Source organism: Ambystoma mexicanum, chromosome 6q (assembly GCF_040938575.1).
Source record: "Ambystoma mexicanum isolate Mex_15411 chromosome 6q, UKY_AmexF1_1, whole genome shotgun sequence".
Classification (NCBI taxonomy): domain Eukaryota; kingdom Metazoa; phylum Chordata; class Amphibia; order Caudata; family Ambystomatidae; genus Ambystoma; species Ambystoma mexicanum.
This window is the reverse complement of record NC_090937.1, coordinates 1206480265-1206552353: the sequence shown is the minus strand read 5'-3', so window position 1 is coordinate 1206552353 and position 72089 is coordinate 1206480265.

The following is a 72089-nucleotide window of genomic DNA, read 5'->3' as shown; positions in this document are numbered from 1 at the left end:
CTCACACAATGGACTGCATGCAATATAAAACAGAATATGGTGAACGCATTGGTTATATATAATACTATGCATTGCATTTCTCCATTTCAATAGAGTAAGGGTTGAATATAATTTCTTATTGATTTACCAACATGAGGGACTGGATGCAATTAAGATGAGTCTAGATAGGGTTTAATGGTCTTTGCATTTGTTTTTTGTAGTGGCTCGAACATTGTAGACAAGTGGATTTGGTAAATATATAAACAGTTTTTCTATCTAATTTGCAGTGGTAGTGTGACATGCCGCAATGTTGACCACAGACATATGTATACCATCTAGGGTGACTAATATGTGTCTCTCTTACTTCTGTCTCCTTTTTTTTGACTCTCCTCCAACCCTGCTACATAATTGGTAATGCTTATGCTTTTTGTACCTAATGTATGCCTCAACAATTTTGAAACAGATTAATTTTACTGCCTCTATGAATGGAGTATATTAATGGCTTCTTACATGGGGATTGGGTTACGCCATGTTTTGATGCAACTTTGGTTTTTGATGCCTATTTTGTGTATGGAACTCCAACTAATTATTCACAAATGATATGAATATTTGTAATGGATTATGCTTTGTATCAGCCTCAGAATAATGCCAAGTCTTGAAACACCTGCCAGCCTGATCTGATCAACAATTAAATAATGTACAATTGTACATATGAAATCACATTGTTTGGCGCAGTGTAATTGTTCAAACCTATCTCAAGCATGTCTACATCTTGGCCTTCTAAAGCTCCATGTTTCTACAGTGCCCCTAAACTTTCTTTCTCAGTATGTCATATACATTTTTATATGGCATGCATCCTGCTTCAAAACCTGTATAACAATATGGTTTTTCGCACCATGTCATTTTAACTCGCATAATCTTGTCCTAAAGAAGCTTGATGAGAACTTAAACATTAGCTGACTCTGCATCATTCTGAATACGACATGCTGCTGGGCAGCATGCATGATCCCAACTTCTTTACTTGTGACCAGACAGGGAAAAAGCACTGGAGCCCTCTCCACTCAGATCCGCCAAGAAGCTCACCTCAAAGACTCACTGTTCTATTGTGTAGGGCTTTCTGGACCCTGCGTGTCTCCCTTTTTGTGTGTAGAACAAATATTATACAAGGACTGGCAGTAGATAGGTAACTGCAAATACAAATGGGCAAGACAGCAATGAACAGGCAATAGGTTAGGAAAGAGTTCACTTTTTGCTGCTTTCCCCGCAAAAGACTCTGTTCTTTTTGCTATTGTTTTGAACTTCCCCAGACTTTAGCGGTAAGCGAAGCCTTTTTGCTCCACTTACCTTGCTAAGCTCATTTCTTCTGAGGGTGCTGATCAGTCCCTTTGACTTTCAGTGCAAGAGAATACTGTTCTCCATTGTAATGTTTTTTTGTCTATTTTTAAGGCACATCAACGTCAATGAAGAAAGGTAGGTAGTATTTGTGTGCCGGTAACATTGTTTTAATTACTTTTTGGTTACTTGCAAGGAATGGGATTATTTTGTTTTTTTGTGACAAGTAATATGGTTGTGTATAACTTTCCATCTTTTAAAAACTCTTAGGGGTCGATTCATGGAGCAAACATGCGCCGAAAATCCCAGCGCAAGCGGGCTGTAAGAGGATTCAATTCAACACTACAGCTAAGTCAATGCCTAGTCTGGGATACTGAATGTAAACCCTTATTGATATATCTTTATGTCCAGTTCATGAGTTCTGGATGACTACCCCTATATAACACCCCTCTCTTAGAATCCCCCTGACCCCACTGAGCCAAGAAGTAGTTCTATTTTGCAAGTTTAAAAGGTTTATTTGAGAAATAAAACAAAATATAGATACCACGCTTTTATAATAAATTAATAATCGATATCGCCCTTATAAATATAATGTTAATCAACAATGGGTAATCTGACACTAGCACACTTCTTTATAATCAATGAGGAGTTAGTATAGGATGGATAAAGTAGCAAAAATACTTTTATGATTTCAAGGGAAAAGCAATGAGGAATAAAATGCAGTACAGAAATACTTGATATGATTTTAGCAAAAGATAAGATAATCACTTTTTCTCTGGCAATTCACCCCGTCCCCTATGCAATGTAAGAAATGGAAGGAGATGGAAGTAACACACACAGTTCTCAGGAATGCAATCAAATACAATACGAAATTCAATTCCCACCCCAGCAAGCTTAGAGAAAACCGGTATGAGTTTTAAAACACAGGCCCAAGTGCTTTGAATGTGGTGGCAATGAAGTGAGAAATATGCTGAAAATGCTTTTAATTCCTTTTAGGAGGTTCAGGGTGAGTGAGAGATACTTGGGATGAGCTCAGTCTCAATTTAGCAATGATTCAGGGATGGTTATTAATAGGCAAACACATTTTTAGCAGAGGAAAGCAAAAAGCTGCTATCTTTTTACAGGTAAAGAAATCAGGCCAAATCGCAAATCGCGGCAAAATTCGCGAGTGTGTGAATCGTGATTACGGCAAAAGTATAAGGAGTAGCAAGTCGGTTTTACGCAGAAATGACAGGTGACAGTTGTGCAGCTTTAAAAATGACTGATGATACGATTTCTAGGAGGCAGTTCTACTTAGGTTAAAATAGTTGGATTAGATTATTTTAACTAAGAGATTGGTTCTGCACAGTTCTGCTAGGTACTCACAATATAAATTTGAAATAGGCCTTGCCACGGATCTGGTCAGGTTTTGGACTGGACTCCGGTTCTGGTCTAGGCACTTCACAGTGATCTGGGTCAGCTCACTGGTTCTGCTCACAGCGGTCTGGGTCACTCTGGATCTCTGGTCTGGTCTCTGGCAATTGTTCTTGGCAAAAGAATTCAAACAGCTCGCTGGAATAGTTGCAAATGATTTTAAGGTTGCTGAGGCCTGCTGAGAAGAGTTCTCAGTTTGTGGGTTTAGGCCCTTGCTTTAAGTTCTGAAGTAAAGTTCTGGTCTTTGGAGATTGATGGATTTGAAGTCTGGATTTCTGGATGTGAAGTCGTCGGTCAGCATGCTCCGCAGCAAATGGAATTGAATGCCTCTACCTGTCCCAGCAGTCTCTTTTTATGTGTTTTGAAAATGGGTGTGTGCCTGGGCCTAGCTAAGCCTGCCCCTCTCTACTTGTCATTGGCCCAATTCTCCCCATGATTGGGGGAAGGACATGGATTGTCAGCATGATGAAGTCTGTTTATGGGTCAGAGGATTCTCCCCTGGTCAGTTTGCCCAGAAATCTATATTTGATTCAAATACATCCTTCCCAGATATACAATTTGTTGAAATTACATGTGCACATTATATATTCCTTATGGTCCATGCTTGTCCGCCTCTGATCTTCCTGAGGGCTTGCATTCAAAAATGACAACATTTTGCGCTTTTTAACTGGTTTTGCAATATCGGACATTTGCCCAAAATTACACACATGTGCGCAAGGAGTATGGACATTAATTGATGAAGTGTCAGATTTTTAACATGCAGACATTTGGAGTGAGACCCTATTTTCCGCTAGCAACCCCCCACAATACACCACAGGGTCCTAACGCCTCTCAAAATGTTCACTGAAAAATCACAAAAATAATGATATTACTTATATAATTCTGACAAGGCCGCACTATGAGTTATCTATCTTTTTAAAATGATGCCCTGGTCAAAAAGGATTGTGGCTTCCCACATCACAGGGTGGAATAACTGGTTTATCCACTTCCCCCAAGCTCAGCTGCTAGCAGAGGCACTGCCCCTCCCAGTTTCCCCTAAGAGGAAGCCACTTTACGGCCCCCCAATATAACATTTGCCTGAGTCCAGGACAGGCCTTTGTTCAACTCCCTGTAGTCCCCAGCTGCTCCACCCCTAATCTAATCAGAGAGGTGACAACTCCTTTTGGCAAGGGGAGTGGCTGAGCAGGCTTCAACTCCTGTCGGGGGTAGTTGTCAGCAGAATCCAGTTTCATTAAGCCAGGTTTCAGCTAAATGTCACTTTTTGTTCCCAGTTTTCTACATTCAAATCAAACTGACAATGTTTACATATACATTAAATAATTACTTCCTTCAAGTAATTTCAGAATATAGTTTTACATTGCATCCACCTCTTAGCAAGTCTTTCCTTGGTCTGGATTTGTTTCATTTGTTCAGTTTTACACAAAAGTCTGGTGGTTTTAAAACGCCGGCTTTCTGATAGTGGTGAGTACTGGTAATGCAACCATTTTTGGGATCAAGAAAATGAATTCCCCACAGTTCTGAGTTGCTTTTTTTTTGGCAATCAGCATTGCCATTCCCAATGGTTTCAGGCTACTGTGCGTGTAGCCCAATGGTGGTTTTAGGCAGTGCCCTCCTTTGCTCACAACATAGGCAAAAATGGGTGGCAGCCTATTCTTCATGCATTTCCCTGTGCATTTTCTGGGAAGTTCTGGCCATCATGATGTTTTCAATGCCAGTAAGGCTCAGTTTTTGTGGTAGGGCTCAGATGCATGGGTAAAAACATCCCACAAGCCCCCCCTCTTGCGATGGCCATTATGTCCTTTCGCTGATGGAACTTGCAAGATCTGGGATGTTCGCCTACTCTTCTTCCAATTCCATGGATGGCACAGTTCAGCATCTTTTCCTCCCTCCAGTCGATCAATCAGTTCTCCTTGCTGGTCCTGATGGGAGGATTGGGCGGTACCCTTGGCCCCTCTGGTCTCTGCTCCCGGTCCCCGGTCGTCCTCCTTGGTCCGTCTCCATGGTTTCATCTCTCCTAGGATGATAAAGCAAAGCAGCAATACCCATTCCTAGACATTTTTCCACCACTATTAATGGTGTGGCGAACATGTACATTTTATACATCCAAATGCATTTTGCAGTCTGATTTTAAAAACAATATATAACAGGGCACATTTGCATTACGTTACTATATTTTTGATATGTGTTATATTTTAGAATTTTAACTGACTTACTCTGGAGCGGCCCCCTCTGGTATTGCAGAGGACTCCTCCAGTTGTTGCAGAGTGTGCCTGGGATGGCAACACTTTAGCTGATTTATATGGACCCACCTGTCTTCCCCCTCTGCCAAACCGCCTTTGGGGATGCGGATCTTGTAGGCCACAGGGGAGATTTTGTCCATAATTTCAAACGGTCCCTTCCATGTAGGCAAGAATTTTCGCTGTTTGGCCTGGTTCCTTTGGAAATTGTATAGATAGACCCGATCACCCACCTTATATTCCTTTCGGGTAGTTTTTAAATCATAGTGGGTCTTCATGATCTTTCTAGATTCCGCTGAGCATAGGCAAAAGCATGCTGAAGGTGTTTCCTTAAATTCTCCACATACTCATGAGTTGTGGAGGCATTCATCAACATTTGCTCTTGGGTTCTGTAGAGCAAATGCTGGGGAAGCACCATCTTGCGTCCAGTCATCAATTCAAAGGGTGACATTTTGGTTGCAGATGAAGGGGTAGATCTGATGGTCATTAGGACCAGAGGTAATCGGATATCCCAACTTGGCCCAGAATCTGCCACAAACTTTTTTAAGACGCTCACAATGGTTCGGTTATATCTCTCTACTGCTCCAGAAGAAGCTGGCCGGTAAACAATATGCAGCTTTCTTTTGACCCCCAGCATCTCCCACATCTTTGTCATTACTTCACTGGTGAAGTGGCTACCCCTGTCTGACTCAATCCTTTGAGGTAGACCAAAACGGGAAAAGATGTGGTTAATCATCAGGGCAGCTGCTGTTTCTGCCTTGCAGTTTGGGGCTGGGAGACATTGCACCCACTTGGTAAACAAGCATGTAACGGTCAACATGTACTTGTTTCCTCTAGACGAGCGAATCACAGGGCCTACAAAGTCGATTTGCAAATCTGACCATGGCAGTGTCATCCCCCTCTTTTGGAGAGGCGCACAGTGTGTGAGGGATGATGGCTGAAATTGTGCACACACAAGACACCCCTTCAAGTATTGGTTGAGGTCCTGCCCCATGTGTGGCCAGTATGCAACCTCTCTTAAGATTTCCAGTGTTGTGTGAAAGCCCCTATGACCGGCGGTGGCCGCATCATGGGCGTGACTTAACATCAGGCTTCCACCCACTGATCATGGCCAGCTTGGGATTTCCTTACCAGCAAACCATCTTGGATCCAGAACATTTTTGGGCATTTCATGAACACTCTTAGGTCCTCTTTCCCAATGTAATCAGTATCCGTCAGGGGAAAGTTCTCAGGGTCCTCAAGGTGTTGGTAAAACTTACCAATAATTGGATCCCCCTTGTGAGCTGTAATCAAATCAGCATCAGGGGTCTCCTTGCTCCATTGTGCAGTTGAAAGATCATTGTGAGCATTTGTCTGGGACCTAGTGATAGCAGTGACCTGGATTTCCCCCAATAGGGACTTTATTTCTAGTAGATCCCCTTGGATGGCCCCGGTTTTGGCCAGCTGATCAGCTAAGTCATTTCCAGTTTTGTCTGGTACCTCTACTTTGGAATGACCCTTGATCTTTTTCCAGTAGATGGTCATCCCATTCAATGTGACCAGATCATCAATATTTTGGATTAACTTCCCATGTTTCAGGGGTTTGTTATTAGCGCATAACATGCCTCTTGTTTTCCAGTTAACCAGGTGCTCCACAAACCCGTTCCATACATAATCCTAATCTGTGATTATGACCAGTTTGTGGAGTTGATGCTGGACAGCAGTGAGGATGGCCTGATGCACAGCCATCAATTCTGCCACCTGACTACTTCGGGGACCAATTTTGTATCCAGCGGAGGGTTCTGGGAACTCCTTCACCCATGCATTCCCCACACCAGCCACCAGTTCTTTCTCCCCGTCGTTGTCAACATGATAAGAGCATCCATCCACATAGACAGTGGGCATTCCCTCACACTTGTCTTCTTCAAAGACTTTGTGTGGGGAATTAAGGTATGCCTCCATGTTGTCCTTGATTTTTAGACTTTCGTCCTCGAGACAGTTTTCTCTGGCACAATCATGCAAGTCAGCCAGACCTTGCGCGAGGGGACTCTTCTTGTTTTGGCCATATCTGACCTCCACAGGAAAGCCTTGCATTGACAGAATCCAGGAAGTAATTCGGGAATTACTCACATTTCCGGCCCGGATTCTGTCACTTTGGGGATATTGCAGAGGCTGGTGTGGAGTCTCCACTATGATGTGTTCCCCCTGGATAAACGGGCGGTAATTCTTCAATGCCCACACCGTTGCCAGGAGTGCCTTCTCACAATCGTTGAATTTTTCCTCCACAGAGGATAAAGTTTTGCTCGCATAGGAGATTACTTTATTGACCTTGTCATGCTTTTGGTATAATACTGCCGTCAAGCACGTATTAGAGAACCCCGTCTCCAGGAAGAACTCCTTGTTTCTGACAGGGTAAGCTAGGTAAGGCGCTTGTGAGAGGCTTCTTTTGAGTTGTCATACTGCCTCAGATTGTTTTGGACCCCATTCCCACTTGACCCCCCCCTTCAAAAGATGAATCAGGGGTCTAGTGATCTCTGCGTAGCCTTCAATGAACTTTCTACTGTAATTAGTCAGTCCAAGGAGGCTCCTTAGTTCCCGCAGAGTTGTGGGGTCTTTCAGCTTCTGAAGTGCTTCCACTTTCTTTTCTTTGGGACAGAGGCCCTGAGGAGTAATCTCATGCCCCAAGAAATTAACACGGGTTCTACACCACTGTGCTTTCTGGAAGGAAAGTTTTGCTCCGGCGGCCCTCAACTGTGTCAGAACATAATGGATCTCCGCTATGTGTTCCTCCACAGATTAACTTTTGATGAGGATATCATCTACATAAGCCAGGTTACCCCTCGCACCCAGGTCGGGCATGGCCTTATGTAGGAAAATGTTGAATTCATTGCCGGAGTTGAGGTATCCGAAGGGAGTCCGGGTCCAGGTGTACTGCTGGCCCCCAAAGGTAAAAGCCAGTTTGTATTGGTCCTCCCTACTGACAGGCACGGTCCAGTATCCATTGGTCAGGTCTATTGCAGTGAATACTTGTGACCCTTGAATCTGGGCCAGCCCTTGGTCAATGTAGGGCAGAGGCCATCGGGAAGTATGGACCCGTTTGTTGAGCTCCCTAAGGTCGGCGCAGAGTCTGCACTGGCTGTTTGGCTTCAATATTCCCAGCACCGGATTATTGAAAGTGCTGTGGACTGGACGGATTATTCCCCGGGACTCAAGGTTCTTAATTATTTCAGTAAGGGACTCCATGGATGCAAGAGGCAAGCAATATTGCTTCACAAACACTGGAGTCATTCCAGGGTCCATGGGAATTGTTGTGGTGTGGATGTCAGTGCGACCACAGTCATATGAGTCTACCGCAAAGAGATCTTGGAAATCCAAGAAAACTTGTTTCAACTTTTGCTTCTGTTCCAGAGCCACACAGGCATCAGCTAGGTTGACTCTCTCTTCCACCATCTGCCTGAAGCCTGGAAAGACTTCTGGTTTGGCTATCTCAGCGGCCTCCTCCAGCTGGGTGGAGAAGTCCCTGGTCAGATTGCTGATTTGGACTGGAGGCTTCAGGTGGGAAAGGCAGCCCTCATGGACCTGGAAAATCACCTCATCCCTCCTGAAGTCACAAGTCACATCTTCCTTACCATAAGGGCAAGACGTGTACACCAGGAAGTTCCCCCCATGCCGGGTGAAAATCCTGTCTGGTGTTGTATTGTCCTCACTGGCACTGTCAAAACAGTCCTTGGGGATTGGTCCAAACAGTTCATTTCCTAAATCAATGGAGAAATGTTGGTCATCAATCGCCATTCCAATAATGGTGCCTGCGGCTAGAGTAATGCTCTTTAAGTCGCTGTTATCCACCTCTATTGGAATGGTGTCATGTTCTATGTTGACTAATGGTGTCGGGTTTACCCCCAACCCTTGCTGTTGGAGAGAAGCATTTAGATGTATATAAGCATCAGGGTTTTGCAATTTTTGTCCTCTTTTAACTTTCACTTCCAGGGAGAATTGTCGGGTCCTTTCTGGGATGGTGACTTCCTCTTTGATCTGAATTTCAACTGCATAAGGTAGCAATTGAGCTGACCTAAATGCTTTTTTCTGGATCATCAAAGCCCATGGGATTATCCGCTAATCGGGACCAAGCTTTGAAGTTTATTAGGTCCAAACTAATGGCAAAGCGATTGATAATGTCACTTCCTAAGTAAAAGGCGGCAGTGACGTCTTACACGACCCAACAATTATGGACTATGCTCTTGTTGCCAATGGAGATTTTGAGGATACACCTGAATATCAGCCAGGCTCTGAGCTGATTTCACATCTTTCTGGACTGTAGGAGTGGGAGTTTCTGATTGTGGATTAGTAAAGAATTTCTGGGTGTTTCCTTCCAGTGTGGAATACCACCTTAAACTGGAAGGAAGGTTGATTTTCAGAAACAGAGAGGACCCCCATCACCAGTCTGTTGTCCTACTGCTATTACTGTCACGTCTGGAATTTGGTTGTTCTGGAAGTGAAATTCTACTTGGTCAGATTTTTGTTCAACCATGTGGCAGGTGCCATTTAAACTAAAATGGTTGACACTCTGTTTTAATTTTATTGGTTGGCTAGTCTGGGTCCAGAGGACCTTGTTTACACAATCTATTAGGGGTGACAACCTTCTCAGGAGGTCATTCCCTAGTAAACAAGGGGTGCCCTCTGGAGTCACTACTATGACCGGGTGTTTCACCTTGTGTTTCCCAATTTTAATGTCCAAGTCTGCAGTCCCCTCAACGGGAATTTCCTTCCCGTCAAAGTTCTGCAGTTGTCCAGGAAGAGAGGTGAGAGGAATTCGGTAATTCTCCCCCCTTCCTGCATTTAGTTCCTCAAAGGCCCTTTTGGACAGAAGGGTAGCTTGGGATCCAGTGTCCACCAGTGCCAAAATTGTACCCTGCCCCTGTACTTGTACCTGGGCATAGTATCTTCCCTCCTTCTCCTCAAGGGGGCACAGATAATGCACATTTATGGACAACTGGTGGGCTAACTTTCTGGTTTTGGACATTTCTAGCAAAGAGATTTGGGCAGAATTCTGTGGAGAGCCTTGGGAATCTGAAAGAAAAAGTTGGCAACTGGAGATCAGAGCCATTGTGGGTTCCCCTGGTTCCGGTTCTGGGCCACTCCCCCCTTTTTGGAGGCAGTCACCAGGATGGGTTTGAACCAGGGGATTTCGGTATTGTGGGTTCTGGGATGAGATGATGGGCGGTGGTAGCTCAGTCTCCACATCTCCAAGTCTGAATTGGCGTCCCTTGGGACCCATTTTTCCTTGGGAGGAGTTCCCCCATCTCTAAAGGAGAAGATCCTTTCCCCAGGATCCTCTGAGGATCCCTCTCCCTCAAATTGGAAGACCTGTACCTCCTCCACAAAGTGGGTCTGTTTGGGTCCTTTGTTTCTCCTACCCCCCCTCTGCTCCTTGGGAGGCAGGCTTTCAGGGGCAAGAGATTTTGTTTCCGGTTCCACAGGGCTCTATTTTCTCCCCTGGGCTGATCCCGGGAAGGGTAGCTATCCCTTCTCTGGTAGTACCCCTGGTTGGGAGGATTTTGGTACCCCTCCACCCTTGGCCTCCCCTCTCCCGGATTAGGTTGTCTGGGCTCAGGGAATTGGGGAAAGAAGGATGGATGATTTTGGGGCTGGAAATTGGGTGGATACCTGGGGAAAAAGTTCTGCCCAGGATTTGGAGAATTTCTGCCCTCCTGGGGGAAGTTGTGAGGGAAGTTCCCTGGGTTAGGTGCATGGCTGGATCCCCCCCATTGGGCTGGAGGAGTCCACACATAACCCAGGATTGGTCGGTTTCCCTTGTAGCGGGGACTTACATAGTCAGGGGAGCAGGGGACCCCATTTGTGGGACTACCTCCTCGACTCCCTGTCTGTGACTGGCCCGAGGGCCTTCTGGGCTGTGAATTATTTGGTGCAGGCAGGTTTTTAGGCCCCCCCATCTCCTAATCTAAAACGGGGGCAACCTTTACCTCTGCCACCTTGGCAGCAGCAGAAGTGCTGTTGGTTTTGGGGTTTTTCGGCACGTTATTTTTATTTTCGATAGGCTTCTGCACCTCATAGATCCGGGTAGCCTGTTCAATGACCCAGTCTAAAGATCTTTTCTCATGGAAATCTCTCACGAGCTGGGTCATTATGTATTTGGGTAAGGCATGGAAAATCGTATTGATACATTCTCTGCTATCCATGCGCACCCTTCTGGTGGTCTGCGCAAAAGCACGCTTTAATTCTTGCACAAACTCTTGTGGGGCCTGATCCTCCCCACATTGCAAATTGTAGGCTGCCTTGCGAGCCTCTTGAGGATTTCCGTGAACAGAAAAATGTTTCAAGATGGCCGCCTTATAAGTGGACTATCTTAAATGATTTTAGTCCTCCAGCCTCGCATTTGCTCATAGAACTCCAAGTGTTCCCAAACGGAATACTTGGCGTTCTTATGATACGGAGTGATGACACTCCTGATTGCCTTGATCTGCTTTAAGGGGTCCTTAAGCAAGGCCCTTTTTGCCTTATTGGCCTTTTTGGTTCGGGTAACCCTGGTCCATTCATCCTACGACTCACAAGCGCTGCTCCCAGAGGTTCCCATCTGATCTTCCAGGTTTTCCCGGATTCTGCGAGCCTTGGAATGGCTGGCAGAATGTGGGGACCTGGTCTCCTGTGTCCTGTAATGTTCAGAGGAGTCTTCAGACCAGGAGCGCCAGAAAGCTGGTGACTTCCAAAGGCAAAGGGACGACCTGGTGGCACAGATGCAGGCTCTTAGTCAGGAAAGGGATACCTTAGGCCAGGAAGTCTGCCACTTAAAAAGGAAAATGGAAGAAAATCACCTGGCCCTCCAGGGACTGGGTGACCTCCAAAAAGAACACCAGAACTTGTTAGAGCACACCAGGAGGGTGGAGGAGGCTCTGGCAAGAAAGGAGCAGGCCAGTAGGGATGGGACCCAGGAGTTAACCCTCCTGCAGCAGAGACTGGCCCAGTACTCCAGGACCAATCAGGAGGCACAGAGAGAGAATGAGGTTCTCTTCCAGCACAATGATAGGCTCCAGCAACAGGTAGCCATGCAGGAGCGACTGATAGAGTCTACTAAGGCCTTAACTGAGGAACTGAAAGTGCAGGCTCTTGCATTGCAACAGGAAGCAGGGGCAGATAGAGATGAGGTTTGCTGGGAAAGAGAAACTCCTGAGCATAACCTGCCTGGGTATCCAGGTCTTTCAAAATCAGTTTATTGCTCTCTGCCTTCTCCATATCTAGGTGGCTTTGCAGGGTGACTACCTGCTCGGCACATGCCCTATTGAAATCTAATTGTTGCTCCAGCTTTTTCTTGCTCTGCAGTAGGGATTCCAAATCTTCTTGGTACTCCTTCTGCAAGGCCAGAAATCTGGTATCCTGGTCCGCCTTTTCCTGTTGCAGCACATCCATATCCTCCTTTATTTTAGTGATGTACTGTCTGCTGTCCTTTTCTGACTCCTGGCTCCTGAGCAGCCTCTGCTCAGAAGAGTCCAGATCAGATTGGGCCTTCTCTAATGCCATCTGTTGCCTATTTGCCAGCTCTTGGCCTTCAGCACATTTGTCCTGCATGGCTCCCATATATAGATATAAATATGCTGCTATCCTGGCAATCTTATTATGTTCATCTTTGGCTTTAGGAGCCATGTATAGTTCACTCAGGGCCACATGTAGGGGCCCCTGATCTCCCCATCTATCTGACCCTGTTTCAGTGACCTGTTGCGCGATTGCCTGCAACCAGACCGTTTGGTCCTGATGAGTCCACTCACCTCTCACAAATAGTTTATGTAAGAAGTGTTCTCTGGCTATTTTGATGTCTACCAGTGTCGTCATTCTGGAATTTGAGTTCCTTCCTGACTTACAGAAGTTTGTATTTTATTTTTGCAAAACAGACCGTTTCCTTAGAGCGTTCCTTTGAGGAGTGCTTTACAGCGTAACAAAGCGTGGTGATCCGACCGGATGTATGTATCTTGTCAGTTGGCACACTGTATTAATCTGCACAAGTGATAGATCTAATCCGGAATCCCCGGCTATGAGCCCCCAATTTGTAAGAGGATTCAATTCAACACTACAGCTAAGTCAATGCCTAGTCTGGGATACTGAATGGAAACCCTTATTGATATATCTTTATGTCCAGTTCATGAGTTCTGGATGACTACCCCTATATAACACCCCTCTCTTAGAATCCCCCTGACCCCACTGAGCCAAGAAGTAGTTCTGTTTTGCAAGTTTAAAAGGTTTATTTGAGAAATAAAACAAAATATAGATACCACGCTTTTATAATAAATTAATAATCAATATTGCCCTTGTAAATATAATGTTAATCAACAATGGGTAATCTGACACTAGCACACTTCTTTATAATCAATGAGGAGTTAGTATAGGATGGATAAAGTAGCAAAAATACTTTTATGATTTTAAGGGAAAAGCAATGAGGAATAAAATGCAGTACAGAAATACTTGATATGATTTTAGCAAAAGATAAGATAATCACTTTTTCTCTGGCAATTCACCCCCCTCCCCTATGCAATGTAAGAAATGGAAGGAGATGGAAGTAACACACACAGTTCTCTGGAATGCAATCAAATACAATACGAAATTCAATTCCCACCCCAGCAAGCTTAGAGAAAACCGGTATGAGTTTTAAAACACAGGCCCAAGTGCTTTGAATGTGGTGGCAATGAAGTGAGAAATATGCTGAACATGCTTTTAATTCCCTTTAGGAGGTTCAGGGTGAGTGAGAGATACTTGGGATAAGCTCAGGCTCACTTTAGCAATGATTCAAGGATGGTTATTAAGAGGCAAACACATTTTTAGCAGAGGAAAGCAAAAAGCTGCTATCTTTTTACAGGTATAGAAATCAGGCCAAATCGCAAATCGGGGCACAATTCGGATCGTTCCTGGCCCAAACGGTTTCAGAGATACGAACGATTAAATAAAGGTAGTTTTTGGGATTTAAAGTAAAACTCAAAATGACAGGTGATAGCTTGCAGCTGCAGAATGGACAGGTGACAGTTGTGCAGCTTTAAAAATGACAGATGACACGATTTCTAGGAGGCAGTTCTACTTAGGTTAAAATAGTTGGATTAGATTATTTTAACTAAGAGATTGGTTCTGCACAGTTCTGCTAGGTACTCACAATATAAATTTGAAATAGGCCTCGCCACGGATCTGGTCAGGTTTTGGACTGGACTCCAGTTCTGGTCTCGGCACTTCACAGTGATCTGGGACAGCTCTCTGGTTCTGCTCACAGCGGTCTGGGTCACTCTGGATCTCTGGTCTGGTCTCTGGCAATTGTTCTTGGCAAAAGAATTCAAACAGCTCGCTGGAATAGTTGCAAATGATTTTAAGGTTGCTGAGGCCTGCTGAGAAGAGTTCTCAGTTTGTGGGTTTAGGCCCTTGCTTTAAGTTCTGAAGTAAAGTTCTGGTCTTTGGAGATTGATGGATTTGAAGTCTGGATCTCTGGATGTGAAGTCGTCGGTCAGCATGCTCCGCAGCAAATGGAATTGAATGCCTCTACCTGTCCCAGCAGTCTCTTTTTATGTGTTTTGAAAATGGGTGTGTGCCTGGGCCTAGCTAAGCCTGCCCCTCTCTACTTGTCATTGGCCCAATTCTCCCCTCTCCCATGATTGGGGGAAGGAAATGAATTGTCAGCATGATGAAGTCTGTTTATGGGTCAGAGGATCCTCCCCTGGTCAGTTTGCCCAGAAATCTATATTTGATTCAAATACATCCTTCCCAGATATACAATTTGTTGAAATTACATGTGCACAGTATATATTCCTTATGGTCCATGCTTGTCCGCCTCTGATCTTCCTGGGGGCTTGCATTCAAAAATGACAACATTTTGCGCTTTTTAACTGGTTTTGCAATATCGGACATTTACCCAAAATTACAGACATGTGCGCAAGGAGTATGGACATTAATTGATGAAGTGTCAGATTTTTAACATGCAGACATTTGGAGTGAGACCCTATTTTCCACTAGCAACCCCCCAGAATACACCACAGGGTCCTAACACCTCTCAAAATGTTCACAGAAAAATCACAAACATAATGATATTACTTATATAATTCTGACAAGTCCGCACTATGAGTTATCTATCTTTTTAAAATTATGCCCTGGTCAAAAAGGGGTGTGGCTTCCCACATACAGGGTGGAATAACTGGTTTATCTACTTCCCCCAAGCTCAGCTGCTAGCAGAGGCACTGCCCCTCCCAGTTTCCCCTAAGAGAAAGCCACTTTACGGCCCCCCAATATAACATTTGCCTGAGTCCAGGACTGGCCTTTGTTCAACTCCCTGTAGCCCTCAGCTGCTCCACCCCTAATCTAATCAGAGAGGTGACAACTCCTTTTGGCAAGGGGAGTGGCTGAGCAGGTTTCAACTCCTGTTGGGGGTAGTTGTCAGGGTGAATTCAGTTTCATTAAGCCAGGTTTCAGCTAAATGTCACTTTTTGTTCCCAGTTTTCTACATTCAAATCAAACTGACAATTTTTACATATACATTAAATAATTACTTCCTTCAAGTCATTTCAGAATATAGTTTTACATTGTATCCACCTCTTAGCAAGTCTTTCCTTGGTCTGGTTTTGTCTCATTTGTTCAGTTTTACACAAAAGTGTGGTGGTTTTAAAACGCCGGCTTTCTGATAGTGGTGAGTACTAGTAATGCAACCATTTTTGGGATTAAGAAAATGATTTCCCCACAGTTCTGAGTTGCTTTTTTTTGGCAATCAGCATTGCCATTCCCAATGGTTTCAGGCTACTGTGTGTGTAGCCCAATGGTGGTTTTAGGAAGTGCCCTCCTGTGCTCACAACATAGGCAAAAATGGGTGGCAGCATTCTTCATGCATTTCCCTGTGCATTTTCTGGGAAGTTCTGGCCATCATGATGTTTTCAATGCCAGTAAGGCACAGTTTTTGTGGTAGGGCTCGGATGCATGGGTAAAAACATCCCACAAGGCGCAAGGTGGTCTACGGTAGGTATAGGTTTCCACCCCATATCATCCTAGACCTGGTCAGGGAGTGGGAAGTTGACCTTACATCCCCCACCCTTTGCTCCCAAGCATTGAACCTCCTTGGAGAAGGTGCACAATGTCCTGCATTTCTTGGCCACTGGGTCATTTCAGCGGACTACTGCCATAGTGGGGGGGGGGTCTCACAGGCCATGCAGTCACGCTGCCTACACCAGGTACTGGCAATCATGACAGCGCGCCCCTCAGTCCGCAGGCACATATACATGCCCAGAACACCCGCAGAAAGACAGGCCGTTGTCCTGGATTTTTGCAGGGTGGCACACTTCCCCAAAGTGCTCGGTGCCATAGATTGCACCCATGTGGCCCTACGTCCACCTAGGGCCACTGAGCACATCTACCAAAAACGCAAGCACTGGCATTCCATCAATGTACAGGTGGTATGCGATGCAAATGGAATCATCACCTCTGTCTATGCAAACTACCCTGGCTCCACCCATGACAGTTTCATATACAGAATGTCCACCCTGAGCCGGGCACTGGAAGCTGGGCAGCATGGCGACACCTGGCTCCTAGGTGAGTACAAATGCCCTTGCACATGCATGCATGTCACACACACACACACAAATACACAAACCCCAATAATCACAACCATTTACACCTCCCCAGGGGACAGTGCCTACCCTCTGAGCAACCAGATGATGACGCCAATCCGGAACCCAACCACACCACCCCAGGTAAGATACAACGCCGCCCATATTGCAACCAGGGCCATAGTGGAGCGCACATTCGGAATGCTCAAGTTACGTTCCCGCTCCCTTGACCGCTCGGGCGGGCACCTACTCTATTCACCCCCAGTAGTGTGCAGGATCATTGTGGCAGCATGTGTCCTGCACAATGTTGCAACACAGCAGGGCGTACCGGTGGACATGGTGGTGCCCCCACATCCCCAACCACAGGCACAGGCGCTGCCCATGGGAGGGGACAGGGCACGTGGCGAGGACGCCCGGACCCAGCTTGTGGCCACATTTTTCACCTAAACTCCCACCCCTGCGGAGTGCACACAGGCCTGGCACATACCAGGTGACAATCGATGATGACAAAGAGACAGTCAACTGTCACAACCCTACCACCCTGAGATAGTTGCCATGGAAGTGCCACATTGTCTGCATCCCTAGCTACTTAAACACAAGCTATCCTGTGTAACCAAAAGGCACACATATGACATATGACATGACATGATATGGCATTTGTAACGTGCTTATACACGAGTGTTTCAAGGTGCGACGAGGCAGGGAGGGGGGAACAAGGGAAGACAGACAACAATACTACTAGGCCAGGTGTCATTTAGATTGCACAAGTGCAGGGGTAGGGAGAAGGGAAAAGTGCAAGGGGAAAGGGAGGGGGGGTGTAGTACAGGGTAAGTAGAATAAAAAACAAATAAATAGGCCAGCTGGTGGCAACTGCAAAGGTAAGTGCAGACAAGTGCTGGGATTGGGGGGCTGTAGGGATAAAGAGACAGTCCCACAGTGCAGGGTTTGCCAGGGAGGCAGTGCAAGTGGAGAGTGGCTGGGCCAGGGACCGAGGTCGGTGAGAGTGGCCCAGTTGCAGATCCAGTGCAGTTCCAGTGAAGAATTTAGCAAGGGAGAGGGAGAGGGTGAGAGAAAGCAGAAGCAAAGAGGAAGGTCTTGATTGAGGTGCTTCCGGAACCGGAGATGGTTATCCTCAAGTTCCAGTGAGGCAGGAAGGCTGTTCCAGAGGGAGGCCCCTGCCGCGGAGAGAGATCTACCCCCAGCTAGTTGCTTTGAGAAGCGGATGACCCTGACATGCAAGGTGTGAATCACACACACCTGCAAAACAGGCCATGGCCATCACTGTTATGTCACTCAAACCCTCCCAAACCACAACATGACATGGCAAGCAATAGCCATACACCAACACAGTACCAATAAGGTACACATTGCCATGTCAAAAATGTACAGTGGCATCAGACAATGATGCCTGACATGGAATCAGATGAAATGACTGACCAACAACCTCCCACCCAAAATAAGTCATTCCCAAATGCATTACAAAAGTTGTAGACGTAACATAACAATGAATGCCTGTCTACATGCACATTGTGCATTGCAAAATCAACACTGCAGCTTCTGTGTGCTGTGTCCAACTCCTGCAACACACTGCTCAGCGCACAGCACAGTGAACAGCTATTGTGTGTGATGCACACCCTGAGCATCACATCTAAGCGACAAACCACATCAAAAAGCAAATTAGGCATGTACAGGATCCATAATTGGTCACAGAACATGTGCTGCAGGGACACAGTGGGCACCAGAAGGCAATCAGATTGTACACGTGGATAACCAAGGGTGGTTGTACATGTAGTGCATCATAGTAAAAGTGTGTGGGTCAGTAAGGACATGCACTCAACATATGCATGTGCAATCAAGTGACCATCAGTGTCCTCTACACATCACATGTGAACATTCACCATGTGTACACCCCAGCATGTCAAACCACAACTATCCCCTCACACCTGAAAGGTAAACACAACACATGAACAGGCATTGATGAGCAGAACACAACATGTACATAGGATACCACAATTACAATGTCAGGGTTCCCATCACACTGCAGGGCAAGGCAACTATCAACAATAAAACACCCCCCTCCCTCACAAATGACCATGACCCACTGAACAACTGCACCTGGGTCATGGAGCCTTCAACCATCAATTTCACCTGGCCACAGGATCACCCTTCCCCTTTGTCACCATCTTCCACCTTGTGTGTAAAAAGGTGCCTGCACCCTCAGAGTCCACCCTCATTTGCAAAATCACAAAATCCAAGCCAAAAAAATGAACCAGAACACCCTCCAGTAGATGACTTGACGTAGCAGTACCTCACAAAGGCCAAGTACTACCACAATGATGTAACAACCAAGGTAGCACAGTAAAACAATGTCACAACAGGATGTGAGGTACATAACATAGAATGATGCACCATGAACGGATGTGTACTGTCACAGGTCCCGTGTACAGGCGCAGGAGTGGCACGAAACATCCACCCCCACCGTGGCCCGTGTGCCTGCAAGGTCAAACTCACACAGGCCTCTGAGACCCTGGTGGGGAAGGAGGGTCAGGGATATGCAGTCGGGACAGGTGTTGTCACAGCTGGATAACTGGAATGAGTGGCAGGAGAGGGGAGGAGGAATGACACATGAAAGTAGGGAATGCACGAAAATGTACTACCTGCATGAACACATACACAATCCGAACAAACTTGGACATCATTGTCATGGCCTTCTGTAGTCCAGGCTTAGGAGTGGCACGAACCAACCACCCCCTCTAGGGTTTTGGTGCCTGCAAGTTTGGGGTTTACACAGGCATCCGCAACCCCAGCGGGGAAAGAGGGTTAGGGAACGTTGCTTGGATAGGTACGGGAAGCAGGAACACCGGGTAGAGGGTACAGGGTTTAAAATTGGATAGGACTCCGGGTGATTAGGGGAAAACAAACATACCAAATTGAATTACACATTCATCCATGCATTAGTGCACCCCCTGTTAAGACGGATTTCTGAACTCTGTCCTGGTGGCGCAGAAGTTCAGAAGGCCAACCTAATTACTTGGAACAGGGTAACTTCTGGACAAGCCAGACCAATCAAGGTAGCGATCGCGGCGGTCAAGACTAGGTCTCAAGAGGGGTGAGGGTGACTGAAAGGCCGCAATGAGCACACAAAGCAAGAGCGCTTACAAACTACTCCAAACAGGTGTTATATCAAAAATATAAACACATTTATTTTAAGGCCTTTAAAACAACGACCGTAGCGAGAAAATCACAATATCACAATATTAAACCAACACACACCATATCAACACAATATATATACAAATACACAGTCGCAAGCGTTTAAAGCACGAAATATGTAGTCCACCTGAAAGGAAAGGAAAACAGGCAGTGCGATAACGCTTTAGACTTAGTTCGCCTTCAGAGGCACCTAACTAGATGGAAGTCCGAGCCCTGCGAAGAGTGGAGCCTTGTGCTCAAAGTACCTGCCACACCGGTGCCAACGGGCAAAAGGGGAAGTTCTTCGGAGGAAGTCAGGCAGTTCGGGTTAGTGCACAGCAGGAGAACAGGTTCCGCAACTCAAGCGCAGCCTCCACAGCGAGCAGAAGCAGAGCGCGAGTACGGCCAAAAGGGTGCTGTTTTTACACAGCAGGGAAAAGCAATGGGATACTGCAGGAGGGCGACCAGATCTTAGCTAAACTACTCACCGGTCCCCGAAGCAAGCAGACCCAGGCTTCTCCACGTTAGTTTCAGCAGCTGGCAGGTTCAGAAGAGCAGGGAACGCCTCGTAGTCGTGTAGAGCAAAAAGACGTCCCAATCGACGAAACCAGCACAGTTTTGTTGCCGCAGCAGGACAACGGAGCGGCCGTGTGTATTCAAGCCAAATGTACACTCCTCCCTTCAGACTTGGGAACGCCAAGTGTACGAAGCGTTGGAGAGTGACAAGGACTCGAAATACAACACAACCTGGCGGCAGTTACAGAGCAGGACTCCCTTGTAAGCTGGTCAGTCAACTGGATGGCCCAGAGACACTTCCGAAGGCTTACTTGGCAGGAGAGGATGAAGTCGCCGGGAATAGCTGTTCCTGCTATTCCAAAGGTCGAAGCACCAGTACAGGCCTTCTGGTTCGATCCAAGGAGGAAAGGGTTTCACAGGACGACAGCAGTGCAAAGGAGGATTCCTTCAGCGGGTCACCAGCGATTCCTCGGTCCAGCCTCTTGGTTGCAGGATACTTGGCTCCTGTATTCCTTCGTTCGTGAGAACTCAGGAGATCGACATGGTAGTGGTGTTTCCAGCTCCCTCTTATCCACGGTTCCCTTCGCCCCAAAACGGAGGGGAGCCAATGGGAGATCCGCTCATCAACACACATACCATACGCGGACCAATCACGGACCACGGTGGTCCCAGGCATTCACACCACCCCAGACTCTCTGGCACCCAGGATGTGTATTGGGACCAGACATCCCAGCCCACACCCTGGAGGCACACAAACGACATGTAGAAGCCCGCGAAAGCAACCACGTTTCGCGGGAAAGTACATGCCCAAATAAGGAAGGCCCCGGGTCGCCCGACCTGGGGAAGGTGAAGGGAGCAAGACGGTCAGTGGACAAGACAAAGGAGCCTCGTGGTCTGGCCATTTTGGGAGCCAGGCCACCATTTTGGGTTCAGTGCAAAAAACGTGCTCAGAACGCCAAAAGGAGCTCAAAATAAACAAAACGATCGCTGCCACCATTCGAGTCCCTGAATGACTTGCACCGATCAAATACCATCCTAAAAGAGTATCTAGGGTCTGTAGAAGGCTAGAGACCCAAGAGAGCTGTAACTTAGCTTACAGTGCCCTCTTGTGTCATGTTGCACTAAAGCCGCAACATGATAAAAGAAACTACGGGAAACAGCGTTCCCCGGTACTGACTGTCTTAAGGGCATGTCAGTTTCCCCGTAAGAAAGGAGCAAAAGCCCAGAGAAGTGCGGCAGAAGGCTGTACTTCTCTGGCAAAGTCAAGAACAAGGTTAAAAATAATAGCAAAAAGTTTAGGGGTTGCCACATGGAAGGAAAATTCCCTACAATTACGAAATCTTTCCTAACACCCCCCAGCAAGCCTATGCAGAGCAGTTTGAAAGAAAAACAACAAGACACTTAGCTCTGGTTTTGAGTGCTGGCCTCCTGCCTGCGCACTCTCAGGTCCGGTTACAGGAGCACTTCAATGCTGCAAAGAGAGCCACAGTTAATAATCTGTCCGTGCCCATAACACAAAAACACACCACCAAATATGCCCCATAGCAACAAACTACTCTACAAACAGACAATCTGGTGTAGATGCTTCGTACCCATATGTAACATTACCCCTGTGATGGGTCATACACAGTCAATGCAGTAAGTCAGCCATCGGTGGGTGCGTGGCAAATGGAACACCAATGTGTCACAATTCACACAACATGCAATGTTCCCTGGGTAAGCAGACAGACCCATATAGCAAGGCATGACTTCAGAACAAGTTGTGTTCCACCATGACCAAAACAAAATAGGCAGTGCATGTTCCAAAATGTACATGGAAATGAAATGCACTGCACCCGAGTATGTCCCTTGCTGTATGTCCCTGTGAGCTGCCCCTTTCCATGTCTCGGAAGGCTACATGGTTGATACAAGTGCCTCAATGGACCTGGTGTACTGGAGGGTATGTGCCACTGCCACTGCAGGTGCCCCAGACAACCTTACAATCAACAGCCATCAGTCCACCAACACATCTGAGCTGTATTGTGTGCTTCAACACCAATATTCGTCCAAGCTCACCCTCAGTGCTGTTACTAAGCCTGCATGTTGTAAGGTTACTTAGCGTTTTACAACACAGAGTACAGCACTACTGCACAGGATCAATGTGTAGCATGTTTTTTTTTTTTTATGCAGTACCACTGCATGGGTTTGGTGCATTGCTATGATGCAATTGTTTCAAGCTATGTGTTGCCAGTGTAACATGGACATATAAGTGAGGGCAGGTTATTCAGTCAAAAACGATTTCTACATATAAAAAGCAAATCATTTTTTTTTTCACAGTTAAAAGCACACATTTGTACATTCAAAATGCGCACTATTTTTCACCTGAAATGCCTATGTTGCAAGAGACACATTTGAAAATTAATAAACTAACCTCATTAACAACTAACCTGATCATAACCCACTAATAATAATGTGTTCTTCAGTGCAACCTGAATGGAAAATGACAGGCTCTGAAAGTCATTATTTAAATGCACATTCAGTTTTTTTTTTCTTTTTGCTCTGCTGTTCTGTCCACAGTAACTGCAGGAAGCAAAGACCTCGAATAAGCAGGAAATCATTTTGGTTACAGTTGCAACTGTATAAGCTAAGCCATTGTGTGCAGAGGGTGGTTAGGGCATGATAGAATTTTATTGGTTAGAATCCTTTGGTAGGAGGTAACCAGAGTTTTCTTGTATAATCTCGAGGAAGGAGCTAGGGAGCGACATCTTGACACAGCTCGAAGAAGGACTGGGTTGGTAGGTGGGGATGCCTGATTCCTTAAGCAGATTCAACATGGTTGCAGAGACTGGGATTTCCAGTCAACAAGTCCCAGTTTGAGTGACAGCAGATGCTTGTCCTTGCTGGGTGAACCCCTCCAGAAGGCGATCAGCCGAAGAAGTTACATACTTAATAAGCCTGGTAATTATCTCGCTGAAGTGTGTGGGCTGAGTGTGCGAAAATGTTCAGTCAGTGTAGGAAAGGAGATTCCTGTGCTGTACCCACGTGTTTAATGTTGCAAATTGAAATCTTGTTCCCCGCCACTCTCTTCTCAGTGTATCACAAATAATGCTGTTACTGTGCTATTTCATTTATTTTTGTAAAAGAGTGAGATCATGTTTAAATGCAACTTTTATAATACACAAAAATATCTGAAAGCAGACGGGTGGTATGTTTTATTTTCTCTTTCATTTGTGCATTTACCAATACAGTGCTGATGATGTGGGGAGATGTTCAGACAGTGCAATTGTCATTTTTAAGGTAGATAAAAATAAGATTTGGCTGCAGCTGTGTGCACAATGTCATTCAGTATGAGCAATTATAACTAACTGTGTGTGTTATAGCCTTTTGCTGAAGGTACATGAGTCAGCAAAAATAGAGAACCAGGACATAGTCCACTACCGTATATAAGTTAGTGAAAAATACCACATGATAGCTCGCTGCCGTAGATAAGACAGCGAGAAATTGGCCATGGTGGCACACTAAAAATCAAAATGCGGTGTTCCTGAAATGCAAGCCTGAGGTCTCTAGTGATTACACGAAAAATCTAAACAAAAATAAGGGGTTCTGGATATTGGGGCCACAAATAAAACAAAGGAATTATGCTCACCAAAATACCACCAACCATGCATACCAACCACGCATACCAACCATGCATGTCTGTGTACTGAAATAATGCATATCCACTGTATTATTATTATACATAACCCAATCTGAATACAAGGAGTGATTGTTGCTAAATTATTTTTCGGCGGTAAGAAAATACCGCTAGGCCCCAAATCTACACAAAATACCCAACATATTTATGCTGCGTTGCAGGCCGGGAAAGTGATCACTGAGCACCTACTGGGCGTGGCAAGTGTGTCTCACACTGCCATCTGTACATTAAAGGGAACCCATTTCATAATAGCAGTGTGTTACTAAAAACGAATTTCAGAATGTCACAAAGGGAAACCACATTCTCAGACCTAGTGCAATATTTAGAGGCAAAGTTGTTTGCACATGGGACGTGGTCGTCGAACAGTACCTTAGAATGGCATGACCGCATTCAGGGTGAGGTGCAGAAAGAAAAACTAGACAATATTTTTGCAGAAGGCAGCATAATTCAGGTCTGCCTTACAAGATTATTGAATGCAGCTGATAAAAGTGCAGAGAACGACTGTTTAATACGGCTATGCGGCAAAATATGGTTTATTTTGAATAGGTCCCTGCGAATGCAGGAAAATGATACCCAGCTAATTAACAGGTTAAAGACTGAATTAGATGGGGCAAGTAAAAATCAGGAAATGTTAAGAGCAGAATTGGATGTATGCCAAAAAGACATGCAATTAAAATGCAGAGACTTTGATGCTCAGTTATCCAAAAGCAAGAAACAATTTGAGGATAGTGAGCAAGAATTGGTACACTTAAAAGCCTTAGTGGACCACATTAGACACGATAAAGATGAGATTGTTTCAGAAATGCAGTTTTACAAAAAGAAAATTTTGAAAAAGAAAGTGATCTCCACGGTACAGAGCAAGAAATGGTTAAAATGATTCAAGAAAAAGACAAGAGAAACAAATAATTCAATGAATGCCAAATGCAAATGTGCGACATGCAGGAGGTAATAGATAAAATGAGTGATGAAAACAACTATCTGCAAAATGAAGCATGCAGGCTCCTTAAAAGTGCAAAGACTTAGAACAACAAATGTGCATTCCCAAGTCCCAGGAGAGGCGGCAGGGTACCACATTCAATGGAGTGGAGGTGAATTCTAGTTCTGCCCAAAGAGCTAGTGCTCCAGTGACTGGGCCGGTGACTGAACTTGGTTGCAGCGCCCTTGGGGGATTTGATACTCCCATTGGGGGCAACCACTAATCCCATACACCTGAAACCAGGATTGAATCACAAAGTAGTGCAATTCCATGCATTGCAACAAGTAGCCCCATAAAAATAATGAAATCCATTAAAGCCCTGATCAAACCATTTAAAAAGGGAGGTAAATGCTGCATTGAGGATCACTTAGAAGCGGTTCATGACATTTTTAAAGCACTCCAGATACCTAAGGAACATTACAGACAATATTTTCATTTAACTTTAGATGCCCCGACGGCCAGCATCATAAGGGGATTAAATGAACAGCAGAATATGACATGGGTGGAGTTTGAAAAAGAAATTAGGTGTCATTTTTCTCCTTTTCAGTCATTGCAGGAGGCAAAGAAAGTCGCTTACACAATCACTGCTGGGCCTAATACATCCCCTCGCCAGTTTTTACAAGACTTAAAAAGAGCATTTTCTCGCTTTGATGTATCTTTTGACCCAAATTCCAATGAGTTTAAAACTGCATACTTCTATGGGCTACAGAAAGACATCACATCCGAATTGGTCCGTGAATTTGACCGTGACAAGTCACTTGAATGGATTGTACATCAAAGCACAAAACTATATGAGGTACTCTATTGTCAGGGTAGAGAAAGTGATAAAATGAAAGATACTAGACCTAAATCTAAAGAACCCTCAGCCACAGTAATGGAAATCAGGTCAGCCAAAATGTCCCTTGAGTCTGCTCAAAGCCCAGGTAAAAATAATGTGACACCTGAACAAAGGGGTAATCAACAAAGATCGGCCTTTCCAGTACCAATGTTCCAATCACATGATCCTAGTAATAGGGAGAGCTACATCAGCACTAGGTATTTAGGGGACAGACCCCGGGTAGGATATTGGCCTGATATGTCAATTATGAACAATAACCAGAGACAAAATCAAGATCAAAGAAATGATGGTCCCTACCAGACATTGGGGACACAGAGCAGATTTGATCCCAACACCATGATATATGGTAATTAGCATACACCCTGATATGTGGATCGATTTACTGATAATGGAAATCAACATAGGGGCCAGTACCCACAATCTGAGAGACAGGACATGAGGCAAAACATGAACTACAATCCAAGTCAGTACAATGATTCCCCACCAGGGGACTATAATCAAAGGATGGGTGCACCCCGCTCCCCTCCACAAATGAATCAAGAGTTCAGAAACCATCCCAACAGACATCAATCACCTGAGAGGTATCAGAATAGATCCAATCAGGGGGAAAACAAACAATATCGACCTAGGCCACAGAAAGAGGATTCTAGAGAGATGGAAAGGTTCCAGTGCCATGAGGCCCAAGTGAAAATGTTAGCTGAGCAAATAGGAAAGCTCTATACAGCGCAAAAACAACGATCTAAAGAGGGGGCTGATGGCCCTAGCAATGACCGGGGGGCTTCTGAGAAGTGACTAAGTACTTATGACACCTGCAGTGCCAAAAAGACAGATTGCCTAATTTTGCATAATGACTCTGAGATGCCTAATGATTTAAAAGTGAAAGCACCAATAAATGAACATGTAACAGAAAATGCAAATACTTCTAAAAAAGAGGTACGGTTTAACCTAGAACTAAATCAAACATTGAAGATTTGTGCAAATAAAAAAGAAACACCGGAAATTCCAAAAGAACAAAGAGACAGATTTAAGAAAAATGACTCATGCATGGGGAATACCAGTGAACAGGGAATAAGTGGGGATGCTATAGCTCAATCCTTGGGCAAGCAAAACAATGACCAAACACAGGCAGAAAAAGGAAATACTCAAAAGGAGGGTACAGGTCAATCACCTGAAGAATTCTTTGAGCAACATATTTTTGAAGAGGCTGAAAGGGCTGGTATCACACTAAATGATCACAAATGCACATAATTAAACAATGACAAATTGCTGAATGATGTTGCTACACATGTTCAGTTGGAAGGTTGTAATGTGGTCCATGATGTTACCCAGATGGATGGGCGAACAGTGGCCACACTCCAAAAAACCTCTGATCATGGAGAAATGAATAAAGTCTCTCGCGCAGAAATGGGTAAAAAGGAGGGAAAAATGTCTTTCCATTTACCAATGTGCTTAGCCAAAAGTGAAAAAGGCCTGAGAAAGGGGAGCCCTGAAATCAGTAAGAATTCACACTTATGTGTATTAGAGGAAGTTGAGGACAGATATTATGCACCCATCACTGTAGAAGAAAAATGGCAAACATTTGCTATGATTGACACTGGCGCACAGGACACAATTCTGTCCAAGGAGCTGGTAAAGAGTATCAATGAAGGGAGACCCTCACAAAATCAGATCACAGTGAAGGAAAATCAAGGTTCAGTGCATAACTTTAATGGGGAGGAGGTGCCCATCATAGGTGTAACTGAGGTTGACATAAAAATAGGAAAGCACAGAATGAAACAAGAGGTATTGATCACATCTATTTGTGAAATTCTGTTTCTGATGGGGACAGATTGCCTGAAAAGATTGTCTCCTCTCATAGATGGAGTGAATGGAGTGCTGTGGTCCTTAACCAAAAAACCATTGAGACCTAAGAAACTAAAATCACAAAACAGCAACATAAATGAATGTCACACCGTTGCCAAAACAAATGATGCTGTGGAGGTATATCTCCAGAATAGTTGCATACCTAGTGTCACTGTTATATAAATGTGTCAAGACAAAATGCAGAGCGACAATGAAGGACTACCTGTACAAATATACTTGGACCCAAGGAAAAATTGGCAGACTGCCATAGATGAGCACACACTATGTTTTTATTTAAAAGAAAAAACAATCAAACAGAATATTGCTCCTAAAACAGATTCAGAAAAACACATTACCACTCCTGCTGAAATACACATGGAAGATGAGCAACCATGCGTTCATGTTGGTATACATGACTGTTTTAAAACAATAAAAGCCACTTTAGCACTCGAACAGGAGAGGAGCTTCATTAATGAGAAAATGTTGCAAAAAATAATGGAGAGGGAGGAAATCCTGAAATTAGGATTAAAAACCAATATGTTTCTGGGTTGGACAGTCCAGACTTTGAAAACCGAATTGCAGGCAGATGCCTGCTTAAAATTAGCATTGGGCAGAAAACAATTTACCATAATGTATGGATAGTGAATGGAGCACAAAATGACTTTAACATGGGCAATGACATCATGCACAGAATGTGTATGGTGTTAGATTTCCTTAATCAAAAAATATGGTCAAGCCTAGGTGGGCCGGCACCTGAATTTGAAGACAAAAGAAGAGCTTATCATTGTGCACAACTGGTTCCTTATGCAATCGAATTACAAATGAGGAAAGATACTATTATTCCTGCATTTACAAAACAGTTTGCAATAACACTGAAATGAAAAAATGGACAGCAGATGAAAGACTCTGATGCATTTGTATGCCTGAATGAATCCATAAAACAGCAAGGCCTGGATTATGAATACATTCCATTGGTAGATATTGGTGAAGGATCTGTAAAAATTATGGTAAATAATAAAGGTTGTCAGGATATTCATTTAGAGGAAAACTCCCCATTAGGAATGGCCATACAAAAATCACATTATACGGCAGATTTAAATAACATGGTGATTGGAAAAATCCCTGAAATGTATGTAGATGCCAAGGGTGAGTTGCCAGAACACCTGGACTCTCAGCCCAAAGGAATATTTAAAATTCATTCTGTGTATCCTTATGATTCAAATGAGACAGTGTGCTGCCATCAAGAGGATTGCATAATATTTAAATTAAATGAAAATGAAACAGAAAATCAGCCCATTGAAGTGGAAGCTGATATGTCAAAATATTTAAAAGTGGCAGCTTTACAAGAAGACACAGCCACACAGTTAGAGGAAAGTGCTGAGATTCCCTTACCAGAAGATTTTCCAGAATTTTACAAAATGGTAGAAGAGCAGATCTTCTTAGCGGATGCGTGTGACAGCTTTTGTGATTCTCATCATGTTTTTGTGTTCTGCTGCATCTGGCATGGCCTTTCTCAAAAATATGCCAAATTCACTCCCACTATTAATGTACCCGAACAGAGCTCTAAGCCAGGCGTATTGAGTTCTGTCAAATGTAAAGGAAAATAAATTCTGTATCTCCTCTGCCAATGGCACGCAGCAATATCCAGAGGTGAGATCTAATGTGGTAAACACTTTTGAACCATGTACCTGAGCTAATCCCTGATCAATGCATGGTAGTGGCCATCTGGATACTGGCACTCTTTTATTTAACTCCCTCAAGTCTGCACATAGCTGCCATTGACCATTTGACTTTAACTCCATAAATATCTCCCTCAGATTGTTTCTATCCTCATCGCTATTGCATATGCAAGTAAAGCATTTTACCAAGTTGAAATGAAATTCAATGAATGTGAAAACGCCCTATTAACCACTTTGTGGGCGCTACAACATTTCCACCCTATTGTTCAGGGAGAAAAGGTGATTATTGAAACAAATAATCAACCTTTGTAGTTTTTAGAGAGTAAAAGAATTAGGTCAGGTAATCTAGCGCAGTCCAGAATCACTTCATGGACGCTGGCATTACAAGGTTTTCCTGTAGAAGTGAGATATGGACAAAATAAAAAGAGCCCAATTGCTCAAGGGTTAGCTGACTTACATGACTGTGCAGCTGAAGAAGTATCAAACGAAATGGAAGTGGAACCTAGTTTGCAGGAATTTGAACAATCACCACACAAAGCTTTTGATGAAAAATCATGCAAGGATCTGCCAACTGTATATGTGGATGGTTGTGCTTTTCACATTGAAAATGACAGTAATAAACAATTAGTGTCAGGAATAAGGAATGTCTGGTTGAAATGTGAAGGCGTCCCCAGTGTAGGGATGAGGATTGGAGCTAGGAGCAGTCAAGTGGCGGAATTGGCGGCCATTTATAAAGCAATTGCTACTGCAGTTAATAATAAATTCAGTGAAATTGTCCTGGTGACTGATTCTGACTATGCACGAAATAGCTTTGTGGAGTATTTATCTGGCTGGAAAGCGAGAGGCATGGTTACATACAACAAAAAGCCACTTAAACATGGAAAAATGATATAAGCCATAGACAAATTGGTGTCAGAAAATGATTTGACAATATACTGGAGAATAATTTGTGGTCATTTAAAAACACCAGGAGAGGATAAGGAGGGAAATGATAAGGCAGACCACCTGGCTAAAATTGGGCCTGTGATGGGAGAATTGCTACCTATTGATGATTTACTGGGTGAAATACAAATTGATGCAGTAACACGTTCTAAAGCACCAAAGGAGGTAGATCAACCAGTGGTGCAATGGGGTCATGACACGCCAGACCAAGATTTGATTGAGGCACAAAAGAATGATCGAATTTTGGGAATCTATTATAATCATTTGATAGATCCTGAACAAAACCCTTTAACAGAAAATGATTGTATGGGAAAAGAAGAGTTGAGGGTACTATTAAAGAATAAAAAACAAATTAGATTACAAGATGGACTCATGATTAGAGAGTCCATAACAGGACAGCTACAGTGGGTGGTACTCCTTTCATTCAGAGGGCTAATGCTACAACATGCACATGATGCAATAACTGCAGGCCACAGAGGTTCACAAAAATCATTGGAAATACTAAAATATTATGCTTACTGGCCACATATGTCCCAAGATGTGGAATTATATACTAGAGGGTGTCTAGTATGCGCCCAATTTAAACCTGCTTCACCAATGCATAGAGCCCCTTTGATGAAAAGAGGCCTAACTCTTCCATGGTCAGATTTGCAAATAGACTATGTAGGCCCTTTAAAAAGGTCAAGCAGAGGACACCGTTACATTTTAAGTGTGATATGTTTGATGCCGAAGTGGATTGAATGTATTCCTGCACCAGATTGTAGTGCGCAAACAGCAGCCACATTGCTGGTAAACCATGTGTTCTCAAGGTTTGGGTTGCCACAAAGAATTGAGTCAGTCAGAGGAAGTCATTTCACAAGTACTCTAATGAGTAAGGTATGGCAAATACTGGGTGTGAAAAGGAAACTACATATCGGGAAACCTCTTCAGGTGGAGTTGAACGGAGCAATAGGTCTGATGTGGATATTTTAAAGAAATTCGTGGCAGAAGCAGGTTCCAGCTGGGATTTAAATTTACCGTTGGTTTTGATGGCAATCAGATCAACTCCAGCCAAAGCAACAGGTGTTAGCCCCCATGATGTCTTGACAGGTAGGAACATGGTGTTACCACAACACCTGCTATACAGAACACATGAGCAGACACTTGTGAGTGCATCCACAGTTCATGAGTACATTGATGAACTGAGGAAGCATTTGCAACATGCATTTGCTTGTGTGCAGAGAAATCCGGGAAGGGCTGATGACAGTGCTAAGACATACTATGATAAAAGAACATCAGTGAGAGAATACAGTGTAGGGGATCAGGTGTACAAGTTTCATTTTGGAAAAAGTAAACAGAAAAATTCTAAATTTCTAGCAGCCTGGCAGGGGCCATTTCGAATTATAGATAAGATCTCTCCTGTAGTGTATACAATTTTGAAGAATGAAGGTGAAACAGCGATAGAGCAGTTTGTCCATGTAAATCAGATCAAGCCATGCCATCCCAGACACGAGATCAGGCGGCTTGAGCATGTAGAAACAGAAAGCCCTGGGGCTACTGCCCACTGATGCACACAATACAACAGAAAATCCCTTGAACACAAAAAGATAAAATAAATGGGTATAGTCAGGTGGCAGTGACAGAGAAGATAAAAAGTTGATTACTATAATGGCACATAAACACTGTAATATATGTAATATATGTAAATATATATAAAATGTAATAAATAAATAAATAAATAAATAAATAAATAAATAAATAAATAAATAAAATATATAATGGAAGCTTATGGGATTGGTATGCAGAATGAAAATGCATTGAATTTAAAATGTTGTTTCATGTATGCTTATTTTCTTTTTAACCTGTGTTTAATTTCAGAAAAAAAAATATATATATATTTTTGCCAAAAGGGTGAAGTTAGTATTGTGCTACATACTTAACCTGTTTCTTTTCTATTTTGGTTTAGAACATTAACTATTTATACCGGAGGTCACGGGAGACGATGGAGTCCTGGAGCCCACGTGGACGGATTCCGGGAAAGCCCCGAGGGGGGGCGAAGACCAAGGCTGCAAAGCGATCAGCATTGAAGATGACACCAAAAATATGTTTAATGATAATGATATTTGGAGGGATCTTCAAGAATTCAGAAGCACAGGTTGTCATTGAACCTGGACCAGCATCTGGTATCGCGGTGGAAGAGGCACCAGGATTCATCATGAGTGATAGAAGGATGATTTTCCAAAAATCTACATACCATTGAATCCTGAGATTTTGATTGAAAAACATTTGAACAATACCGGCATTAAAATTGAACAGACTAAAGAGTGGCTGGAAATAAGAAAAGAGGACGCTAAGCAGTCGATAAGAGATATATTTATGCAATTGGAGAAAACATTTGTGAATTCAGCAGACATTAAGAAGTGGAGAGGAAAGAGAGGTGCGGTGATGCTTGCGATATCATTGGTAATGTCTATAGTTGGAGCCATAATAGGTACCACAATATCAACAGCCAATGCTATTTCGGTAGGAACACTGAGTACTAAAGCGCAACAACCTAGAAATAATACAAAAAACATTAGATGGGATTAGAGGGGGACTGGATGAACAAGTTAGATTCATAAATGAAACTGCAATCATTCTAAATGAACAAGCAGATGTGATGCAACGGGCAACAAAGCTAATTATTAAGCATGACAGAACTTTAAATGAAATATTGAACATAATGAGTCCTGTTGATAGACTATTAACGAATTATATGAGAGAAGTTCAAACTTCAGTTTCACAAATGATTCAAGGACATATCCCCTTGTATTTTGTTTCGCAGGATATTGTTCATAAAATGATAGAAAGACTGACCAGTAGGGAAATTGATGTAGTACAGGTAAAAATTGCATTTGAAATGGGTAATGCGATGCCATTATATGTGGACCTGGAAAGGTTGGAAATTGGATTTCTACTATGCATACCATATGTAGCTCCTGAACTTATTTATCAAACGAAGTGGGTACACAACGTAAGATTTTGGCAAGAGGACAAATTTATTAAGATTAAGACTCCAGAAGTGGTGGCATTTCAGTCATGGGAGCCTGAAGTTTATTTAATACCAAATTTGGAAACATGTGTCAAATTTAAATAACGAAATTATATGTGTCCAGATAAACCATTTGTTCCTGATACCACAGATGCTATTTGTGGTTTGAAATCTGACCCAAGTATATCAGAAGGATGTGAGGTGATTATTAGCAATATGGGGAGTGAAGAACTGGCACAGGCTAAGATGGTCAGAGGTAAATGGTTGGTCAGCACCTGCTTAAAGAACATGACTGTAGTACATTTGAACCATGGAACATACGTGGTTAAACAGGTGAAATATAATGTTTTTTATTTACAGGTTCCAAAGGATACAATTGTGTCAATTGTAGGGTTAAAATTGTTTCATGTAACAAACGATATCTGGGAAAGCCAAGTGGAAAATATCATTTTTTTTCAAAGGGACACTTTTCCAATAGATCCGGATGTGGAGTTTTTATTGAATCACAAAGAAAAACATGTTATAAAAATGAATCTGAGAAAAAACAATATTAGAGTTAGTAATCTCGGGATAATAGAAGTGGAAAGATTTAATTGGGGAACCTGGGGGGAACGCTCAATAGTGGGTTTGGCTGTCCTGGTGCTAATCATGGGTGGTTGGTTGATTGTGCTATCAGTAAAAATGAAAATGTTGCTGATTTTGGTAGCTACGTCAGGAAGAGAAAGATATCCCAATACACATGCATTTTGAAAGAAAGATGGGGGGCAAACTTGTTTTTTCAAAAATTGGCTTGGACAGAACCAAGTTCTAAAAAAAAAAGGAGGGTATGGAAGGTTATTTAGCGTGTTACAACACAGAGTACAGCACTACTGCACAGGATCAATGTGTAGCATGTTTTTTTTGTGCAGTACCACTGCATGGGTTTGGTGCATTGCTATGATGCAATTGTTTCAAGCTATGTGTTGCCAGTGTAACATGGACATATAAGTGAGGGCAGGTTATTCAGTCAAAAACGATTTTTACATATAAAAAGCTAATCATTTTTTTTTTCACAGTTAAAAGCACACATTTGTACATTCAAAATCCGCACTATTTTCACCTGAAATGCCTATGTTGCAAGAGACACATTTGAAAATTAATAAACTAACCTCATTAACAACTAACCTGATCATAACCCACTAATAATAATGTGTTCTTCAGTGCAACATGAATGGAAAATGACAGGCTCTGAAAGTCATTATTTAAATGCACATTCAGTTTTTTTTTTCTTTTTGCTCTGCTGTTCTGTCCACAGTAACTGCAGGAAGCAAAGACCTCGAATAAGCAGGAAATCAGTTTGGTTACAGTTGCAACTGTATAAGCCAAGCCATTGTGTGCAGAATGTGGTTAGGGCATGATAGAATTTTATTGGTTAGGATCCTTTGGTAGGAGGTAACCAGAGTTTTCTTGTATAATCTCGAGGAAGGAGCTAGGGAGAGACATCTTGACACAGCTCGAAGAAGGACTGGGTTGATAGATGGGGATGCCTGATTCCTAGAGCAGATTCAACATGGTTGCAGAGACTGGGATTTCCAGTCAACAAGTCCCAGTTTGAGTGATAGCAGATGCTTGTCCTTGCTGGGTGTGTAAGCGATATTCAATCAACACTACAGCTAAGTCAATGCCTAGTCTGGGATGCTGAGGAAAACCCTTATTGATGTATTTTTAGGTCCGGTTCATGTACTCTGGATGACAACCCTTATATGACACCCCTCTCTTAGAATCCCCCTGACCCCACTGAGCCAAGAAGTAGGTTTGTTTTGCAAATTAAAAGGTTTATTTGAAAAATTAAACAATATATATATATATATATATATATATCACACTTTTATAATAAATTAATATCTGATAGTACACTGAGACATATGATGTGGATCCACAATGGGTAATGTTACAGTGGTATACTTGATTACTTAGGAGTAGTATAGAGGATGAGGTAGCTGAAAATGCTTTATGGTTTCAAGGAAATGCAAGGTGGAATAAAATGCAGTACAGCAAATAAACTTGATATGATTTCAACCAACAACAATGTAATCACTTTTTCTCTGGCTATTCACCCCATCGCCCCCTATGCAATGTAAGAAATGGAAGGAGATGGAAAGAGGAGCACACAGTTCTCATGAATGCAATCAAATACAATACGAAATTCAGTTCCCCCCAACAAGCTTAGAGGAAACAGGTAGAAGTTTGAAGCACAGGCCCAAAATGCTTTTAAATGTGATGGCAATGGATAGGAAAATGTGCTAACTGATTTTAATTCCCTCTAGAGATTCAGGGTGAGTGAGAGATGTTTGTTGGTATTAGTTCAGGCTCACTTTAGCAATGCTCTATGAGTTATTACCCGGTTGCAAACGGATTTTAACAAAGGAAAGAATGGAGCTGCTATTTTGACAAGTGGAGAAATTGAGCCAATATTGCAAATTGCGGTAAATTTTGCGAGTGCGTAAATCGCGATTGTGGTAAAAGTATAAGGAGTAGGTTCTAGGCTTGTTGGAAAGCTTAGATTCCTAGGACAAACGGTTCCAGAGATACGGACGATTTAATAAAGGTAGATTTTCGGATTTAAAGTAAAACTCAAAATGACAGGTGACAGTTTGCAGCTTTAGAATGACAGATGACAGCTCGCAGCTTTAGAATGACAGATGATAGGATTACTAGGAGGCAGTTCTACTTAGGTTAAAATAGTTTGGATTAGATTATTTTAACTAAGAGATTGGTTCTGCACAGTTCTGCTAGGTACTCACAATATAAATTTGAAATAGGCCTTGTCAAGGATCTGGTCAACACGTCCAGCGGCGGTTCTCTCTGCTCGGCGGGTAAATCAGGCACCGGTTCTGCTCACAGCAATCCGGATCTCTGGTTCTGCTCACAGCGGTCTGGGTCTGGTCTGCGGTTCAGGCAAAAGTTCTTGGCGCAGAATTCAAACAGCTCGCCCGGCTGTTGAATAGTTTGCAAATGATTTTAAGGATGCTGAGGCCTGCTGAGGAGAGTTCTCAGTTTGTGGGTTTAGGCCCTTGCTTTAGGTTCTGAAATAAAGTTCTGGTCTCTCTCTGGATGGGATGTCGGCCGTCAAAATGCTCCGCAGAAATGGAATATGAATCTCTCTACCTGTCCCAGCAGTCTCTTTTTATGTGTTTTGGAAGTGGTTGTGTGCGTGGCTTAACTGAGCCTGCCCCTCTCTACTTGTCATTGGCCCACTTATCCCCTCTCCCATGATTGGGGGAAGGAAATGGATTGTCATTATGATGAGGTCTGTTTATGGGTCAGAGGATCCTCCCCTGGTCAATTTTCCCACAAATCTATATTTGATTCAAATACATGTTTCCCAGATACACAATTTGTTGAAATTACATGTACACATTCTATATTTCTTATGGTCCATGCTTGTCCGCCTCTGATCTTCCTGGGGGCTTGCATTCAAAAATGACAACATTTTGCGCTTTTTGACTGGTTTACAAATATCGGACAGTTACCAAAAATGACACACATGTGCGCAAGGAGTATGGACATTAATTGATGAAGTGTTAGATTTTTAACATGCAGACATTTCGAGTAAGACCCTATTTTCCGCTAGCAACCCCCCAGAATACACCACAGGGTCCTAACACCTCTTAAAACATGCACAGAAAAATCACAAGAATAATGATATTACTAATATAATTCTGATAAGTCCGTACTATGAATTATCCAACTTTTTAACTTATGCCCTGGTCAAAAAGGGGTGCGGCTTCCCACATCACATGGTGGAATAACTGGTTTATCCATTTCCCCCAAGCTCAGCTGGCTCTCACAGGCACTTCACCTCCCACTTCTCCCAAGAGGAAGCCACTTTACGGCCCCCTCAATATAACATTTGCCTGAGTCCAGGACTAGGCTTTGTTCAACCTCCTGCAGTCTGCAGGTCCCCTCCCTTAATTCAATCAGGGAGGTGTGATCTCCTTTTGGCGGGGAAGCGGGAGGCGGCCAGGCCTGGGAATGCAGTTTGATCAAGTTTCAACTCCTGTCGGGGGTTGTTGTCAGGCAGAATTCAGCTAAATGTCACTTTAGTTCCCAGTTTAAATCAAAACTTACAATTTTTACATGTACATTAAATAATTACTTCCTTCAAGTCATTTCAGAATATAATTTTACATAGTATCCACCTCTTAGCAAGTGATTCCTTGGTCTGGTTTGGGTTCCTCTGTCCAGTTTTACACAAAAGTCTGGTGGTTTTAAAACGCCGGCTTTCTGATAGTGGTGAGTACCGGTATTGCAACCATTTTTGGGATTAAGAAAATTAATTCCCCACAGTTCTGAGTTGCTTTTTGGCAATCAGCATTGCCATTCCCAATGGTTTCAGGCTACTGTGTGTGTAGCCCGATGGTGGTTTTAGGGAGTGCCCTCCTGTGCTCACAACATAGGCAAAAATGGGTGGCAGCCTATTCTTCATGTTTTCCCTGTGCATCCTCTGGGGAGTTCTGGCCATCATGATGTTTTCCATGCCAGTACAACACAGTTTTATGGTAGGGCTTGGATGCATGGGTAAAAACATCCCACAGGCGAACCCCTCCAGAAGGCGACCAGCCAAAGAAGTTACATACTGAATAAGCCTGGTAATTATCTCGCTGAAGTGTGGGGGCTGAGTGTGCGAAAATATTCAGTCAGTGTAGGAAAGGAGATTCCTGTGCTGTACCCACATGTTTAATGTTGCAAATTGAATTCTTGTTCCCCGCCACTCTCTTCTCAGTTTATCACAAATAATGCTGTTACTGTGCTATTTCATTTATTTTTGTAAAAGAGTGAGATCGTGCTTAAATGCAACTTTTAGAATACACAAAAATATCTGAAAGCAGACGGGTGGTATGTTTTATTTTCTCTTTCATTTGTGCATTTACCAATACAGTGCTGATGATGTGGGGAGATGTTTAGACAGTGCAATTGTCATTTTTAAGGTAGATAAAAATAAGATTTGGCTGCAGCTGTGTGCACAATGTCATTCAGTATGAGCAAATATAATTGACTGTGTGTGTTATAGCCTTTTGGTGAAGGTACATGAGTCAGCAAAAATAGAGATCCAGACATACTTCACTACCGTATATAAGTTATTGAAAAATACCACATGATAGCTCGCTGCCGTAGATAATTGCCCATGGTGGCACACTTAAAATTAAAATGTGGTGTTCCTGAAATGCAAGCCTGAGGTCTCTAGTGATTACACGAAAAATCTAAACAAAAATAAGAGGTTCTGGATATTGGGGCCACAAATAAAACAAAGGAATTATGCTCACCAAAATACCACCAACCACACATACCAATCACGCATACCAACCATGCATGTCTGTGTACTGAAATAATGCATATCCACTGTATTATTATTATACATAACCCAATCTGAATACAATGAGTGTTTGTTGCTAAATTATTTTCGGCGGTAAGAAAATACCGCCAGGCCCCAAATCTATACAAAATACCCAACAATGTGCAACTCGCCTGGTGCAAGCTTTGCTGTGTTGTGGCCCCCCTGTGCTGCTCACCTTGCCTGGAGTTCCTTGGAACACGTCAGCAGTTCTAGGATGTAGGTCTGCAATCCCTGTGCCTCTGCTTGTGCACACATGTGCATGTGGGCACCAACAAACGTGTCCAGAATTCAGACGTCCAATGGGCCATGTCTGCTGGCAAAGGTGGTCTGGAGGCTCATCCCCCTGCAGAAAGGGCATGAAACATATGATTAATGCTTTAAAGTCATTTGTGTGTGTCTCTTCGGCATCTCATTACTGGACCATGTCAGAGACTTACATCAGAAATCACATCATCAGTCCGTCTTTCACATCCAATGTGTGGAACAAACTATCTACGGCATGAATTGCAACAAGCACGTGTACAGTAAAGATAAGAAACATACTACACAATGCATAGCAATGAATGTATACATTAATCATGAAACGCCCCATCTAGCAAAAGCTGAACAGTGGACAATAACACTGCAATCATCCCCACAAGGGGTGCCAACACAGGTTACACAGCACCAGACATGCCACAGATATGACAGTCCAAAGCCCTTATGTAATAGCTGTCACACCGAACCATCCTTGCGAGCCCATGGATAAGGCAGGCAGCAGTGGCATATGTGAGTCAAGGACCCCAAGCAGCAAACACATACACAAGACAAGCCTGAAGGGCCCAGCTGGAACAGACAGTGGATGCCTTCAAAATCCACAAATTACCGCACCGTCACATGAAAGCACAATAGACAAGCAATTTTAAACTATATTAATTAATTACACTAACTATGAAAAACCTACATTACCTAATTAAACTAACTATCAAACAGAAACTTAACTAACTAAACTAAAAGAAAAATCAAAAATGGCCACATACGACCCCGGGGGGGAGGCACTCAGGAGGGGGGAGGTACAGGGTGCTGCTCAACACCCACATGCGATGATGCTGAGCCCAAAAAAAACCCTCTATGGGCTCAACGCCTGCACAGCCCGACCTATGTGGGAGATAGATGGTCGCCCGAGTCTGGCTCATCCTGGAAAGGAGGACGTGGCACAGTAGCCTGGCCACGCCTAGCCACAGCTTGCCCCTCGTCAGCAGCAAGTCTGCTGGACGGGTGAGCCTGGTTCTGTGTGGCGATGTGATGTAGGTCTGCATGCAGAACCTCACGTGATACACGTGCTTCCTCTTGCAAGGTAGCACGTGTAACACAGAGTTCCTCCTGCAATGCCTGGCTGGACAACCGCTGTACCTCCCAGCAAGCCTGTAGCTCGGCCGAGATGGTATGCTCAAGCTGTGCAAACCTCTCCTCTGCCCGCTGCCTCTGGGACATCATAAGGACACCCAGAGTGGATTTGAGGGAAGCATACTCCTCCCTCAGCATCCATTTGCGACTCTGCGTGAGCAGCAATTGCTTTACGCAGAGACGACATTTCAGCCTGGCATGCCCTGTCTGAGGCCGCCATGCCCAGCCTGAACGAGCGGGCCATGGACCGTGCAGCCTGCTGCTGGAGAAGCACCTGCCTAGCAGGGGGGAGCACAGATTGGGCCACATGCTCCATGCTCTCAGCGATGTTCTCCATTGCTGCCCCCTGCCGTTCTGAATTGGCAGTCATGTCTTGCTCCCACTCAGTATACTGCGGTTGCGCGCGGCGACCGCGTTGCTGGGCTTGACCCCTGCGGGACCCAAGGACCGGGTGTCCTCGCTGTGTTGGCACCGCCCGCGGCTGCACAACTACGTGCCCCCGTCGACGTGATGTCCCAGGCACATCAGTGACTGGTGTGGAGGGTGACCCTGCATCCCGATCCACCACAGGCGGAGGAACCAAGACTGCCTGATCCCTCAGTGCAGGTGTCGCGGACAGAGGAGTGTCCACATCAGAATCACTCACCCCTGACACATGGACTTAATGCTCATCCAACTCGACATGGACGTCAGAGTCGTCATCAAGGCTGGACTCATAGGCACCCAGAGACAAGATGGACTGTAGCACTTGGGGGTTTTCATGGCTTACCACCCCACGACCCCCACTTGTGCCGGGTTGATGTAGTAGTAACAACCCTGTGTCTGGCATGATGTAACGCTCACCTGATTCTCGCAGAGGCGCCGCTCTTGACTGGGCGACTACCGTATCTTCAAAGGTGATGTGTAGCACCCGGTTGGCTCTTTGGGCTGGACCTCTGTGCACTGTATGCCTGACGTGTAGAGTAAGATGTCTGCAGATAGAAAATATGGTTTTAATGAACTGGGGTTATTGGGGTGTCCCTATCTCTTTCCTCTTCTCCTCTCCTGTAGAACCCAAAGGTTAACGCTCTCACCTTAGGTAAGTGAATGCCGAGCTCTCCATCTGCCTCGGGGCAGGGTGCTGTAGCCAGTTTCTTCACTGGATAGGTAGCGCAGGCCTCTTGACTTCAGAGGACTGCTGTCCGTCGTTTACTGCACGAACGGTAAGTTTCGAGTCATTCAAATGTCTTTTTAAAGTCTTTAGTAATGATGTCTCTTGTTTTGCAGGGTTCCGGCGATGGCGGATGACGGGCTGAAGTGAGTTGAAGATGGAGCCCGTGTGATGAATATAAGCGCCTGGAAGCACGTGAGTAAGCGCTTGTTGCCTGCTTCACGATGCGCTCTAACTGTCTTTTTATTTTGCAGGTACGAGTTCGGAGCGGCTGCAGGGTGCCGGAATACCCACTGGATTAGATGTGGAAAGGAGTAATGGCACGTGAGTATTAAAGTTCCCCAATGTCTTTAAACGCACCTTGTTTTGTCTTTCAGAGGCGGATGCAGCGCCGAAGGCCTCCGGAGCGTGCGAAGAGTTGGTAAGCTTTTGTCTTTCAGATGCCGGAATGCAGTATGAAGACCTCTGGAGCGCACGAAGAGTAGGTAAGCCTTTGCCTTTCCGATGCCGGAATGCTAACTTGTTCTTTCTTGTCTTTATAGGTGTTGCTGAAGACTGGATTCAGGATGGTAAGCCTTTGCCTTTCAGATGCCGGAATGCTAACCTGTTCTTTCTTGTCTTTATAGGTGTTGCTGAAGACTGGATTCAGGATGGTAAGCCTTTTTCCTTAGGCCCAGGACTGGATGCAGAAGACACGATGAGCGTCCTGCTGCAGAGGGTGCAGAATAACGCAAAGCAAGATTCATCCACCGGGTGTGGTTTAAATAGCCTCCTGTAGTGCTTAGGTGTCTCCTTCCACAGCCACGCCTAAGTAAGAAAAGAGTTCCTGGTAAGAAAAGAGTTCCTGCCTTCCAGAAGAGTTCCAGTGTTCTAAATCTAGGGAGTGGCTCCAGCCCCACCCAACAGGAAAAGTAGTTCCAAACAGAAGAGGATCAGAGGCTCAACTGGCAGGCAAGTAAGCAGCATGGTCTGCTGCAGGTAAGTCCACCCAAGCATTATGAGCCCGGCGCTTCCAGCGCTGGGACTGGGCATATTTATGAGCCTGGTGCCACTGGCGCCAGGACTGGGTCCAAAAGGTCCCAATTGGGACTGGTTGGCATTCGGAACCCGGGTTATTGATCTGCTTCCAAGGGAGTTGGGAAAACCCTGACCTTTTGGAAGCAGAGATCATGACAGTACCCCCCCCTCAAGGCCCCTCCCAAACCGGGCTTCTCCGGGGGTTTTGGCTTGTCAGGAAATGTTCGGTGAAATCTTTTGATTAGGCGAGGAGCGTGGACATATTCAGCAGGTTCCCAGGATCTCTCTTGGGGGCCGTAGCCTTTCCAGTCAATTAGGTAGAATAGTTTAGATTTGGAGATCTTGGAGTCCAGAATGCTTTTGACTTCAAACTCGAGTTCTCCATCCACTAGGATAGGTTTTGGAGATTTGGTTAGTCGGGTTTGAGGTTGCACGGGTTTTAATAGAGAGACGTGGAAGACCGGATGTATCTTCATGTGCGGGGGCAAGTCCAACTTGACCGCTACTGGGTTTACTATGGTAGTGATGGAATAGGGACCAAGGTATCTTGGGTTGAATGTGCGTGGCCCTTTTAGAGATAGATATTTGGTGGATAACCAGACTTGATCCCCTACTTGATAGTGAGGGGCTTCCTTCCGATGTTGATCTGCTCCTTTCTTGTATTGTTCTTTAGCCCTTTGAAGGTGAGAAACAGCTTCCTTGAAGGCTTGGGTGATTGTAGAATGCAGGTAGTCTACTGCTGGTGTTTCAAGATCTTGGAGGGGATCCAACTCCGAGGTTCGAGGGTGACTGCCGTACAAAAGAAAAAACGGGGTTTTCCCAGTTCCCGAGTGGACAGAGTTATTGTAGGCATACTCGGCTATCCAAAGGATATCTTTCCAAGTTTTTTCAGCTTGTTGCAGCATGCAGCGTAAATACTGTTCCAGAGTTTGATTGGTCCTCTCGGTTTGTCCGTCGGTCTGAGGGTGGTGACTGGTCGATAGTCTCACATCAATTTGAGCCGACCGACAGCAACTTCGCCAAAAATGAGAAATAAATTGACTACCTCGATCTGAAATTAGAACCGAAGGAAAACCGTGCAGTCGGACGATGTTTTCGAGAAATTCTCGGGCCAGAGTTGCTGCTGTTGGCAAGCCTTTGAGCGGAATGAAATGCGCCATCTTGGAGAAGAAGTCCACGATTACTAGAATCGTATTGTATCCGGAGCATGGAGGTAGATCGGTGATGAAGTCCATAGAAAGCGTATGCCAAGGGCGAGGTGGGATGTCAATAGGGCGTAAGAGGCCTGCTGGTCTTTCCTTTTGACTCTTGTTTTGGGCGCATACTCCACAGGACATTATAAAGTCTCTGATATCTTTTTTCCAAGACGGCCACCAGAAGTAGCGCTTGATCTTTTCTGAGGTCTTGGCTATACCGGGATGACCTTCCATTAAAGAGTCGTGATAACAAGAGATTACTTTTTTCTGTAAATCTGTGCTGGGTAGGTATAATCGTTCTTGGAAATACAATAAGTTGTCCTTTACTGCAAAGTCCTTTCCCTGCAGATGCCAATTCTGTATATCTGCTGGAGTTACAAGTTGCCTGGCTTTATCCTTAACTTCCTCTATGGATTCTGTGGCGATTACACCCAGAATTCTTTGTTCGGGAATGATTGGTACAGGTTTAGGGTTGATCAAGTGTTCTTCCACTCCCATCCGAGAAAGGGCATCGGCTTTACCGTTCTTTGTACCTGGTCGATACGTAATTATGAAGTCAAACTCGGCAAAGAATAATGCCCAACGGAGTTGTCTAGAGGATTGGGCTTTTGCGGTTTTCAAATATTGCAGGTTTCGGTGATCCGTAATCACAGTAACGGTGTGTCGGGCCCCCAGCAGATAATGCCGCCAAGCCTTAAAGGCAGACTTGATAGCCAGAAGTTCCTTGTCAGTAATCGTGTAATTGACTTCAGGAGGCGAGAATTTGCGGGACCAAAATGCCACGGGATGCAACTGATTGGTTACCGGGTCCTTTTGTGATAGAACTGCCCCCATGGCAAGGCTTGAAGCATCAGTTTCCACGATGTAGGGGAGTTCGGGGCGAGGGTGTTTTAAGATTGGTGCAGAGATAAATTTAGTCTTCAAATCCTGGAAAGCTTGTTCCGCCTCGGTAGACCATTCAAAACGTTTGTTTTTCTTTAACAAGGCAGTGATGGGCTGGACTATTCGAGAGAACTCGGGGATAAACCTGCGGTAAAAGTTAGCGAAGCCTAACATGCTTTGCACACCTTTTACGGAGGATGGTGATGGCCATTTGAGAACTACATCGACCTTCTTTGAATCCATACGCACCCCGCCAGGTGATAATATGAATCCCAAGAATTCAACTTCAGTCACGTTGAAAACACATTTTTCCAACTTAGCGAAAAGTTTGTGTTGACGCAATCTTTCGAGGTCATTTTCACGTGTTTCCGATGTTCAGATTCCGATGAAGAATAAACGAGGATGTCGTCAATGTAAACAACAACACATACATCTATGAGCTCTCTGAGGACATCGTTCATAAAATATTGAAAGGCGGCCGGGGCATTGCAAAGTCCGAAGGGCATGACCTGATATTCAAATAGCCCATACTTGGTGCGGAAGGCCGTCTTCCATTCATCGCCCTCTTTTACTCGTACCAAGTGGTAAGCTCCTCTAAGATCCAGCTTTGTATATATGCATGCTTTTCTGACTTGGTCCAGGAGTTCAGGGATCAAAGGTAACGGATATCTATTCTTAACGGTGATCTGGTTCAGGGAGCGATAATCGATACAAGTTCTAAGGTCTCCTTCCTTTTTTGGAACGAAGAACAAAGCTGAAGAAGCAGGGGACTTGGAAGGACGAATAAACCCATTTGCCAGGTATTGATCCAGGTATTGTCGAAGGTGAAGGTTCTCAGGCTCGGTGAGGGCATAAATTCTACTACAAGGAGGAGTAGATCCAGGTATCAGGTCTATCTGGCAGTCATAAGACCTATGAGGAGGTAGAGAGTTAGCCTGATCCTTCCGAAAAACATCTTGGTATTCTAGGTATTCGGGAGGTAACTGGGGAGTCTCTGAAGAAATTGCGGCCAGTGCAACACCAGGTGGAGGGTGACAAGTAGAGACACATTCTGGAAACTGGACCGTTCTTGTTCGCCAATCGATCAGAGGATTGTGTTTCTTTAACCAAGGTATTCCTAGAATAATCTGAAACTGAGGGGCCTTGATCACATCGAACACGATCTTCTCATGGTGTCCATCTTGACTTACTAGCGTCACTTCTTGAGTGGTATGCGTTACTGGCCCGGAGGCTATCTCCGTACCATCCACCGTAGTAATGACGTCCTTTACAGCCTTGGGACAAAGAGTTAGATTCATCCTCAAAACCATTTCATGATCCACATAATTGCCGATGGCACCGCTGTCGACGTAAGCTTCAATTGCATGTAATCGATCCGGATTATCAGGGCTAATGAGGACCATAGGTATCACGAAATGCGAGGTCACGGAACTGGTTTTTACACTCGGCAAGAGGACCTCTATTCTTGTCGGGCGAGGTCGTTTCCCTGCTCAGAGTTTGTAACTTTGGTAACTGCAGCTCCTACTGCCTTCTTGGCAGGTTTCACCGGACAGTCTCGAAGAAAGTGCCCTGAGTTTCCGCAATATAGGCATAATTGCAACTGTTTCCTCCTTTCCCGCTCCCGTTGTGTTAGAGGATCTTTCAGATCCCCTATTTGCATGGATTCCCCAGAGTCTACTCCTTTGGAAGGAGTTGGCGGTTTGGAAAATACTCGAGCATCAAACTTGGAACGATCGGCCTTCCTGTTCTGCAGCCTGGGATCTATTTGAACGACCAAGTCTATGTAATCCGAACAGTCTTGTGGGGGATTCACTACTTGGGCTAAAACGTCTTTGAGCTCTCCACGTAGACCTCTATAAAACAGCGTAATCCTTTTGTCCTCAGGCCATTGAGTTTCCACTATTAGTCTATTGAAAGATGCAATATAAGCCAAAAGGTCTTGATTACCCTGTCGCAACGAAAGAAGCTCATTGTCCAAGGCCTGTCCCTGTGAATGTCTTGCGAACAGTTTTTCCATACTAAGCTGAAAGGCTTGAAAATCATGGAGAACCGGATCATCTTGATGAAGTAGAGGGATCGACCAGTCTGCCGCATTGCCACTAAGGTACGAAAGTACAAAAGCTACTTTAGCTTGATCAGTTGGAAAGGCTGCTGGCCGGCATAAGAAGTGCAACCGGCACTGATTGATAAATACTGCAAACCTCTTTGGGTCACCAGAAAATCGCTCGGGCGGAGCCAGAGGTACATTCCCAGGTAGGTTGATCTGCACTGGATTCATAGAGGATGTTGAAGGAAGATTTGCCCCTGATGCGGGTAACGGGGTCTGTCCGGCTTGTGACTGTAGCACTTGTCTAGCAAGATTGTCTGTTCTCTCCTTGGAAATAATTAGTTCCCTTCTTAGAGCATTCGTTTCCTGACGAGTTGCATGCACTTCTGCCCTTAGTTCCCCAAGTAACCGGGCTAGGGGGTCAGTATCCGAGGTTTCCATAGCGCCTGGGCGAGAGTTTTGCGGTAGGCTTTGCGTTCTGTAACGCTCACCTTATTCTCCCAGAGGCGCCGCTCTTGACTGGGCGACTACCGTATCTTCAAAGGTGATGTGTAGCACCCGGTTGGCTCTTTGGGCTGGACCTCTGTGCACTGTATGCCTGACGTGTAGAGTAGGATGTCTGCAGATAGAAAATATGGGGTTAATGAACTGGGGTTATTGGGGTGTCCCTATCTCTTTCCTCTTCTCCTCTCCTGTAGACCCCAAAGGTTAACGCTCTCACCTTAGGTAAGTGAATGCCGAGCTCTCCATCTGCCTCGGGGCAGGGTGCTGTAGCCAGTTTCTTCACTGGATAGGTAGCGCAGGCCTCTTGACTTCAGAGGACTGCTGTCCGTCGTTTACTGCACGAACGGTAAGTTTCGAGTCATTCAAATGTCTTTTTAAAGTCTTTAGTAATGATGTCTCTTGTTTTGCAGGGTTCCGGCGATGGCGGATGACGGGCTGAAGTGAGTTGAAGATGGAGCCCGTGTGATGAATAGAAGCGCCTGGAAGCACGTGAGTAAGCGCTTGTTGCCTGCTTCACGATGCGCTCTAACTGTCTTTTTATTTTGCAGGTACGAGTTCGGAGCGGCTGCAGGGTGCCGGAATACCCACTGGATTAGATGTGGAAAGGAGTAATGGCACGTGAGTATTAAAGTTCCCCAATGTCTTTAAACGCACCTTGTTTTGTCTTTCAGATGCGGATGCAGCGCTGAAGGCCTCCGGAGCGTGCGAAGAGTTGGTAAGCTTTTGTCTTTCAGATGCCGGAATGCAGTATGAAGACCTCTGGAGCGCACGAAGAGTAGGTAAGCCTTTGCCTTTCCGATGCCGGAATGCTAACTTGTTCTTTCTTGTCTTTATAGGTGTTGCTGAAGACTGGATTCAGGATGGTAAGCCTTTGCCTTTCAGATGCCGGAATGCTAACCTGTTCTTTCTTGTCTTTATAGGTGTTGCTGAAGACTGGATTCAGGATGGTAAGCCTTTTTCCTTAGGCCCAGGACTGGATGCAGAAGACACGATGAGCGTCCTGCTGCAGAGGGTGCAGAATAACGCAAAGCAAGATTCATCCACCGGGTGTGGTTTAAATAGCCTCCTGTAGTGCTTAGGTGTCTCCTTCCACAGCCACGCCTAAGTAAGAAAAGAGTTCCTGGTAAGAAAATAGTTCCTGCCTTCCAGAAGAGTTCCAGTGTTCTAAATCTAGGGAGTGGCTCCAGCCCCACCCAACAGGAAAAGTAGTTCCAAACAGAAGAGGATCAGAGGCTCAACTGGCAGGCAAGTAAGCAGCATGGTCTGCTGCAGGTAAGTCCACCCAAGCATTATGAGCCCGGCGCTTCCAGCGCTGGGACTGGGCATATTTATGAGCCTGGTGCCACTGGCGCCAGGACTGGGTCCAAAAGGTCCCAATTGGGACTGGTTGGCATTCGGAACCTGGGTTATGGATCTGCTTCCAAGGGAGTTGGGAAAACCCTGACCTTTTGGAAGCAGAGATCATGACACATGACAACACCATCCTCCGGCTCCATTGCATCATCATGTGAAAAATAGAGAGAAAAAAGGTCACTACACATGTCAGAAGCACACAACACAAACATACACTGACAACAAACACATCAGGCAGACATGTGACACACAACATATAACCTGGCATGCATGCTGGGTCAACTTTGAATTGCTTCTGTGATCAGACCTGTTGAAAGGTGGCAGTTTCCATGGAAGTGGGTCTATGCAGTGCAGAAAATGTGTACGCCACTCACTATCTACATGTACAAGGACCCCATGGTGTGTGTCAGGAAATGTGAAGGCAGTGCAAGGTCAAATTCAGGCATCACGTGCATTGTGCATTCAATGTGTAGCATATCTAGAAGCCAAGCACCCCTCCACACAAGTACAAAAGCAGGGATGCCTAGCATGGTATCAAAATGCTGACCATAGACCTGTGTATTGACAGGCAGTGTTGACTGGCATCAACAGCTTAATGTGATTCAAGTGACAACACTGCAAATGATGATGGGACAGTAAGCAGGACACATGATGAAAACTCTGGAGGCCGCCCACGTGTGAAGAAGACCCTAAAACAGTTGGACAGAGTCATTGGCCATTAAACAGGCTGAGGCCTGTGAGCCACACAGATTGTCAGACCCTAAACATGTGTGCAACGCAGTACTGACCCACAGTTGACATGGAAAGGCCGATGAGATGCCATGCAATGTATGTCACTCAGGAATTGTATTACAGTGATCATCCAGTAAAGGACACATAGGGGCATGCGTGCAATGCACATGGAGCATGAATGGGCACTCATGTCCCTGCGGGACATCTGACCTATGCACAGTACAAGTGAGATACCCTGCATCAAGTACTAAGGCTGTACCATACGGCATATGTCTGTCAGATTGTACGCTGGAAGTTAGCATCTACACAGGACGCATGAACAGGAAAGTACACATTGGCAAGATTGAAGCATACCAGTGCAAAGGTGGAACTGGGGTGAAGAGTGGCGGAGGAGGGGCAAGGGGGCATGCCTACATGGAGTCCCTGCATGCAGGTAGAGGAGACATGCACGTCAGTCATGCAATGACATTGTGCCTGGGCTGAGAGGAAGGTCACCCCACGCCACATGCAGAAGGGCCAGTGAGCTGGAACATGGACCGGAGGGGCATACTTGTAACCAGCATGTCAGTAGGGTGCAATAGTGGTGATGCGGACAGTCCCCGTCTGCTCCACATGTCCACCATCCAGCAGAGCAGACATGCATCACGGAAGCATTGCATTACTTACACATCAGAACCATGTACACGTCACATGTAGTGGCAATCATGCACAACACATCCCACAAGTGAAACACACACGTCCTCAACAAACACGCATCAACACTCACTGGACTGGGCATCAAAGTCCAGCATCTCTCCCACTCCTTCGACCAATTCAGGTGGTATGAACTCCGCAACAAGTGCCTCATGCGGAGTGAGCTCTTCCTCCTCTGGTACAGGACCACCGCCAGTCACCAGAGTGAAGTTGTAATTAGAGGCACGCTTAGCGTTAGTGCTGCGTTCAATGTCATTCCAACGCTTTTTGCACTCTTGTGCCGTGCGCACCTCATGGCCGAATGAACTGACATGTTCCACAACATGCTTCCAGTGGGTGTCACGGTGGGCAGCCGCAGTCTGACTATTTGCACCCACTACCATGTCACGGCTGTGGCCCTGCACGTAGCCCATGAGGATGTCCAGTTCCTGCTTGCAGAAAGGCTTCTTCCTCGACGTGCAGGAGGTCGTGGCTGTGTGTGGCATCCCAGCCTGTGCTGCAGGTGCAACCTTCCTCCTCTTGGACTCTGGCGCAGACCCTGGCTGGCTAATGCCGCCCTGACCAGTATGGCCATTGGGTTCGGTGGATTGAGCCAAGGGAGTGGCAGGTGGAGGGACGACCAAAGGCCTGACTTGTGTCAGTGGCATCTGGGTGCCCTCTAATGGACCCTGCGCAGCAACATCCGCTGTGGCAGGGTCATTGACCGCAACGGTCCTGGTTGGCAGACTCACAACCGGGGTGCTGTTGGGTGCATCTGCCCCTGCACTTGTCAAAACCCGGCTGTTCGGGGCAGCAGATGACATAACTGCCCCAGGGATACGTGCCTTGGTCTGAGCAGCCCTGCCTGCCCCTATGGTTTCCCTGCTGGCCTGTTGGAAATCCACCGAGGGCTCCTCAAGTGCCAACGCAGCCTGCGCTGGCAGACCCTGAGCCTGGGTGGCGGTGTCCACAGCTGCACCTGCAGCTACCACTACCCTTGGGCCCGTGGCAGTCGATGGAACGGACTGCCGGGTCACACGGGCGCCAGTGCCAGATGCAGAAGCTGCATCCCCCGGAACCCGACGAGGTGGTGGCATGACTGCACCGACACATGGCACAATATTGTGCTCAAGTGGCGCACCCTGGCCTCTTCCCCCTCTGTGGCCGCCCTGGACACCCTGGAGTCCCCCTACTCCCTGGTCACCACGGCCACGTCCCCGACCACGCCCACCATGAGGAGTACGCCCAGCTGAGGCACCCCTCACCTTTGGTGTCCTCCCAACCATGGCACAGATGTAGTAGTGCCGGCACAGATGGAGTAGTGCCAATGGGAGGTGTACACCACAATTGACCTGGGCAATTCGGGTGAAGGGGGTGGGAAGCAAGATGTTAACAGCCCCCCTGCACCTGCAAGGCTGTATGTGACCCCGGTGATGTAGTGACAGATCACGCAACGCTCAGGCACACCAAAACTGCAGTAAAACCGCGCACGCAACCCTGCAGCCTACGTGCGTGGAATCAACCTCCCGTAGTACGTGGTGGCACCCAGTAACACGAAAAACGCGTACGCGTGGGACATGCAGGCTACTATGACCTTGAAAATGGGTGCGATACACAGGGGCACCCACAGTGGGAAAAATAGCGGGTGCTACTCACCGTCTGAATAGCGCGATGCAGAAAAACACGCGTAGCCAATACCCCCGCCAAAAGAAGAGATACGTCCTTGATAGCGGTGAAGTTGTGATGGCGCGTGAAACAACAGGAAGCAGCAACACACGTCGGTCTCCACGAAAGGCATGTACAGCGAACTGCTGCCCCTGCTCACCTTTAACCTGTGCTGAGGGAAACGCCCGCGCGCATCACGTCACTTACGCGCATGGGCCCTTTCCTCGGATTACTCGCATTCCCACGTGGATGTGCAGTTTTCACGCGTGCTGAAACGCCCATGCACGCCTGCACGCGTCACATCACAGAGGCGCTTGCGCTTCAAGGGCCTTCTGTCCAATGAAATCGCGTATGCGTGCAGACGCACTTACGTGCTAAGGGCCTTTCCTCGAATTACACGCTGACGTGCAGAATTTTCACGTGCCAAATCACTCCGTATCAAGATGGCCAAGCGTAAGCACACGGAAGACCATGCTCCTGCCCAAAAGGCTGAATTACTGCCCCCCAGAGCCCCAAGCAGCCTCCCACGAGCCATCTGCTGCTGCCTGCCTGCCTGCCTGCTGCTACTGTGCCCTGCCATTTGGTGTCTGCACATCAGCCATCTGCAGGGGTCCATTTGCTGTGTCCACACCTGCTGGAACAGAAGACTCCCAACTGGGATACCATCGCTCCACAGCCCAGCCCCAGGACCCAGTCGCCCTCCCACGCCTGCCTCGGGGGTCGCCATGTTGGGGCAAACACCATCCGAGACCACTGGCGACCCCCAGCCAGAGGTGCAGAGGACCACCACCTTCAGTCAGAAGGAAGTTGGTGTCCTGGTGGAGCATGTCCTGGGGCATTATGATGCCCTCTGCGGATCATCACGCGCCGACAAGGATGGACGGGACAGGATCTGAACGGACATCGTGACTGCCATCAACGAGGAGGGGGTGGCACTCAGACTATTACATCATGTCAAGGAGCGCTGGGAGGACTTCAGGTCCAGGACCCTCAACAAGCCTCTTGAAGGCAGCGGATGCTAAGGTGCGCCGGGGCCAATTGTCGGAAGATCAGATGGGGGTCCTGGAACGCATATCCCCAGCGCCCCACGTCCAGGTTCTTGAGAGGCAGACCCGTCTGGAGTTGAGAGGTAAGTGGCCAGGCATTGCTGTGTGAGACAGGGCATGTTGCAGTGTGCTGGTTGTCTGATACTTGCCTCTATGTGTCAAATAGGCCATGTATGCGTGTGTGTGTGCAGGGACATCATGGTCATGCATGTGAGACCAGTAATGTGTGAAGCACACAGTTGGTGTATGTGTTTAAATGCTACATGGGGATCCCTATGCGGAATGGACACATGAGAGCATGCCAGTCTCTGTTCCTGGACATGGGTGGGGGTGAGGGATGGGTGATGATGCCATGTACATGTATGGTTTCCATGTCTGTGTGTCTGACCTGCGTGTCTGTGACTTGTGAATGCCATGGATGCATGACACATGTCTGTGTCAATGTTCAGATCCACTGATGCAGCCTAGCTATCCTTGCATCCACTGTGTCTGGGGTGTACGAGTCCAGATGGATGAAAGTACAGTGAAGTGTGTGAATGTGATAGGCATGACCCATGATGCATGTGAGTTCAAAAACAACATTGTATGTTTCAAGAGTCCCTTGGACATGTTTGCTTATGTCCATAGCATGCGCCATGCCTGTTACTGCATGTGTTTTGCCTGCACTGACCCATGTGTTGTGGAGGGACATGATGGAAGTGATCTTTGACAGTGCCACTCATCTGCTCTTGCTTCCTGTCTAGGGGACCATTGTACAGTACCCTGATTCTTGTGTTCTATGTCTCCCTCTACACAGCGCAAAGTGAAGATGAGGGCGGAGACGGCGCTGTGGAGCAAAGCGGCGGGGATGCCCCCACGGCTGCAGCGGAAGGGGTGGGTGAGCCCCCAAAGGGGCTTGGAATGGCGGAAGACGGTGTGGAGCCATTCAGGTTGGTGGTTTCCACAGAGGAGGAGGCCGCTACTGAGCCGCACATGGGGCCTGGTGGGGGCATCTCTGCTGATGCAAGTGGTGCAGTCCAGGGGCAGGGGCAGGAGGCAGCACAGGTCGCCGTGGAGGTGCCTGTGCATGTCACTGTCCCTGACACTGTGACTGCACCACCATGCACCAGCAGGGATGCCCCATCCCAGGCCCGTCCGCAGGTAGGGGGGATGTCCATGTCATCTGACTCCCCTCCACCTGCGGACGAGGGGACCCCTGGCCGTATGGAGAAGGTCCTGATTGGTGTTGCGTTGTGCACGGGTGTCATTCGTGATGAGGTGCGTGCTTCCCGGGGGGAGCATGCACGTCATCACGAAGAGCACCGTGCCAACGTGGCCCAGTTGGGAGCGGTCGTAGTCGGGGTCTCGTACATGTGTCGGGCACTTTGGCGACCCTCTCCTCCTCTGTGGAGGCTATGCGCCAGTCGTTCTCCATTCCGTCTTCCGGCCCAGATGCCACCAGGGCCCCCTGTGGACCTGCCTCGACCAATGCAGCCAACTCGGTGGGGATCCCATCCCTGCCACAGCCGGGAGTCGGAGGTCCAGCAGGGGTGGACACAACAGCAACTGGACCCCAGCAGATGGAGAATGTGACTGCATCATCGGGCATGGCACGTGCACGACGGCGTCGGTGGATTCCATCAGCCTGGATATCGTTGTGCTGGCACAGGCAGTTGCGTCGGAGGCAGCGGCAGGCTCGACGTGGGAGGCATCATGGCTCGGGGCCATCAACATCAGGGGTGCAGGCATCGGCCGGAGGGCAGGAGAACCCTGGAATTGGAGTGGCTTCCTTGTGGGAGCGGTTGGGCCAGCAGATAGGTGCGGAGCGGCAGCGGGCAGAGGAGGAACGGCTCACAATGGTCAGGGCGGAGAACTCCATGCGGAGGGCGCTGAGGCGGGCTGAGTGCCTCGAGGGTCTTCGCAGGGAGTTGGAGCTGGACACTGCTTTATCCCTGCGAGACCTCGGGGCCAGGGAACATGCCCGCCTCCAAGCCATTGAACAGGAGTTCGATGATGCCCTGGCCCATGACAACATCCAGTGAGCCGTTGGACTAGCCCGCTGCCCTTGTAAATAGTTATGTAGTTAGTGTTAGGTTTCCGTTGCTTTTTTCTTGATTTTGGACCTTATGGACAATGGCCAACATTTTTGTATATAGTTTTTTTATTACGTAGTATTTTTAGATTTTCAGTTCGGATCATGGACCCTGGATTGTTTATCTGTATATAGTTGACTGTTGGATTATGTTTTTTTTTGGGATTTATCCATGGAGCAATGGTTTTTGGTTTTGTTTTTCCCTTGGATGTACTTTTTTGAACTGTGACTTTGGACACATTTCCTTTGGATTATGATTTGTGGTTTTTCATTATTTTACTGACATGCTGCTTTTTTGTTTTTAATTCCCATTGTCGTTTGTTTATTTTTAATGCCATTTATGTTGCTTTTAATACATTTTTTTCATCAAACTTCAGTGTGTAGTATCATATCATTGGTTTCATGCATGTCATGATATGGGTTTTGACATTCACTTACACCCATTGTGTGTATGTGAGGGACATGTGTTCATTTACATACTTGTCATTGGGGTTGTATCATGTAATTGGCAATTCTGAGTGGGTGGATGCAATACTTGGGTGGGTGTTTGGCATGTGGAGGCTGCCCATAAGGGGCAGGGATCTAGATTGTGATGACGTGTTGGCTGGGGGACATGTGTCAGGGCCTGCTGGCAGGTGCCTCGCAATGCTGGGGGGTGGGGGTGCAGGGGGACATGAGTGGGACATGAGTGGGGCCCTGCTGGCAGGTGCCTCGCAATGCTGGGGGGTGGGGGTGCAGGGGGACATGAGTGGGGGCCTGCTGGCAGGTGCCTCGCAATGCTGGGGGGTGGGAGTGCAGGGGGACATGATTGGGACATGAGTGGGGGCCTGCTGGCAGGTGCCTCGCAATGCTGGGGGGGTGGGGGTGCAGGGGGACATGAGTGGGACATGAGTCGGGGCCTGGTGGAGGGTGCCCTGCACTGCTGGGGGGTGGGGGTGCTGGGAGACATGTGTGGGGGCCTGGTGGAGGGTGCCCTGCACTGCTTGGGGGTGGGGGTGCTGGGAGACATGTGTGGGGGCCTGGTGGAGGGTTACCCTGACTGGTGGGGGGTGGGGGTGCAGGGAGACAGGAGTGGGGGCCTGGTGGAGGGTGCCCTGCACTGCTGGGGGGTGGGGGTGCTGGGAGACATGTGTGGGGGCCTGGTGGAGGGTGCCCTGCACTGCTGGGGGGTGGGGGTGCTGGGAGACATGTGTGGGGGCCTGGTGGAGGGTGCCCCTGACTGGTGGGGGGTGGGGGTGCTGGGAAACATGTGTGGGGGCCTGGTGGAGGGTGCCCCTGACTGGTGGGGGGTGGGGGTGCAGGGAGACAGGAGTGGGGACCTGGTGGAGGGTGCCCTGCACTGCTGGGGGGTGGGGGTCCTGGGAGACATGAGTGTGGGCCTGGTGGAGGGTGCCCCTGGATGCTGGGGGTGGGGGTGCTGGGAGACATTTGTGAGGGCCTGGTGGAGGGTGCCCCTGACTGGTGGGGGGTGGGGGTGCTGGAAGACATGTGTGGGGGCCTGGTGGAGGGTGCCCCTGACTGGTGGGGGGTGGGGGTGCTGGGAGACATGAGTGTGGGCCTGGTGGAGGGTGCCCCTGGATGCTGGGGGGTGGGGGTGCTGGGAGACATGTGTGGGGGCCTGGTGGAGGGTGCCAATGACTGCTGGGGGGTGGGGGTGCAGGGGGACATGAGTGGGACATGAGTGGGGGCCTGCTGGCAGGTGCCCCACAGTGCTGGGGGGTGGGGGTGCAGGGGGACATGAGTTGGACATGAGTGGAGGCCTGGTGGAGGGTGCCCCTGGATGCTGGGGGGTGGGGGTGCTGGGAGACATGTGTGGGGGCAAGGTGGAGGGTGCCCTGCACTGCTGGGGGTTGGGGGTGCTGGGAGACATGCGTTGTTGATCAGTAGTGCAAGGTGACATGTGGCTTGGCTGGGGGGCATGCCCATGGTGGATGGGCTGCTTGTGGGACATGAGCAGGGGTGCAGGGTAGTCCCCCGTGGTGTGGGCTGCCTGCAGGGGCCGTGGAGGTTGTAGAGCGAACACCTGGGATGACCCACACGGCCAATTCACGTGTAGTACTCCCCGGAACCCCTGAAATACACGTACCCTGCTGAAATCACGTGTGAGACTTCCCGCGCACTCTGAAATACACATACCCAGGACATTTGCATGTGGAACTTACCGCGCACCCCTAAAATACACGTACCCTGCTGAATTAGCTTGTGAAACTTCCCGCACACCCCAGGAATACACGTGCCCAGGACATTCGCGTGTGGAACTTCCCGCGCACCCCTGAAATACACGTACCCTGCTGAATTTGCGTGTGAAACTTCACGCGTACCCCGAAATACACATACACAGGACATCCGCGTGTGGAACTTCCCGCGCACCCCTGAAATACACGTACACTGATGGAATCGCGTGTGGAACTTCCTGCGCACCCCTGAAATACACGTACCCTGCTGAATTTGCGTGTGAAACTTCCTGCACACCCCGAAATACACGTACACAGGACATTTGCATGTGAAACTGCCCGCACACCCCAGAAATACACGTACCCAGGACAATCGCGTGTGGAACTTCCCGCGCACCCCTGAAATACACGTACCCTGCTGAATTTGCATGTGAAACTTCCCGCACACCCCGAAATACACGTACACAGGACATTTGCATGTGAAACTGCCCGCACACCCCAGAAATACACGTACCCAGGACAATCGCGTGTGGAACTTCCCGCGCACCCCTGAAATACACGTACCCTGCTGAATTTGCATGTGGAACTTCCCGCGCACCCCTGAAATACACATAACCTGATTGGAATCGCGTGTGAAACTTCCCGCGCACCCCTGAAATACACATACCCTGCTGAATTTGCATGTGAAACTTCCCGCGCACCCCTGAAATACACATACCCTGCTGAATTCCCGTGTGAAACTTCCCGCGCACCCCTGAAATACACGTACCCAGCTGAAATCGCGTGTGAAACTTCCCGCGCACCCCAGTAATACACGTACCCCACTCGCACAGGGCCAATCGCGTGTGGAACTTCCCGCGCACCCCAGTAATACACGTACCGCGCTCGCACAGGACCAATCACGTGTGGAACTTCCCGCGCACCCCAGGAATACACGTACCCAGGACATTCGCGTGTGGCACTTCCTGCACACCCTTGAAATACACGTACCCTGCTGAATTCACGTGTGAAACTTCCCGCGCACCCCAGTAATACACGTACCCAGCTGAAATCGCGTGTGAAACTTCCCGCGCATCCCAGTAATACACGTACCCCGCTCGCACAGGGCCAATCGCGTGTGAAACTTCACGCGCACCCCAGTAATACACGTACCCCGCTTGCACAGGGCCAATCGTGTGTGAAACTTCCCGCGCACCCCAGTAATACACATACCCAGCTGAAATCACGTGAGAAACTTCCCGCGCACCCCAGTGATACACGTACCCCGCTTGCCGTGCTGGTACAGGGTTAGCACAGCCCTTTGCGCTGGATTGGGTATTTTGATGGCTTTTCCCTGCGCAAGGGGCGCTCTTGGGGGCGTAACTGGCGCTGCTGCAGGGTCGCTGCGCCACTGTGCGCCACGGCTGGTTTTGGTGGCTGGAATCCATGAATACGCTGTGCGCGGAAATATATTTTAGCGCACGCGGATGGCGCAGGGATTCGCACACGCACACTGTGCGCCAGCCGCGTGCGCCACTTGTGCTCTGAATTCTATGAATTACCCCCTTAATTCGAACAAACATACACCTTCTTTATAGTGTCAACCTTATCCGATTATAGTTCACTCACTCATATAACTTCCTATGAGCCAGAATCACGCTCCATCTCATAGTAATAATATATAGGTATATGGCTCATCATAGAACGATATGCCAACACGGCCATACAGGAATACAATGTGTGGATAACTAATAGAACCATGGTTTTTTAGTATAAGCATTTGTCATCACCTGTAACTTTGACGAGGTTTTGATTATATTTAGGATCACATGGTATTAACAAGATTCTTCTTTAAGAATCCTTTTGGCCATTTTTCTACCCAAGATGGCGCCTTCAAGTTTTGTCCAGTTCGGAGAATGCATCTAGTTGATATGAATAGCATACAATGCCGCACGTTGCGCAGCAACTGCAGGTAAAACAGGAAGCATCCCGTCTTCGTTAGGACACAGAGACACGCCGGCGCACTAATACACAGGTAACATTTGTCCTCTTAATGCAAGGTTCCAGCGGCCACTGTGCTGCCGGCTATACTTAGTTACTATCTGAGTATATCTTTGACTTACATAGAGATTTTCTCTGTTTCTTTAGATCAGCGGATGATGACTAGATGAGGCTATACGCCTACTTACTGTAGTACACACGGTTTTATACGACCGCGCAAGTGAAACAGCAATCACGGCTTGATGCCGGACTCTAATCTTTTGATCTTGAGTCTGAACATAGATTTTTCAGCAGTACACAAAGACATTTCACGGAATAAAATCGTAGGTACTGTCCTCTCTTAAAAATTGACTCATATGTTTTTCTCTCTGCAACCGATGTAGAGTGCTCTTGAGTTACAATCCAAACCTCATTGTTTCTATTATCGCCGCCATTATATTCCTAAAGAGGTTGCCGTGGCACCGTGGAGACAAGACCCGTGCCCGAGGATGATACATTTCTCAATCGGCTTTCATATTAGGTGAGTTATAAGTCTCGTTACTACAAAAGTATTGACTACTATGAATTCTGCGATCTTTGAGCCGGGCCCCAGTGCTTTCTTAAACCACTGGTGCGATGATAGATCACTTTTAGTCTAGATAGGAAAAATGTAAGCAAGAGATTGTATAATATACACATTACCCATTTGTTGTTTATATGATTGAATTATCCTACTAAGAACCCTTCACCAGTATTGAGCACAATTACTGATCACAGAAAAAGGTTAGTGAATTACTTAACAAACTTAGCCCTTAGTTACTATTTCAGTTAATTATTTTCAGAATTTGTTTTATTTAGTAATACTATCCTATATTAATTTTTTCAGAAAGAGTCAACTGATATCTATACCTGAAAAAGGGTTTAGATAACCCGAAACGCGTAGTATGAGACAGAAGGCACAACAACAACATTTTCCTTTCTAGATATCAGAATATTTGATTATAATCTGCATCTAACTGATTTAAATTGAATTACATATTTATGTTGTTATTTAATGCAAATAGAATGTGTTATATGTTTATGGAATTTGGATACAAATACCTATATGTTTTGCTTTCTTGATTGATTTGTATGAAAAACTTGCATTTATGAGAATTACGTTTCTTTGAACATTATGTACAGAATACAAACCACCAAGATTTTTGATGGGTCATTGTTAACAATAATATTACCTTTTATTTAAAGAATCCTGTGTTCAATCACTTTGTTTAATTAACTACATTGCCGAAAGGACATATCCTAGTAGCTATTTGGCTACTGTTGTTTGTGCATCTGTTTGTACCTTGAGTCTTCTCAAGGTACCATCCCATTCTTCCTACTTCCAAGATGTGTCCAGGATGGGCTGGTGGCAGAAGACACTTTTTCAGTGTTTTCTTTTTTGTAGTTTTGTGCATGTTTGCATTATACTGCGTAATTCCATACAGCATACCTTATACTCTAAAATGGCAGTGTCACAAGTTGTTCATGTTTCCTCTGGCCATATTGTCTTTTGATCTTCCTGCCCCAGTTTGACCAGATTTTCCATACATGGTAAGCCCATTCCGGAGGAAAACTCCATACTTTTGTCCAGATCAGAGCCAGTGAAACACCTGCCAGTGAATACTCCCCTGTCCCCCTCCCCTCCCTGTTGCCCTGTTTAATTTCTAGTCCTGTCTTTTCCCCTTCCTATTTATTGAATGATTTCTGCACCCATCCCTCCACCCGGTTTATTTATTGAATAATTTTTTATGAGAGCCAGTAAACACCAAATGTCTTCACATTTCTTTTCTTTAATTATTTTTCCCTGTTCCCCCCACCACCCCAGCCTGTTTTATTTGATTTCCAGCCTGCTCCCGACACTCTGTGTTATTTCAGCAATCTCCCAGTTCACTCCATTCCCACCCTTTTGTTTATTTACAAACCCATTGCTTCCCATCTCCTGTATTCACTCATCTCCCCTCCCTTCACACGCTCAAACCTGTGCGGATTGACATGCACAGAACCATATGACCTGAAGAATTGAAGAATTGACCAGCATGGAGATCTGGCTCTGTGCAGGGACACAAAAGCCATGTCCAGATCAAAACCAGCAAACATACCTGCCGGTGAGTACTGACCCCTGCCACTCCCCTCCCTTCTTCCCAGGTTAATGTTAAGCCCGGGTTTTCCCCCATCTAATGTATTTAATTATTTCCCCACTGTGATGCTCGAAATGCAGTGGAGGGACAGGGCCTCCATTTAATTGTCCTGTACTCCTTTTATCATATGTGTTCTGTGTTTTTTTCTGCGCAGGAGCCTATGTGGGACTCCTGACAGTGAAGCTCTTCCTCTTTTTGATTTGGTGAACAGACCCTTGGGATAACCCTCTGATGCCCAGGGGTGGGGCTACAGACCTGTACCCCTAGTATATGTTTTTGGGCACCTGATTGTGGCCCAAAGAGCAGGGTATGGGCTGGTGGCAGCACCATGCTGAATTGAGCAGGTTCTCTGAGTATCATACATTTCTGGATACCCATGCTCTGCCATTGGAATCAGTTGATTGCTAATAGGAGACAAGATGGTCCCTGTGGCCTCTTGCTTTCTATTGCCTGTTACCTTGTTTTCCCAAAGTCCTTGGAAGCCCTGACTGTGTCCCTTACCCTGACTGGCTGTTGGGTGGAAATTCCATATAGGGTATTGTGGGGAAGTCCAGGCCAGACTTGTTGTGGGTACAGCATTGGGGTGGGACCTTGGTGAATGGAGTGTGTGACTAATATACATTCATGTTATGGGTGTCTGATTTCTAGTTTGTGACACAATGAATGAGGCAGCACTGCCTGAAACTTATATGAATGCAGTGTGGAGTGCTGAATGGCTGGGTGCTTGTCCCAATCCACATTCCTTGTTGTGAGTGTCTCGATGGAGAAGAATGGCCTGAATGCACTGTGAGCCTGATTGGCTGCCTTTTCTGCTGAATGCCCTTCTGAATGATTGGCTGCCTGAGCCTAGCTCAGCAGTGTGAATGAGAGACAGAACAGTATATCTGGGGACCTCTCACTTACTGGAATTGTTCAGAAGCTGAAGTCGAAACTTGATGCTTAACCTTGAAGCCCAGATGGAAGAAGAAGGCTTTGCTGCAGCTTAGCTTTGACGCAATCCAAAAGCTGTCGTGTCTCCAAGAAATGATCCAAGAGAAGACCTGGCTAGGAGCCCTCTTCCCACAAGGGAACACCGTGCACCAGATAACCTTCACCAAGGCTCCCTGGAAGTCAGTATTTGAAAAGCAGGCAACAGGAGACGGGGACCACTGAGAAATCTGAAGTGAAGCGCCAGGACATTGAGGCCGTCGACGACCATCACTGTCGACCAAGTTTGGGAGGACCGCTGTACCCTCGTTGACCAGAGCCGCAATGCTCCATTGCCTAAGACACTTTGAAATAAAGGATTTCCTTGATCATCAACGTCAATCGGTTTGAAAGTCAAGGTCGCCCGCGAACTGGGGAGAATCTGCCAGTGGGTTTCCCACCACCTGAAGCCCACAAAGACACTGACGAAGATCTGAAAGACAGCCGTAGTCGAGACCCGATCGCCAACGCCAACCACTGATGACCCGGCCCCCTTGCTGGGCCCACGTTCTTCATCGATCTGCATTGTAGCAATGCACTCTCATCATCGAGGTGCACCGCACGCCTCAACTTTGCAGGACATCCACGACCGATCGTCGATGAGCACCGCAAGGAGCGAAGCAGCTGCCTCAACAATATTGTTCTCCTTTTCTTCAAAGGAATCGCAACAATCTGTGTCTTCTGCCTTAAACTGAGATCACTCAAGAAGGATCCGTCGATGACCCGATGTCAAACTCTGTTAAACCAGTTTGATTGTGGTAGTAGAACGTTTTTAGATGGAACCAAGACTAATTTAAACACTACATGGACTGGGCTTGTTGATACCATTTATTTACTGGTTGCCCAGGTGGGCGTTCTTCACACAGAACTGTGTCTAGTGGTAGGGACCCAGTATTCTGCCAGTTGTTTAACCCAAATTGTCTTCCCTCTTTTGTCTATTGTTGATTCACTTTACTATTGGATTTGCACGCCATTGAGACTGTCAGCAGTTGGTGCATTTTAATGGAATCCAGAGTTAACTGTGGCACCACATAGATATTGCACATATTTATCATTATAGAATTGGCTGAGCATAAAGTGCGTTATTGTGTGTGTATATAACTTGAACCTTATGTATATAAAGAACTGTGTTATCACTAACATAGTGTGTGGACATTCCTTTGTGGGGGATTGGGGACTACACTCTACTTAGGAACCAGCCTGCATCACCACCTGAGAGCTTAAGCCTTGATTGCTCTCCCAACGTTACCATATAGAGAATCTTGGCTGGGGTGCTCTGTGCTTCTACTCTGCCATATAGAAGGCAGGAGTACAGAATAGCCCCCATCCAGTCTTTACACTGGTGGCAGATGTGGGATGCAAATGGTTTGAAGAATCATTGTGTAACCTTGCCACTTACAAAATATCCACATTTTGTTAAATTGAGTTTTAGTTGTGTTCACTAAAATAACTATATTACAAGCAATGGAATCTATTGCAAATGGTAAATTGACTAGGATGAGCTTAGAGGCTTTCCAAAGTGCTTGTGAAGCCAGGGAGTTAGACTTTGAAGATAGGTCTAGGGCTGAGCTGATAGCTGCCCTTGTAGATTACCAGACTGATTGTGAATCTCTTAATGAAGGGGTGAATGCAACCATTGAGGACACTGCCCCTGGGGTTGTTATTAAATCTGATTCTGGGGATACCACCACTCCTGCTGCCACTATTCCAAAACCCAGCATTGTTTCTTCAGGGGATTCCTTGGAACTTGAATTATTGAGTATGAAAATGGCCTTTGAATATAAAAAGTTGGAAACTGAAGCTAAACTTAAGAAAGAGGAGTTGGCACAGCAAGTGTTACTCAAAAACAGGGCTCTTGACCTCATAAACAGGGATCTTGAACTAATGAACATAGAAACTGAATGTTAGAGAATCCAGCTTGAGAAAGCTAGAGTGGAGACTTCATTCAAACCAGATGAGAGAGTCAGGTCCCCTGCCACCAAGTTTATGAAAGATTTTGTTGGTGTGCATGAGGGTTCTGATATCCTCCAGTGAATTGAAACGTTTAAAATGGCTTGTGGAATACATGATGTTGATAAAAGAGATTGGGCTAAGTATTTATTGAGTAGAATGCCTCAGACTGGTTATGACTGTATTCTGAATCTGAGTATGAAAGAAAGGGGTCAGTATGAGTGCATGAAATCTGCTTTGATTGCCAAGTTTTGCAAGACACCTACCCAATACCATAAAAGGTCCAGAGAATATAAGAAAAGAAAGAATGTGTCCTGGATTGACTGGGTGAGTGCTGCACGTATGAACATGAAGGGGTGGATTGATGGTTACAAGGTGAAACTTTTGTTGAATTGCCCCACCTTTTGTTTTTTGAACATTTTTGGAAGCCTGTTCACCAGTGCTGTGTCATTATAGTGCTGACCAGAATATTTTAGATCCCTTTAAGGTGGCCAGGCTGGCTGACAAGTGGGTCTACCACTGCATGTCCCCTAAGGGACCCAGTCAGAAGGACAAGGATAAAGAAAAGGGGGCCTCTCAGAAGTCTGAGGAGACCCAAAAACAGTCACAGTCGGGTACATTTAAACCCTCCTCTCCTAAGACCCCAAAATCTAGTGGGTATGTGGGTGGGAGTAAGAGTAGTGGTCCTCCTGCTGCAAAGCAGGCTCCCGGTGTCTCCAGTACCATACCCCATATTCCTGGCACTTGTTGGAACTGTAGGGCTCTTGACTACAAGAAGGGTGACCCCAAGTGTAAAGGTAAGGCACTTGAAGTACAGGCTGTCATCCTGGCCTACCCTTGCTTCATGCCTGAGGTGGAGGCTACTGTCCTCCCCTCCAATACAGGAATCATCTTCTGTGCTCCTGTAGAGATTTCCCTAGCTTCCCTTGGGGCCTGGCACCAGTAAGTAGAAGTACTGGCGACAATCCCACAAAACACCCGCAGATAGATTTTTGAGTAGTGTCATTCTGAATGGGCAGCTTTCTACTGGTTTGAGAGACACTGGGGCAAACATGACAGTGGTGGACAGGACCCTGCTTATGTCAGAGCACTATGTAGGTGCTCCTCTGAGAACTACCAGGTTAGCTGGTGGGTCTTCAAAATTATCTCCTGCAGCCCTAGTCACCATCACGATTGTGGACAAGACTGCAAGCTTCCTGTTCTGGCTCAGGACAATGTACATGCTAACATTATGTTAGGAAATTATCTAGTGGAGTTGGGGTTAATATTTGATGGTCTACCCCTGACTGCTGCTGCAGTCACTAGGTCACAGGTAACACCGGGTCTGACTGCGGGTCAAGTACCCAAGCCAAAGGGGAGACCCAAGGCAAGACGCAAGAGCAAGAAGGCCACCTCTGTGAAGGGGGCTCCTTCTCTTCCTGCTGCTTCAACAGAACCCACGGGGATTCAGGCTCCAGATGGGCTGGGTCCAGTGGTAACCTAAGACTCAACTCCTGAGGCAGAAGAGCCAGAACACCCTCCTGCGGGAGAGGTGCTCAATCCACCCCAACCTTCAATGCCTGCTGGCTGAAAAGAGACCCTTTAGGAGCGACTTCTGTAAGGGTCAGAGAGTGTGCCACACTCTTGAGGGTCTGAGGAAACAGGCCCAGGCACAAGTTGAAGTACCTAGGTTGTTCAAGATTTATTTGAAGGGTGAGCTCCTTTGCGGTGAACCCACTAAGCCACAACCTAGTGCCCTCAAGAGGTTGGTGGTACCCCAGGTTTACAGGCCCTTCCTTCTGCAGTTGATGCATGAGGTGCCCTTAGCTGGTCATCATGGGACCAAAAAGTCTAAGCAGAGGCTCTCTGCACATTTCTACTGGCCCTGGATGGGAGTAGAAGTGGAGTCCCACTGCAGGACCTGCCCCACTTGTCAATTGTCTGGCAAGACTGGAGGCAGTGTCATTGCCCCATTGCAGCTGTTCCCATCGGTTGGCACACCATTTGAGAGGGTGGGCATCAATATTGTCGGTCCCCTTGACCCTCCCACTTCCACTTCAGGTGGACATCGGTTCATCCTGGTCCTGGTTGTTCATGCGACCAAGTACCCTAAGGCTATACCCCTTTGGACCATTACTGCCAAGGAGTTTTCCAGGGCTCTCCTGGGCATTTTTACCAGTTTTGGATTTCCTAAAGAGGTGGTATTTGACAGAGGATCCAGCTTCATGTTGAGTTACATGCAAGCGATGTGGAAAGAGTGCAGAGTAACCTACACGTTCTTTACCTCCTACCATCCCCAGACCAATGGTCTGGTTGAGAGATTTAATAAAACTCTCAAGGGCATGCTGGGTGCTTTGGGAGAGCCCCTAAGCAGGAAATGGGATCTCATCCTGCCAAGAGGGTGTTGGTTTCAGCCCCTTTGAGCTTGTCTTTCGACATCACGTGAGGGGGGCCCTTGCCTTAATCAGATAAGGTTCGGAAACCACCCCTCCAGGTTCTGCCAAGCATGTGGGTGAATATGTGTTAGGCATCGATGGAGGATGACATAGATGATTGGCCAGGTGACAGTGAATCTCAAGGACAGCCAAGAATTTTACACCTTCTGGCATGACATTAAAGCATCACAAGTGGATTGGACTCCAGGGCAGAAGATCCTTGTAATGGAGCCTACCAAGCCTAGGGATTTGGCAGATAAGTGGACTGGTCCCTTCAGGAAAATCTCTAAGATGTTAATGTTAATGTTAAAGAATAGTTGTACCGCGCACCATCACCTCCGGAGTGGTCCCCTGACGCTCTGGCGGCTCTGAAAGAGGAGGGGAGGTTGAGTTAGGGGGAGGAAGCAGGTAAAGTGCAGGAGAGCAGTGATGTGCTGTTGGCGGCCTCAGCCCGGTGGGTAAGTTGGCTGAGCCTGGGGTGTTTGCGGCCGTTAGTCGTTGTGTACTGTTGTGCGAGTCTATGTGTGAATTTTGTTTTTTGTTGCAATGTCGTGAAGTTTGTGCGTTTTGTTGTGCTGTAGGTTTTTGATCGCGTTTGGTTTGGAGTTTGAGACGTGTATGCAGAGGGTGAAATTGTTAGTGGAGTTGGTAAGTTGGCATTTCTTCCTGAATTGAGGAACTGGTCTTGCTTAGTCTCCCCTGATGCACCTCTGTCCTGATCTGGGCTCGTCTGGCATTCAAGGTCCATTTCTCATCTGGCCACCACCTCTATCAGGCTCTCTCATAGCCCCCTGTCCTCCCATCATACTCCTGTGGCCAGTGCACCTGCCAATGTAAACAACTCAGATAGTGTGGTGGTTGTCAATTCCCTACAATTCCACAACATTGTGGTACCTGGTGGTAACTAAGGGTGGGTAAAGATGTTGAGTGAGGTTGGCTGGGGTAGTTGACTTGGTCTCCATGCTTGTCACCTGCGTTACAGTCTGCCCAGAGTCACCCATCCAGGTGCCGTGGTATCTTCCCTGTCAGTTCTGGAGTTGTCCGTGTCCTTTCCCATTTAGTCATCCTTTTCTTTGTTTGGTTTTCAGTTTGAGTCTGTGGTGTTGAAGAGCCAGTTTTTAGTGATTATCTGAATTTTAGGTGATCTTCTGTGTTTCTTATTTCTTTTGGGATGTGGTTCCAGATTTTTGTGGGTAAGTGGTAGAAGGAGGTGCCTCCAAGTTTTTTCTTAAGATATGGTTTAAGTTCCAGGCAGATTGTGTTGCTTGATCTGAGGGGTCTCGTTGGTTTATAGATTGTTATTTTCTTTTGTAGAAATTCTGCATCTTGTCCGCTGATTGCTCTGTGCGTTATGCACATTGTTTTGAGGTGATGTGATGTTTTACTGGGAGCCAGTGTAGTGTTTATTTGGCAGGAGTGATGTGGTCTCTTCTGGATAGCTTGAGGAGTAGTCTTGCTGCTTCATTTTGCATCCGTTGTAGTTTTTTCACAAGGTATTCTGGTATTCTGAGGTAGAGGCTGTTTGCATAGTCGATTCTTGACATGATGAGGGCAACGATAGTGAGTGTTTTGTGCATGAAGGAGCAGAAAGGTAGAATTCTTCTTGCCGTGTGGAGGAGGAAAAAACATTTCTTCACTGTTGCATTTATTTGTGGTTCTAGGGTGAGGGTGTTATCCATTAGGATTCCCAGATTTTTTACTACCTTAGATGGTGTTGGTGCATTTCCCATTTCCGTAGGCCACAGGATGAGGTTTCATTCTCTTGGTCTTTGGATATGATCATGATTTCTGTCTTTGCTGGGTTAATTTTCAGGTTGTTGGCATTCATCCAGTTGAAGATTTCTTTTAGACAGTCAATTGGGTTTGAATGATCGGCATCAGTATCTTTGATTTTGTAGATGATTTGAATATCATCTGCGTAGTTGTAGCATGTAATGTTGTAATTTATGAAGATTCTGATGACCGGAGTCTGGTAGATGTTGAAATATAGTGGCGATAGTCAGGATCCTTGTGACACTCCACAGTCGTTAACACGTGGAGTGGATTTGAATGGTTTAATCCATATGGTTTCTGTTCTGTCTGCTAGGAATGATTTGGTCCAGAGTACTGCTGTGTATGTTATGCTATTGTCTTCTAGTCTTTTAGTCAGGGTGGCATGGCTAACTGTGTCAAAGGCTGCGGAAAGGTCAAGCAGAATAAGGGCTGAGGTAGTGTTTGAGTCTGCGTTAGTTTTGAGGTCGTCCCAGATGGATAGTAGTGCTATTTCCGTTCCTCTTGCTGGTCTGAAACCGACTTGGGCTTGGTCTAGAAGGTGATGTTTTTCTATATGTTCTTGGTTTACTTTATATACGTAGGTTTCTAGGAGTTTTGCCGGGTAGGGGATGGTAGAGATAGGGCTGTAGTTTTATGTCGCGACTTGTGTTTTTCAGGAGTGGCTTGATATATGCTGATTTGAAGATCTTCGGTACAGTCCCTGTTGTTAGTGATAGGTTTAGAAGGTTTCTGTAGTGTTCTGCCAGCGTTCGTCGTGCAAGGATTGATTTGAAGATGTCCGGGGAACAGGGGTTCATGGGTGATCCCGCTTTCTTGCTTTGTTTTACCAGTATTGCGAACGCATCTGCTGAAATTTCAGGAAAGGTTCGGAGTTTGTGCTGTGGTTCCGTGTTAGGTTGGTTAGGTTGTGTGTTGTGGTTGGTTGGTCTCTTTTGTATGGTTTGTCGCATGTCAGTGATTTTTTTCTTGAAGTGGTCTGCCAGGTCGTTGCATAATTTCTCTGAGGGGGTTGGGGTGTTATCGTAGCCTGGTGGGTTTCTCATTTTTTTAATGATGTTGAACATTTCTGTTTGAGTGTTGGTGGCATTGGTGATTCTGTCATCATAATGTCTTCTCTTCGCCTTTTAAATTTCCTTCTTGTATGTGCAGATTTTTTTCTGGAACAGTGTGTTTTTGTCTGGGTTGTATTCTTTCTTCCATTCCAGTTCCATCGTTTTGTTTTCCTTTTTCATGGCGTTCAATAATGGGGTGAACCATTTTGCTATTGCTCTTTTTTTGATGGGGTGAATGGTTTTTCTGGGGCAATCTTGTCTATTGTATCTGTAATCCATTTGTGTAGTATCTCCGCTTTCCCGTCTAGGTCAGCTAGGTCTAGTTCTGTAGTTGAGAGTTTGGTTAATTCCAGTTGTTCAAATAGGTTGCTTTCTTTTACGTGTTTCCAGTTTCTTTTTATGGGGTTTGTGAGTTTCAGGGGTTGGATGCAGACTTGAGTAGGCAGAGTGTCACAAATGGGATGATGAGGTGGTCGCTCCACGGTGTTTGTATTGGAGGTGCCGTGGTTATGAGTTTTTCTTTGGCAAAAATTGCATTGAGAGTGTGTCCTGCTGAGTGTGTTGCCTCTTTGACTAGTTGTCGTAGTTTCGTGGTGGCGAGTTGTTCAATCAGTGAGTTTTGGGAATTGGCGTGACTGTCTTCAAACCAGATGTTGAAGTCCCCGAGGATGATGAGGTGTTCATGGTTAATGGCTAAATTGGTTTATAGCTTCTATGACGTTGTCAACGAAGGTTGCATCGTATGTCAGCGGTCTGTACACCAGGATGAATGTGATGTTGGTTTTGGGCTCGCTGTTAGGTTTATTACCATGGTTTTGAAGTTGCCCCCAGGTATTCCACATCAACAGGCTCAAGCCTTTCCACAGGCGACCAGAAGTCTCATGTCTTCTACTAGCTTCCGAGCAAGAGGAGGACGAGAGTGAGCCCCTTCCTGATTTGCTGCATAGCAACCCTCAGGATGGATCAGAGGGAGGAGTGCATCTCTCTCCAGATCTGACACCAGAGCAGCAGAGGGCCTGCAAGGCTTTGCTCAGGCAGTAGAGAGTCTTGAAGATTATCCTTTCTTTATTCGGGAGTCATTGTGCCCTTTTTCTGGCAGCTATAATGTGATCCTTTTTGTGATGTTCAGTAATGCTCTAATGGCATTATTCTGTATTGCTTGCAGTTTATTTAAGTTCCTTCTGGATCTGCCTGCAAATAGGACATTGCAGTGATCCAATCTCACCCCTGTGATTGCTCTGGCAATGGTCAAGCAGCTATTTTTTTGAGAAATTGTCTTGCTGTGCTGATTAGTTTTGCTAGATAGGCAGCTGATGAGGCATTAGCACTGATTTGTCTGTTAAGGCATAAGGAGCCGTCTAGGTAAAAACCTTGAGATTTTATTGCATCTGAGATGGGGATCTGGATTCCATCTATCAGGAAGAAAGTGAATTGCCGGCTGAGTTTATTTAGTACTGCGCAGGAGCCTACCAGTACTATATCAGGGTTGTCATTGTTTAGACACAAGTAGTTAGTTGCCATCCAAAAAGGGATTGTCGAATATACTCTGTTGAGCATTAATGAGTCTGTGTCGTGATAGCCTGTCAGGGGGAGAAAGATTTGGGTATTGTCGCTGTAATTTTTGTAGGATATGACGAGGTTGTCCAGGGGGTCAAATAAGGGTTTGGTGAATATGTGATAAAGGGATGGGGAAACACATGAACCTTCGGGAACACGACATGGGATGTGGATGGACGAGGCACTGTCTGTGTCAGAGAAAAATCTCATGGGCCTTCCTTCTAGGAAGAAGGCAATCCAAAGCGAGGCTTCCTTGCAGAAGTTGTCTACGGCCGTGAGGTGATGGCATAGAGTTTTGTGGTCTACTAGGTTGAATGCCATATCATATCATGCAGCCGACATGTCTAGTAGAAGGAGACTGCTAGTTTGCCCTCATCCTTGAAAGAGTCTATTTGGATCTTAAAGTCAAGTAGTGCGGCCTCAATGCCATGGCCATAACAGAATCCAGATGATTGCATCCCTAGGATGTGATTGGATTCTAGGTAATGTTGGATCTGATTGTAGGCTGGTCGGTCTAGGATCTTTAGCAGGAAGGATTCTGTGGTGATGGGGCAATAATTGTTGGGGAGTGTTGGGTCTAGTGATGTTTTTTCAGCAATAGGAGGACCCATGATTCTTTAAGTTCTGTTGGGACAAGATTTGTGGTGAATGAGGCATTGACCAATTTTGTGATAAAGAGGACTAAATCTGCTGAGCAATCTTTTATGATTGATGCTGGGTTTATGTTGTCTTTTAATTTGGTTGGCGTCAGGTTTTTGAAGATATTGGTTGTTTCCAGCTCTGTGACTTCTCTAAAGCTTCAATTTTTCTGGTGTAGGCAGATTTTTGCACACATAGCGTTTTGTATGTTCTGCAGATAGCTTCCACTTGTCTTTTCTGAGAGTGAAGTTCTTCAAGCTCGGGGGGAACCAGGGGTTGCAGTGGTCCGTAGGTTTTGTTTTTCTGCGATGGAGAGGGGCTACTGAGTCTATGGCTTTGGTTAAGGTGCTATTGTAGATCTCTGTAACATTTTTAGGGTAGTTTGAGTGTAGACTTTTCCGAGCTAGGGGCACGAGGTAGGGGGAGATAGATACATTGGAGATTTTTTTTTGAGCTTCTGAACCAGGTGGGTTACAGTAATGGTTGGGTGGGTGGAGCTAGTTTGAGTGAGGAAAAGGTAAACACAATGCGGTAATGGTCTGACAAAGGGCAGGGATTGTTTGAGGTGATGGTGATTTGGTTGTTGAGGTCGGCTATCCAGTCCAGGGTTCTGCTTTTGATATGTGTAGGGGATCTGACACAGTGTCTGAAGCCGAGGTCTGAGAGGGCGTTGGCAACACCTGTTGCTGTCTGGTCTGATGTGTCATTGAGGCCTAGGTTGAGGGGCTCTTTCTAGTATCAATCTAGAGGTGGGTTTGATGTTTTCCCCTATGGTGTGACTGAGAGTTTCTTGTGGTTGGTTGTGTTTTGCGTCTTTGTGGTTGAGTGGCTGGTGCAAGACCTTACATTGAGATTCCCATTTCTCCTCGCCATGGGCACTGGGAGGTGGGAGGGGATATCTCTGATGGTTCTTGTGCTAAGCCTATTGTTCCTTGTTTGGACAGGTAATTGGGTTGTGGCGCCCATGGAATTGGGATTAGGGTGCTCGTGTGAGGTGTTGTGGAAGCTATTTGTCCATCGTGGTTGGTTCAGTGACTCCTGTGTGGACTGCTGTGGGCTGGTAGTAGTTGCTGATTTTGGAGAGGGTAATGTGTAATGATTAGCTTTGGCAAGATGTTTTTGGTCTGCTCTATGGGAGGCACAGCTTCC